At 32.7% G+C, this 72,089-nt stretch overlaps 5 protein-coding genes across 8 annotated transcripts; 3 read left to right on the forward strand and 2 right to left on the reverse strand.

Annotated features, from left to right (window-relative positions):
• The first annotated feature begins 22,065 nt into the window (after positions 1-22,065).
• On the forward strand, positions 22,066-30,213 carry LOC121118896 (teneurin-m). Of its 2 annotated transcripts, XM_040713491.2 has the most exons (7): positions 22,066-22,165; positions 22,240-22,502; positions 23,185-26,098; positions 26,161-26,412; positions 26,504-27,069; positions 27,151-27,516; positions 27,973-30,213. In XM_040713491.2, the coding sequence occupies exons 2-7, from the start codon at positions 22,354-22,356 to the stop codon at positions 29,627-29,629; spliced, it is 5,904 nt and encodes a 1,967-aa protein (XP_040569425.1). In that variant the 5' UTR covers positions 22,066-22,165; positions 22,240-22,353; the 3' UTR covers positions 29,630-30,213. The 2 variants fall into 2 exon arrangements, with proteins under 2 accessions (XP_040569425.1, XP_040569424.1); XM_040713490.2 differs by having other exon boundaries at positions 22,100-22,502.
• Positions 30,214-30,807: 594 nt separating this feature from the next.
• rho-7 (rhomboid family intramembrane serine protease rho-7) lies at positions 30,808-31,995 on the reverse strand. The gene is made up of 2 exons (XM_040713492.2): positions 31,805-31,995; positions 30,808-31,729 (listed from the first exon to the last, which is right to left on the reverse strand). Exons 1-2 carry the CDS (start codon positions 31,977-31,979, stop codon positions 30,942-30,944), a joined length of 963 nt encoding a protein of 320 aa, XP_040569426.1. The 5' UTR covers positions 31,980-31,995; the 3' UTR covers positions 30,808-30,941.
• LOC139905332 (uncharacterized) lies at positions 31,995-35,458 on the reverse strand. Of its 3 annotated transcripts, none has more exons than XM_071888240.1 (3): positions 34,581-35,458; positions 32,818-34,351; positions 31,995-32,738 (listed from the first exon to the last, which is right to left on the reverse strand). In XM_071888240.1, exons 2-3 carry the CDS (start codon positions 33,062-33,064, stop codon positions 32,224-32,226), a joined length of 762 nt encoding a protein of 253 aa, XP_071744341.1. In that variant the 5' UTR covers positions 33,065-34,351; positions 34,581-35,458; the 3' UTR covers positions 31,995-32,223. The 3 variants fall into 3 exon arrangements, with proteins under 3 accessions (XP_071744341.1, XP_071744342.1, XP_071744340.1); XM_071888241.1 differs by having other exon boundaries at positions 32,818-33,224; positions 34,581-35,442; XM_071888239.1 differs by having other exon boundaries at positions 32,818-35,441.
• A 2,906-nt stretch (positions 35,459-38,364) lies between these two features.
• On the forward strand, positions 38,365-43,737 carry AP-2alpha (adaptor protein complex 2, subunit alpha). The gene is made up of 11 exons (XM_040711385.2): positions 38,365-39,742; positions 39,797-40,075; positions 40,135-40,328; positions 40,396-40,627; positions 40,688-40,947; positions 41,003-41,492; positions 41,556-42,175; positions 42,243-42,372; positions 42,443-42,726; positions 42,805-43,009; positions 43,081-43,737. The coding sequence occupies exons 2-11, from the start codon at positions 39,797-39,799 to the stop codon at positions 43,156-43,158; spliced, it is 2,772 nt and encodes a 923-aa protein (XP_040567319.1). The 5' UTR covers positions 38,365-39,742; the 3' UTR covers positions 43,159-43,737.
• A 249-nt stretch (positions 43,738-43,986) lies between these two features.
• Positions 43,987-51,905, forward strand: fid (fire dancer). Its single transcript, XM_040711384.2, has 4 exons — positions 43,987-44,671; positions 44,742-45,037; positions 45,108-45,307; positions 45,379-51,905. The coding sequence occupies exons 1-4, from the start codon at positions 44,389-44,391 to the stop codon at positions 50,597-50,599; spliced, it is 6,000 nt and encodes a 1,999-aa protein (XP_040567318.1). The 5' UTR covers positions 43,987-44,388; the 3' UTR covers positions 50,600-51,905.
• Positions 51,906-72,089: the final 20,184 nt, after the last annotated feature.

The raw sequence follows: 72,089 nt of genomic DNA on the forward strand, positions 1-72,089 counted from the left end.
AAATGAGAAAAAAAGAGTGATAAAATTGTGATAATTTAGCTCACAAAATATCAAGATTGAGTAATTTGTATTTACTGAAAAATGAACTTTAATGAACTTTTACCTTCAATAATTGTTGGTAGTTTTAAACATACATAAAGGCGTCCACATTAGTAGAAATTTGATGTGTACAACATCTGCAGGAGTCTTGTACACATCTTATCATCACCAACTATGATATTACGCCCAACCTTTTGAATTAATGGAAGATCAATTTAGCACAAATATATTTCTCATTTGTGGCAAGATTCAATGGGGATTATTCAACTGTCAATTTTGCACCAAATTTATCCTTCCTATAATTGGCTGTTGTTGGCTCCTTGACATACCCAATCACGTAGTCATAGCCCTGATTTCATCATATACATATTTTACCTACATAAAGGAGGGTTTTGGCAGATATATTTTCCCTCGCAAAATATCATTAAATAATCATCAACAGCTGTTGTTTTTATTTAACTAGAACACAGACTTTCTATATTTATTTCATACCAATTTAGAAAAATGAGCCATTTTCACACAAAAATGACAAAATGAGTAGTTTTTCATAAACAGGTGAAGTGAGCCATTTTTGAGCGACTGAGCGATCGCTCATAAATCCGTAGTCTAAGTAATAAGAATAATTTATTGAAAGAAATTGACAATAATTCGTCGAAGAATACAAATGTAATCCCCACTAGATTTTGAGGAACATCATTCTAGTTTACTTTTGTTTTGATGGTTTACATATATGTTTAATCATATGAGGTATGTAAATTTAAATATATTAAAATGCTTCCCTCCTCCATTAAAGAAAGAATAGATCCTTGGTCATAGATTCTGCGCTACTCTACATATCTTTTATTGGTTCTCTTCATGTCACGATGATATTTTTTATAATAGATACATAATACACTTAAACAATTTAATAGTTCGGTATAAATTGATGTCGTGATTTATAATAAAATACTTAGTATATGTATAAAGGGATCCAAATAGCTACCCGGAGGACTTAATTTGATATTAACAAAATTAAAACAATGTGTATAGTCCTAATACTTAGATAGGTATAGCAATCCTTATCATTCACCCCCCTTTCCAAATCATTTTTATTAGCTGGCTCTTCATCACGAAGAATGTGTGTAGTATTCATTAGGGATATCTGACGAGCAAAACTTGTTAAATGGTGCTCCAGTTTTATGAAGTAAACACACAAACTACAGGGCCTTGCAGATAAATTGGGGCTGACTTTAACTGCATCCACATCAATAATGAGGGCATGTATATATCATTTTAATGTACCAATTGAGAGGTCAACCTTTTAAATGAGTCCATTTTGAAAGTGATGCGACAATAAGTAACAATGGAGCAGGGAAGAAGGTCAACAATTGTCGAACTCGCTGACACAGGGAACGACCCTCTAGCTATAATGAACGCGACTGGCTACCCTAAGTCTACTGTATACCAGGGGTACAAGGGCTGGGAGGAGGAAGGAAAGGGGCAGAGGAAGGCCCACAGTACTAGAAGTAATCGAAAGATGACCACGTGACAGGGCTGAAGAAGTCAGTGGAGTGTTCTCCTAGGACATCAATGTCAACCTAGGTCAACAAGAGGAATCTGAGCGTTTCTACCATTTCCAAGTCCATCAATGTGGGTTAAGGGATTACTTGCTACATGCTTTCCATCCATCATATCCTTACCAAGGCCATGAGGTTGAAAAGAATGGAGAACGGGACAAAATTACTCAACAACTTGAAGTCTCAAGGAGGATGGATAATCTTTTTTAGTGACTGGCCCCCAACTCCCCTGATACGAACCCCTTGGACTTTTACTTCAAGAGGAAGTTAGAGATACATGTTTGAGCTACAAGCCACAACAGCATCAAGGTCCTGAAGGCTTAGATTACAAAGCACGGAGTAGCTATTGATCTCGCAGAAGTTGTCAAGGCGTGCAAGGCCTTCAGACCAAGAATCGAGAGAATAGTTGAAAATTCAATCCCAATTTATCTGCAAGACCATGTATTTACTCGTAATTAGTCAAAATATATGTTTTTTCCCTGTTTTTGAGAATATAAAAGCATATAAATCCTCATATTGTATTTTTTTTATCAGGATTCATAAAGTTTCGCGTCAACAAGAGAAAAAAAGCTGCTTAAGAAAGCTACTTCATCCAAGTCGATTAAGAATGATAATCTAATTATTTCTAATAAGAGAAAGGAAAAACAATTTTTAAATGACAAATTTTCAATAATCCTATATAAAATATGATTTTTTGACTGACAAATTTGTTAGCGTACAAAAAGTGTTATTTAGTGTCAGTGGCGTCCACAGGGGGTAGACTGGAGAGGCTGTAGTCCCCCTAAATCAATGGATGTTTACCTCTATCACCTCAAAATTATCATTTAGACAAAAATTATAAGTATAGTATCCAAAATAGTCATGAGTATTCCAACAAGTAACGGATTTTTTATTTTAATGTTCCTTAAAATTGGTCAGACGGAGTTGAAATGATTAAGTATAAGTAAACATTATAGTATTACATTTATTCCATCTGACCTAGGAATCTTTTGGTGAAATCCATATACCTAGAGTATATATCTTTCTCTAGGAATGACCGGGGCGCGAACTTACGCACATTGAGTTCAAGAGAAGAATTTCTGTCAAGTCCATTGAGCTACGTCGATTCCAAATTAGGATTTAAGCGAGTAACGAGTATAAGTCGTAAAACCTCGAGTGGTTTTTGTATAAACTCGAAAATACTCAAGCAGCAAAACTTAGCTCGTGACCCATCACTAGTACTTCTAATAAGGCCTAAGATCTTTTTTACATTTAATCTTAAAAGACTCATGAAAGAAATTTTCACTCATAAACGTGGCAAGATGTCTTCAAAAGATTTATATCACACTCTATAAATGCGTATATATATATAGTATATATGTAATTCATGAGAATTCGGTGTTAATATGTATGATATGAACATAATGTAATCAAAGCTATAAGCCTTGAGTGCCCTTAAATGTCTAAGACTCCAGCCTCCAAATGAATGACCATATACGTAAATTTATAGTATGTAAATATACCCAGAGAGAGGGAAAAAGATTTGTGAATATTAAATATTCATATGAACATAATATGTACAATACATAGATTAGAAGAGATGTACAATTCAATTAAAGAGTTCTTGGATTTACATCACCGCATTTCTCCATATTCTTAATAATCTTGGTGGTCCTTCAAAATAAAAATAGTTAAAATTAATAGGATCTAACACATTTGACGAGGAAAAAATAGGGATGACGCGGTGTAAAAGGTTTGAATTGGACTTAAAAGAACAATACTTGTTCAATGTCGTAATCATCAATCAATATCGACCATCTAGGATTCAATGTTTATAAGAATAATTTGCTACTAGGAAAACTGCCTTTGGGAAAATTGACGGTGGAAGATTAACATGGAGGAAAATTGCACGCATTTTGTTCAAACTTCATGATTAAAAATAACACATTATAAATTCACTTAATATTATTTATGACACATTTCTAAACATATTTTTTTGTTCTATTTCCCAAGAGAGTACCTTCAAGTGTGAGGGATATTATTGCCACAATTCCCTTGCAATAGTTTAAAATCAATCTTCTAGGAAATTAATCGAGAGGAGGGGGAATAAATAGCTTAGGGCCTCATAAAATATGTTTAAATACCTTCCGTCATCGGATTGGCCCATGGGTATTGTAAGATACCTAAAGATTACTGACAATACATCCAAGGAACACCTCTAATTCCAAAGAAATGGTTCCAAGCCCTAAAGTACCCCGTGCAATCCGAGGATTTATAAATATTTTTTCTGATATTAGAGGGGTTCCTTGGATGTATGTGATTCTTTGAGGTCGTTTTTAACTATCCTACAATAACCTCCGGCACTTTGGAGGACCCAAGGGCTTTGAACTAGTTTTTAATGTTAGAGGGGTTCTTTGAATGTAGGGGATGAATTGACGGTGGTGTTTAACAATCCCAAACTAATCCTAGGACACTGGAATAGGAAGGGGGGAGTATCCAACCATATTTTAAGAGGCCCTAAGCTATTTATTCCGCCCCTCCTACTCCTATATTGCAATAATATTACTCACAATTGAAGGTACTCCCTTGGGAGATGGAACAAACATAATAATATTAAGCGAACTTATATTGCATTATTATTCATCATGAAGTTTGAACAAAATTTGGGCAATTTTGTCCAAGTCAATTTTCTTCCATAGCAATTTGCTACACTGTCAATTTTTCCCCGGGCAGTTTTCTGAACAAGGAATAATATATATTTCAATTATGCCTAAATTAGGGAAAACGAAAAACTATTATTGTGCATGAAAGATACTTACTTAGCAAGGGTGACTTAGGGTATTTTCCTTGGAAAGTTTTTCTTTATAAATCCTGTGATATGTCCAGTTTTTTGTGAGTAAAGTCGTTTTCCTTCGATTTAATATAAAAGTTAAATAAAAATTATGAAAAGGCTACAAAAATATTTATTAAATAAAAACCAGATCCGAAAAAACAAGAATCAATATATATTCATAAATTATATTATTTGTATAATATGAAACTCTGAAAACCGTGACAGATCAAACCACTTTTTTGGAAATCAAAATATGGTCATCCTTACTTAACAAATTTTTTATGAGTGTTGTTTACTTATATTAGTTTGTAAACAAAGCAGCTGAGAGTGACGCCGTCTTCCGGCAAAATAATAAAACATAGATAAGATTCTCACATAGATGACCTCTCATCGGTGATCGAGAGGTCATGAGTTCGAACCAGCAACGAATCAGATCAATAAATTCTGCCATTAATAAGAATGAACCATCAGTCTCCTGGATTGTCGAATATCTCAGGTCCGCACTTGTTGCATGGGAAAAAAAGTCAGCAACATTCATTTTTGAAAAGTGGCTGGGGTTTATGACACTTTGAGAAAGCTTTGGAACAATTTTTAATTCCTGAACTTTTTGTTACTTTACCAGTTTTTGAAGATGTTTTACTGAAACCATATGGGTTGATAAATGTCTTTCTTCCCCAAAAAATGATGGCAAAATAATTTCAATATTGTTTACTAAAGATGTTCAAAGATTTTTTAGAAGATGAGGAACATCAAAAAGTATACATTTTATTTCGGATTTGCTGGATGAGGTATGAAATTGACAATTTCATTTTTTCTTCCAAAATTAACTCCCTACTCCAACGGAACATTGCCTGGTTTGATGGACCCATATCTATGGTAATTGATCTTACACGTAGACCAATTTCAGAAGCTCCAATGACGACATCCTTTGTAATTTTTCACAGTACAGACTCCATTAACTGAATCTGGAGTAAAAAGCATTCAACAACTTGCTTCCATCTATTTGCAATCCAGCGAGTATGATCACAAGAATATGTCTCGCATATTCGCCTGTGTGCTCTGGAAGAGTAACCTGCCCCATTCGACAGTCCAGCCGTAGATCATAGTCTTTAGAGTTTTTTATGACCATTTCATCCATCAATAGTACACAATTTTTGATTTTAAACGTCAAAAACTCAAAAACATCATTCAAAATACCGCTTTCAAAGGAAATGCCTTCATTTTTCCTGCTTAGTGTCCTCAGCGAGCGTAAACGAAATCCTTGACCAAGAAGATATTCATATCCTGACGAACCACAAACAAATCTGAAAATGTAATCAATAATTACAATTTCATAAGAAAGGACATAGCTTCAAAAATGATAAAAGCAATAAACTATTGTATCATTTACAGATATTATACTTTTTTCAACATCTTTTTACGGCTTTTTTTAGTTAACATTATTGAAACCTAGTTCATGGCAATGTTTGCTTGAAGATGCTGTATTTTTGCCGCTACTAAATTGATACAATTAGAGTAAATTGCAAAAAAGTGTGTACAATTGACGTGGAATGATCCATATATAATCCCAAAAGTAAGATTTTAAATTTCATAAATTATAAAGACATAGACGTAACACATGTTAATAAATAATATGCTATAATATTTTTGATATATTAAATTAAATTAGGTAAATAAAACTACATGAGTATGTGCAGTGACTATTTATAAAACCCCAAGAGGTATTTCATAACACCGATTCCCGAAAGAACTTGCAAGAGTGAAGGCTTTGATTTTGGTTTTTCGAAGAAAGTGAAATATCGCTTAAGAAATATTGAGTAACCACTTTTATGATAATGATAAAATTTATTTTAATTTTACTTTTTAAATTTATGTAGTATTATGAATAACCAAGATTCGTCCTAATGACGTCACCAGAAATAGAAAGAAAGATATATTTACTTAATAAATCTGCCGTGCTTGTCCAGCCACTTTCTTGTTGCCAAAACTTGTTCTAGTAATATTGGTTGCCAGCCCTAACATGTCATCTCATAGCGGCGAGATTAAACAATATGGATGAAATAAACACAAATTCCACTACGAATCTAGTCAAAAAATAGGTAGGAATTACTCCAATGTTGATCTTCAATTCTACTCCGAGTCCAACAATATATGTAACTCCAAAACAAGTCCTCATTATTACTTTTCGTCTATGTTCTTTCTTCATGAATATAAGACAAATAACAGTTGTAGAAAATAAAAAAAAATATATTCATTTTGCAGCTAAAAGTAGACGCTTCTTCTTTAGGGTCGTCCGCGGGTGGAGGACTGGAGGTGCTGTAGTCCCAGAAATTTTTACTCTTAACTAAAAAAATGTAATATTTGAAATTTAATTTAAGGTTTTGTGAATAGCTCTGGATTTTTAAAACTTTTCTGCAAAAATGAAATATTTGTAATTTAATTAAAGAAATTTTTTTCCAAAAAAAATTAATTTTTTCTTGAAAACTGTAGATTTTTTGATTTTTTCCAAACTATTTAATTTTGAGAATGGCTATAGAGTTTTGAAATTTTTCTAAAAAAAAATTAATTTTTTCCAAAAAAATTAATTTATTGTGAGCAGCTGTAGATTTTTGAAATTTTTTCCCAAAAATTTAATTTTTTTGAGATTAGCTATAGAGTTTTGAAATTTTTCTTGAGGAGTTGTGTATTTTTGATATTCTTTTTTGTGAAAAATTTAATTTTTTGAGAATAGCTATGTAGTTTTGAAATGTTTCTCCAAAAAAATTTAATTTGTTTTGGGCAGGTAGGAATTTTTGGTCCAAGAAATTAAATTATTTGACAAAAGCTATGTAGTTTTGAAATTTTTCTCCTAAAATATTTGAAATTCAATTTTTTCCCAATAGATTTTAATTATTGGACTATTGTACAAAAAAATTCCAAAATCAAGCCCCAAAAAAAAAAAAAAATATATATATATATATATTGTCATATTATTTGCATCCATGGATATCAGTATAAATTATGATTTAGTCATCATACGTGTGTTGTGTCTGGATTGTTTTATCTCTTTGTTTTGAAATCCCATGTTGCAATAGTTGGAGATTAATAGCAATGTATTAATTATAATCTTACTCCACAGTATTCACGCTTCAACAATAATTATAATGAGTTAGAAATCTTTTTTTGAGACTCATTGAATTTGATGGAGAGGAGAGAACAGCAGCATACATAAATATACACAACGTCTTATTTAAAGTTCAAAGGAATGTCAAGATTGTGTTCAATCAAACAAAAATAAAAAAAAAACAACAAAGAAATATTCATAGTTCATACTATTACACTTTGACCTTCTATGTGTGACTTCGTGTAAATGTGTATGTACATATTACTTATGAATGCTGTACTTCTTATTCAACTGACCTTATTGTCCATTGGATTTGAATAAAAATAGATATCCTAATACTTCTGTGAGTTATAGCGCTCCTCAAAATAGGACTAAAAATCGGTCTCATCCCATTTCTCGTCCCGCATATCTGTTAAAAAATTTCTCAAATTTGCACTTTTTACAAGATTTCATGGTCACCAATACTTTAGTTAACCAATGTAATAAGCAAGGTCTTGCAGTTCAAGCGGTTCCGGTTCTTGAACTCCTAGTACCAAAACCGACTAAGTCAAACTGAGACAACATTATATTGCTTATCGGTCTCGGTTCTTGGGCTTTTGGTATTTGTATATAATCTTTTAATATTCCATCTACATAATTTTAACATGTCGTTACCTTTATTGTATCACGCAACCCTTCTTCTGAAAAGAAACAGAAAAAATGCCCGAAATCATCTTGTAGTTAATTTGAAACGTCAACCATACCACCTCCAATTTTTCTCTTAAGTACTACGTGACTATTATTGTCAGTGTTTCCCAAACTTTACTATCCCAAGGCCCCCCTACATTAATACATTTTTAGCTGGGGCCCCTTTTTACGAAACATGTATAGACTGAAAGCAATCCTCAATTCTCCATCAACCTGCGCCCCCCTCCCCGTAGCCTCCGCTCACGGCCTCTTTGAAGACATTGTCTTAAGCAACCTTAGTTTTCGGAGCCCCTGCTGGAACTTGGGGTACTACGCACTCTGTGTATTAGGTAGCTGTGGCCCTGTTTGTATTTAATGTACTTTCCTCGTGCGAATTTTCTAGTAACGCCCCTTGTTTTAAGTTGTTATAATTATCCTGATCATGAAGCTCAAAACCCATTCTCATCAGACCTTTTTATACAAGAAGCCCCTGAGATGGAAGTTTTAATATACGTATAGTTTAATATGCTCTAATTGTATCAATTTAGTAGCGGCAAATAAATCTTAATCGGCAAAAATACAGCATCTTCAAGCAAACCTTGCCATGAACTAGGTTTCAATAATGTCAACTAAAAAAAGCCGTAAAAAATACTGCATAAATTTGAAAAGTAAAAATTTGTGGCATATCGATATTTCTAAATCGGTATTTTAATATATAGGTACATTCCACGTCAAATGTACATAACCTCACGGCATGACCATGCCCGATTTTGATTATTTTTGGTGAACAGGCTTTTCTATACAAAATAAGAGAGTGTGTGAAATATTAGGGTTCTGTGACTCACCTGGGCCGTTCTAGGTCCGCTCAAAGTTGGGCCTAATGCGTTGGACCAGTGTTGTTTAGAAGGCCATAACTCCGCTCATAGTGGCTCGATTTGAACACAAATTACGTCAAAAGATGCACAATAACGAAAACTTTAATTTATATTCAATCCTAATCTTATTTTAATCAAAATAAAAGTTTGGGGCTCTGGTGAATAAATGAATGAAGTTTTTGTGTACCATAAATGTGTTTTTTCGCAAAACCAAACCTTTCTTTTAAAATAGTATTTTCTTTTTCATAATCTTCTTCTGTGCAAAAATATATCTTTATATTTTTCATATTGCCCCGTGCATATTTGAATAAATCATTCGGCTTTGTAATTTGATTTTTATAAGGACGTTTGGAGGCTCTCTTTTGTAGCTTCTCTTTTAATAGTACCGCTTAAGCCATCTGACGTTCCCTTGCCGTGACTTGTGGCAAATAAATGCCAATACGCAGACAATTGAAAGTCCTTTTGGTGAAACATGATGTTCAAGAAGGCTTTACAGTTTTTATATTGACCCGCACACCCGTCGGAAAAGTAATACATTTTTTTAATAAGACACAATTTTTCCTTTAAATGATGTACAAGTCGTTTCTGTTATAAATGTACAGCTACAACAACGTGATGGTTGTTATCGGAAATAATAGTGTAAGAGTGGTCACATAGCTTACTTATTATTATTATAATAGTAAGCCCAAGGGGGTATTGTTGGCTGTGCTTTATTCCAATGATATGCTTGAGCCGCATCCTGGACAATAAAACTGTAATTTTATGAAAAGTCACCAAATACCACAACTTCTTCCTCCGTAATTTCTTATCAATATCATAGTGTTATTTTATTGATATTTTATAAAATATATAAATTTTTAATCATAGTATAGTTAAAGAAGAATCCTATTTTATTTTATTAATCAACAGAAAAAATGTATGTTATATATAATACGAGTTTAGATATAGAACAATAATACCAATATGCTATAAAAGCGGCTCTATATACTCTAAATAATGATCTTATTGGAAGTGATCCCATTAAGATCCCACACAGAATTTTGGATATCTTTGAAAACATATACTGATACATGTTCTACGAAAATTAAAACAAAATCGGGGTTGCTGCTTGGCAGGGGCGCCATTTTGAAGGCTGCACCAGAGACCCAAACTTTTATTTTAAACTAAAATAAGATTGTGATGGAATATAAGTTAAAGTTTGTGTTCTTGTGCATCTTTTGACGTAATTTGTGTTAAAATCGAGCCACTATGAGTGAAATTATGGCCTTCTAAACACTGGTCCAACGCATTAGGTCCAACTTTGAACGGGCCTAGGTCCAGATGAGTCACAGCACCCTAATATTTCACACACTCTCCTATTTTATATAGAAAACCCAGCTCACCAAAAATCATCAAAATCGGGGATGGTCATGCCGTGAGGGTATGTACACTTGACGTGGAATGACCCATATAATAAAATATCGATATGCCACACATTTTTACTTTTCAAATTTATGCAGTATTAAGAAGCAAGACTCATCCTAATGACATCACCAGAAATAGAAGAGAGATAAATTTATTAAATAAATTTGCTGTTCTTGCCCAGGCCTTTTTTATCCCCTAACCTTGTTCTAGAAACATTGATGTCACCTAATTTGTCTCACAAAATTCCTATTTTTTTTGATAATTATTGAAATAATGGATATTTTTTTAGATCCTTGATCGGAATCATTCGTGCCTTTCAATCAAATATTTATTTTTGAGGCCCACACAACTTTTTTTTTTTCTGGACATAATCATAGACTGATAATTTAGTTGTAAAGTATAATAATTGATAAAATAATTTAAAGCAACTTCATGGATGTTTTCCATGTGCCGTTTGATTGAGGTCGTACTGATGACAAGAGAAACTTTTATTCTTTTGCTGCATAGACTGTAAATCCCATTATTTTTTTTTATTTTCTTGATCTAGTAAAAAAATTCTAAAGAATACTATTTTTACACTTTCCCTTTTTCGAACTGGATAAATGATATAAGATATGCAAGTTTGATAATTCTTCTAGGAAGTTTTAAATGTTATAATGGGCTCAAAAAAGAAAATCAGAGAATCCAAAGTTTTGGCAAGTTCCGGCTAACACTCGGCTTTTTATTACCACAAGGGCAAATTTTTTATGTCTTTTTTTATTTACTTTATAATACTCGAGAACCAATTTACGAGTTTAGCGCGTAGCACATCACTATTTTCAACTATTCAGATATCAGATGGGGGGGATCGAGTTTTTGATGGAGTTTAACTCCTCTTTACAAAAATATAAAACTAAAGTATGGAAAAAAAGACAACAATTGTTGTTATTAAATCCACGGGAAAATTATACTATGTATACGAAATTAACGTATTACATAATTTTCAAATGTAAATGACATAAACAGGATTTGAACTGTGTACTTTTATTCTGCAAATATAGATAGGACTAATGAACATTATCTGTTCTCTATAAAAATAATAAATATATGTACTTAATATCTGCTACATACTTTATTTTTGCAGTTTTCAAAGTTTAAACTACATATGTCATGTTGATGCAACGAGTTTATTTAGATAATTGAAGAGTGTTCATTACTGGAACAACTCAAATGACTATCATTATTTATCCAATGTAAAGTTAAATCAATTCATATTGTATTGCTTCCAAAATTTTCGATCCAATTCCATGAAAAGAAAAGGTCAGTCCTTGATACCATCCCTTTAAAGAACTGACATTTTACTCTCTGTCATAACTTTTTGTAGGAGGCAATTTCATGAGGCGGGGCTAACTAAAACCATTAAAACCATTCTCTTGTGTACACCACTGTTTAATTTACTACCAATAATAAGGTCAATCTTTTTTTTTATTTATATTGTCTTAAAAAATTCTTCTTTGTAAGTTTATTAATATTTTTACAAAATTATATTCTGTGCAGGCCCCATTCAGAAGTGGTACCTGGGGAACTTGCTCATCCCCTAAAACAGGCCTTAAGGGTAACTCATAATACATTTTATACATCCTAATTAATGGCACAATGTATAAATCTTGATTTAAAGATGCACATTTCTATACTTATTGTCTCTCGGTTTTACCTGAAGACTCCGTTGAATGGATTCAGTTTATTTTTGCTTTTATGAGTCCCCTTGGAAATCCACTGAGAATGAGTTACTGTACTCCAAGAGCCAGACCATGTTTCAGGTCTTTTGTAAAAACTAATTTGCACAATTTTTTAGTCTTATTGCCTGTAATATAGGTCAGACGTTGAGGATGAGTGTAAAACAAGGAAATGATCTTTGCACTTCAAAGTTGTATGTTGAAATATATTTTATTATTAAAATCAATTTATAATTAGAGTTCGTTTTTATAAAATAAATATTTGAATAGTAATAATGTTCTAATTACATCTTCTCATACCTTTCCCAAAAATTTGAGAGACCTAGTCCAAAAAAATGAGATTACTCAGTCTCAATAAGTATTATTTATTTGTTTTTTGAATAAGTACTTACGGATTAATAGATAAAGAGTTCCATCATAAAATAACAATTGCCCAGTCAATAATCTCACAGACCATAGACAAATGATGTTTTCGTCCAAAGCGCTATAGCGTCAATAATATTTTTATACAACATCAATTTTTATAATCAAACATGGTGTCATAAAGTTGTTTAACAACTGTATGTACAGACGTCCCATAGTCCAAAAGAACATTGCATAGAAAGTCCACTTAATGGCGCAAACCGAGGTTATGTTTAGTTAGTAGCATCTCCGGGAAGAAACACAACAACTTTCAGCCAGTTCGATCTATTTCTTTCTGTTTGACATTCGTTTGAATCAAGGAAGTGGAGTGATTTTCAAAAAATGGACGTCGAACGTTCTGGACTCCCTGTTGAAGTTGCTACTCCAGAGATCATTGATAAAATCCATGATATGGATGACAAAAGAGTGAATGGGCGTGAGATCGGTATTGCTGTGGGCATCTCGAGTGGAAACGCTTTTTACATTAATTTTGGGCTGGTGCATTGTTATTATGGAAAAGGACTTATTTGTGGACCATTCGTGTGTGTTTTTCTTACAGCTAGGTTTTTAAACGGTACAATAACAATGAATAATATACACCTGTAGTAGTTTGATCTTTTAAGGACTTTTCAAACGACCCCGTAATTTTTTCCTTATTTCCCTATTGTCGTTTTTTAAAAATGAATATTCATTTCTATTTTTAACTACATATACTTTTTTTATAAAAAAATATTAAATTATTTTCTATCTGTATTTTATATGTTCTTTAAAAAAAATAATTCTTAGTAAATACAATGGCTCTAGCAAAATTGCACGTCATGTACTAATAACTTTAAGTTGGATAATACTCCGATAAATAGATAAAAATCGATTAATTAGTTTGAAAAAATCCAACATTGTATTAGCTTTTATGGCGAATTTGAAATACCTTTTTAATGTACTTCTGAGTGCAATTTGAATATAACCTCCTGCTTTTCTTAAATTTTATACACATTCCCCTCTTCTTTGAATTACCACGTTTTGCTAATATTAGTTTGACTATATTGGATTTGATCGATTGACCAAATTAAATTTATACAGATGTGCGCGTCTAAAACTGAACACTCCTTTAAATTTTAGGCGCTTTTCCTTGTCTACAGGCTTGAAGGCTTGACGAAGGGTTCTCTTGTAGACCTTAAGGCCAAGATCTTTCTTAACTAGCCAGTCCATGGTCCTTCTGCTGACGTTGAACTCCCTGGAGAGGCCGCTGACGGTGACCTTGCCTCTCTTGTCCTCAACAGACTTTTTCACGGCAGCAACCATTTCGTCCGACCTTCGAGGCCTTGACTTAGATCTTGTGGTCGCCTCAGGAGTCCCTTTGGCTACCACGCTATAAACGGTGGTGCGGCTGCAGTTCAGAACCTTGACAATTTCAGTGGGAGGTTTTCCCGCGAAGAAAGCTCCAAAATTTCGACTCGACGTCTCTCCATATTATCGGCTGTTGTTTCTCTGTTGCTATTTAGATTTTGCTGGAGTTTTGTTTATAACTAGTCAAGACCCTGCCCTCGAAGTATAAATCGGTTTCAACTCAATAAAATTACGAATATGTGCATGGCGTAAAATTTAAAAGAGTGTTCAGTTTTTGACACGCACACCTGTATTACTCATGTGTATAATTGTCTTATATAAGCGTACTGTTATGCAACTATAAGATAAAATTTAATGTATTAGTTACATTTCTAATATTCTGAAAATTACGTTATGCTTGTATTTAAAGATATTTAAATTATATTGATATGTTACTCACCCTAGTAAACCATACTTACTGTCCACATTTGCCATGAACATTGACAGTTTCTCAGAATTATATCTCCTAGGCCTATAAAAAAACAGTTGATGAGGGAGGCTAATATGTAACAGGGGCATCCCAAGGATTATACAATTCCAATTTTTTTGGAAAAAAAAATTAAAAATCTACAGCGGTTTTCACTAAAATATTAGGCTTTTTGGAGAAAAATTTACAAAAATCCTTAGCTATACATAGAAAAATTAATTTTTTTGGAAAAATAAAATTTTTTAGTAAAAAACAAAAATTATTTAATTTGGGAGGACGCCCATGCAAACATTAACATTAAAAGTAGATTATGAACTGTTTCATTAATTCTTTTTTATCTGGATTGTAGGGAAGTAATTTTAGTCACTTTTTTTTAATAGAGCGTAAGAGTAAATCGATCTTCATTAAATGAAAATATTTTCATTACTACAAATATATATAACTTATAATAGTAACTAAATATTAATACGTATGGATTTAAAAATACAAATAATTGTAATTGATTCTTAATAAATAGTTGACAAATACGTCATTCTTACTCAATTCCAAGAAACAAGACGCTGCGTAATTCATAGCCAACAATTCCAATTATTTCTTTATTTCACTATAATATCATTTAATTTAAAATTTAGGGCTCTTCGTTTGAGAGTGAGCCAATAATTCCAATTATTTCTTTATTTCACTATAATATCATTTAATTTAAAATTTAGAAAAATAAGAAGAAAATAAAAAATAATTTCAAAGTCACCGCGTATACAATTACACTTCGGTAAATTTCTTTTGATTGGTGTCAAGGGATTTCCTTTCTGAGAACTACTCCAACCTTCATTGCTCCTAACTGTTTTGAGCAGCTATAAAAATATTTCTAAGAATCCTCCTCTTTTGTTCTTCCTGTGGAAAAAACCAGAAAAACAATAGGGGAAATGTTGATTTCATATTTGTATCACGCTTAATCTTTACCTATCTAGAGACGTGATGACAATAGTAGGCAAAGAAATGGAAGGAAGCTCCATGTACCTATTTAGTAGGAAAAATTAAACCACAAAACACTTTAGTGTTTGATGAGAGAATTTTTGCTAATTAACTATGATGGATATGATATGAATATATGAATCATTCCATAGATTAATTGTTTGTGCATCAAATTACTATCATTATCAGGGGCGTCCACAAGATTCTTTTTTTTTTTTTTTTGGGGGGCCTTGATTTATGCTTTTTTGAAAAAATATCCAAAACTTAACTTTTAAGTATAAAATCCATACGTATTCTCAAAAAATTAATTTCTCTGGAAAAAAATTTCAAAAATCCACAACTATTCACAAAAAATTAATAAAAATCAATTATTAAATTTTTTAAATTTTTTCAAAAAGTAATAGCTATTCCCAAAAAATTATATTTTTGGGGAAAAAAATCAAAAGTTCACAGCCATTTACAAAAAATTACATTCTTTGGAAAAAAAAATCAAAAATTCAATTCAATTTCAAAAATTCAATTTTTTGAAAAAAAAATCAAATATTAAATTTCTAGTAAAAAGCAAAAATACTTTAATTTCGGAGGGGGGAGGGCTACATCCCCTCCATCCACTCCCTGCCAACGCCCATGGTTATTATATAATTCACTCTTATCGATGGAATCGTTGTCTTTAGACAAATAAAATATTCATTGTGATTATTCAGATTTTGATGAATGTATAACCAATTAATGCAACTACAGAGGAAATATAATCTTTCATTCTACGAATGATTTCATCTGAAATCATGCTTCAATCAAAGTAAAAAAGAAGTAGATTTAATTATTCTGAATAAGGAAGATCGATCCATATCGAGACTTTTAAATATGTAGGATTCTAATGGCTGAGTTTTTTTTATACCATAAGTGGTTTTCCTCTTAAGTAGATATTGTTTAAACTAGGAGCGGTCAGTAACTGTTGGTCGGCAGACCACTTGTGAGCCCAATAAAAGTTTAGAAAATTATTTTTATAATATAGACAACTTTTCAATGTATGCATAGTTCCGAACAAAACACCCTCGATAAGATTTAAGGTAGTGTCCCTTCCACTTTAATATGGTAATCTTTTTTTTTTTTTTTGAGACTGTCACTGACATGAAAAACATTTTCAGCATTCGCAAACGATTCTGGTTTTAGAAATCTGCCATTTGAACACTCGTTATTCAACTACATTTTATCTTTTTGGAGCTTGAGATCCAACTGGTAGAAGATCCAAATTTGGAATATCGATTGGCATTGCTCGAAAGATTACCAACCACTGTTTTAAGCAATAATAACAGAGTTATCCTTATTAGTCCTAAAGGGATTGGGGTCCTTTGGTTGAGCCTACAAAGCAACTATGTAATTTTTTACATTATGTAAACATTGAAAAGGTGTTTGGAAATTTACGATAGTAAAAATAAATTCGTATATAAAGCTTTTCGGCTTCATCAAAGCACTTGAATAAAAGCGCAATATTAACTATATGAATACTAAGGTGGTATATGATAAACTCTTGTAAATCCGAATCTATATATATACTACATATTATATCTTATATGTAGTATATATACCGAACTTGGGTGTGGTATCCAATTACAGAGTGGTTCTTTAAACGCTTTGCACAGAGGATCTGTCGGGCATTATTATTATGGACGAAGTGAAAAAGCAGAGCATTTATACATACTTATAAATTATGCACTGATTTCCACGAGGGAGTGTTGAAGACTAGGATTTAATTTATTATAGTGCGAAATGTTTCGATTGTCACGTCAATCAGTGTACATTTATATATGTATGCAGGCTTCATAAAATACTTGTACAAAGGCAGCTCCGAATTCAGTCATTAAGTAACTATTATTATAAAGGAAACAAATTTCAAAAAATCATTATATATCCTAAGGTACAATTTTGTATATACAGGGGCGTCCACAGGATTGTAAATATATATATTTGTTTTTTTTTAGGGGAGGGGGCTTGGTTTTTTGAATTTTTGGGGAAAAAATACAAAAATTACAATTTTTTGAAAAAACTTCACCGTAATTCACCAAAGAATTAAATTTTTTTCGAAAAAAATTTAAAAAAAGCATTTCAAAACTTTAATTTTAAATTAAATTTTTAAGAAAAATATTTCAAAAATTCGCAACTATTCTCAAAAAATTTAATTATTTGGAAATAATGTTCAAAAATTCACAACTATTCTGAAAAAATTTAATTATTTGAAAATAAAATTCAAAAATTCACAGCTGTTCACAAAAATTTAACTTATGGAAAAAAAATTTCAATTATAAAATATTTCTAATATTTTATTTTTTCAAGAATTTTTTTTTAAATCTGTAGCTATTCTCTAAAAATCATTTTTTTTTAATTCAAAAGTCCACAGTTGCTCACAAAAATTTTCAAAAATTATATTCCAAATAAAAAAATTTCAAATATTAAATTTTTTAGAGAAAAATTTAAAAAAATCAATAACTATTCACAGGAAATTAAATTTTTATGAAAAAAAAATTGATAAATTAAATGAAATTTCAAATATTAAAAATGCAAATGTTTCTTAATTGGGGGGGGGAGGGGTACAGGCCTCCAGCTCAGACTCTGCAGCCCCCCCTGATATCACAAGGAGAATCTTCTTATGGTTATTGTAGATTCATATGTAGCAAAAACTTTGGTGCCAAAATCTAAGAACCACTAAGATTGTAGGTAATAAAAGCGAGCTATAACACTTATCTTTCTTTTAAAGGCGTTGTCAATCTGCAAATGAAAAAGTGTCATTAAATACTCTTAATTTAGTACCTACAAACATAGGTAGATCCCAGAGGAGGAAGAGATGGAAAATGAATTGATCCGCGTGTATTAACACCCAATTAATACATATTGCATTCAAATAAATTCCAAATAATAAAATATGTGTGATTTTAAACGAACATAAATTAACTCCTTCAGGTAAGCGACAATCAAGGATGGGTTTTAATATTTATTTTATTGGAAGGGAAATGAGAGAAAAAAATAAAATATTTTGACCCGTTTCCCAAAATGAATTAATTTTTATTTTTCATCACTTAGTATTAAGACGTTTCATAGAAATGTCAAGACTAAAATAAAATCACAATAATACATATTATAGATTCAATGACGTGTTTATATAAAATACACGTCATCTGCAACTCCCAAATTAAAGAATTTTTTTTTTACTAAAAAATTTAATATTTGAATTTTTTTTTACAAAAATTAAATCAAATATTTATAAAAAAAAATATAATGTATGAAATTTAAATCAAATATTTTTTCAAAAAAATATAATATATGTAATTTAATTAAATTTTGAAATTTAAAAATAAATATATTTTTGGTGAACAGCTATGGATTTTTGAAATCTTTTTCCATAAAATTTAATTGCGTGTGAATGGCTATTGATTTTTGAGCTTTTTTGGAAGAAGATTTAATATTTGAAATTAAATTTCTGAAATTTTTTGAGATTTTGGATTTATTTTTTTTTCAAATAATTTAGTTTTTTAAATTCTTTCTAATAAATTTAATTTTATGTGAATGTCTGTGGATTTTTGATTTTTTTTTCAAAAAGATTTTATATTTGGAAATTGAATTTTTCAAAAAAAAAAATCCAAAAACCAAGGCCGACCCCCCCCATATAATCCCGCAGTCGCCCCTGGTTATAAGAAAACACGCTGCATGTATCCAATATTGTAAGGACTTATCGAAATTATTTTTCTAGATATGTACGTAGTACGTAAATCCCCAATTATCCATCTTTGCCTGAAGATAAAGATATTTTTAAGGTCTCAAAAATGTTCATTTTGTTAGTAAAATTAGTCAATGTTGTTGCATAATTTGAGAGTTTGGGCTTCATACAAATAAAATCCCACCAATAATAATTAAAATATACAGTAGGTAACCTGTTCTTTAAGCATTAGAAATTGGCAAATTAGGATTTAGTAGAATGCACTTTAGAGTGATGGCTTACTATGTATACTACGTAAGCTCCTTTGTTGACGACATGGACTTAAATCATAACATGGGTTGGGCTGTAGGTAATTATAATTAAGCTTATAATATGTTGGTGCCCATCAATATATTAAAGTAATATACACAATTTTGTCAAATAATGTGCTTCAAGAAAAATTACTCGTGTAAGTAACTCAGCCTATCATGTAGTGCCGTAACAACAGGTGGCACTAGGAGACAGAGACCCCTAAAAAAACGGTGTTATAACTATAAATATAATTTAAATTTTATTCTATTAAAAATATTGCAGAATTATGACATTTGTATTTTTTGAAAGTGGAATGACAAACCGTCCTTCCTTTTCCCGACATGTCCTCTTTTTACATCCTGTACTGATATTTTTTATAAATCTATGAAATGTCCGGTTTATACTGATAGGATAGGATAACTCAGACTGATAAGACTGCAGTCTTTTTAGTTTTTTTAGACGGATCCAACTCTATGCAAAAACAAAAATCAATAATATTTTATTCATAAATTCATTTACTTTAAAAAATTAAACCTTCCCCCTTAAACCAAGTATCCTCTTTTTTTTAAATAAGAACCTGATTGCCTTATGTCTTCCAGATCTATACTTACAAAGGGGTATATTAATAAATTAAATGCTAAGAAAACTGTATTTTCTATAAAATAATTTTAAATTTAGGACATTTATAAAACATTATTTTATTATTTCAAAAGTAAAGACCCTTATAACTTATTCATAATGCATAGTAATGAGGCTTATCAAATAGCTAATATTATAGAAAAATGTTCAATGTATAATTTAAAAAAACAACAAATATATTTAAAAAATATGCACATTCGAGTTTTTGCGTTCTATTTTGTATTTTTAAGTGATCCCATTTTGAAATATTAAAATTATCTACTCATCGTGAATTGATCACTTTATTGTTTTGATCCTGATACCTCATTCCCGGGAAAGGAGTCCACTCTAGTCCCTTATGAAGTCTGGTAGTTTTCCTCGGATAAATTATCCTCATGTCGTCCCTCGTAGAATTCGAATTCGAACATCTTTTGAGATGGATGATCAAGTTAGAAGTATCTTCCTTCAATTGCTACAAAATTGAACAAAAATCATATTTTTAATTTGTGGACTGATTTTTGTTTAAAAAATGACTCTGAACGATAATTGTTCCGAATGATTATAATCCCAGATATATCAGAATTTAGATGATTGAGAGAAAAACTGGGATCAGTTTTGGATTCTGTGCTCATGGATAAATTCGATTATGGTCTTCTATTCATTTGTAGAAAATTAACCCCCCTAATTATTCAGCCATGGCAGCCATGCCTCATGATGATGAGTAGGATATTGAATAATCATCACACTCTGTGTGTTCCCATTTTGTGCAAATTGTGAATAAACAAATTCTAATGTACTGAGAAGATAAAACACAAACTCCTTTTCTTGTTGTGACATACAATATCTATATGTATACTTATAATTTCGGGGCCGTCGGCAGAGGGTGGACTAGAGGGACTGTAGCCCCCACCCCCCAAATTAAATAATTTTTGCTTTTAAAAGAAAATTTAATATTTCATTTAATTATTTAAATTTTTTTTCCAAAAAATTTAATTCCTTCTGAATAACTATGGATTTTTGAAACTTTTCTCCAAAAAATTTTATATTTGAAACATAAGTTTATAAATTTTTGTGAACAGCTACGTACTTTCAAGTTTTTTTTAATTGCATTGAAAAAAAAAGTTAGAAGAAATTTGGACTCTAATTTTGGAAAAGTTTTTCCAATTAATTAAATTTTTCATATTTTTTTTTCTAATTAATTAAATTTTTCAAATTTGTTTTTACAAAAAAAATTATTTTCCTCTGAATAACTATAGAATTTTGAAAATTTAATATTTGAATTTTTTATTCCAAAAATTTTATATTTTGAATATAATATTTTTGATTTTCTGTAAACAGCTGTAGATTTTTTATTTTTTTTCCAAAAAGTTTAATTTTGAAATCTTTTTAAAAAAATTTTTTTTTTTGAATAGTTTTAGATTTTTAAAAAAAAAACTCTAAAAAATTTGATGTTTGAAATTTATTTTTTGAAAAATTTTGTAAAAATTTTTTTTTTTTAATTTTTTTCCAAAAAATTTAATTTCTTGAAATTACTATGGATTTTTTAGAAAAAAATTACAAAAAGAATACAAAAACCAACCCCACACCCCAAATAATATATAGTCCTACAGACGGCCCTGAATTTAATTATTCCATTTGAGCATTCCTCAAGGGATGTTTCAAAAATGGAATCAATACATACATAAAGTCTACGTAATATACATGCTATATATACCTTTTTTGAAAAATCTGAGTCATTATTTTGAATAGGGAATTTTCGGCGTCTCCAATATCCATACATACACGTTACACATATAGGTATTTACAATTAAAAACAAGATTCCTATCAGTTTTATTGTTCCATTTCATTGCAAATCATGTGTAACTTGAGGATTTGTAGGATACTGCATAGAATCATAATTCAATATCTCATTTATTGATTAATATATCACTTCAATGCTTATGATTGAAAGATGCTCAAACTGATAGACAATGGTCCATCATGGACTGCTCAAAAAAATTAAAAAAAACGCGGGACGTTTTTTATAGGGTGTTTAGAGATTAAATTATTTTCTATGTATGTTTTCGATCTTAAAGGCTGGCGTATTGAACGCGCTCATTCAATATATACTACTCTAGGATATATTCATCAGTTCACCATACTCATACATCTATGTTAAATCGTGAAGCAAGCAACAGTTTCATATTGTGAGTTATTGAAGATTGATCGAGATTTGTGCATTTTCGTTGTTTTTTGATTTAAGATAATAATATATTTTTAGTCTGTAGAGTGCTGTGCTTTTATGTGTGTGAAACTTGATGACTTTTTAAATGAGAGTCCTCAAGGAAGATTTGGTGTAATAATAAGTGCCGTTACTTAATCATATGAAGACACGATGTGGTGTACAGGTCGTATGTTATTGATGATTTTCCTACTCAACAAGCTCATAGTTTGTGTGGGTTCCTCTGGTCCACTTGAAGGAAAGGATAATATCCTTGGAGAGTCGACGACGACCTCAACAACAACAATACTCTCAATTAACAGGTAAAAAAATACTATATATATATATGTACACAGATTTATAACTAAGAGAAATTTTTCTAAAATACAAAATATACCTGAAGAAACATTATGTTTTCTTGAAAGAAAGGAAAAATAAATATCCACGATTTAAAAAACATGCTTTATCTTTAATCCAATCTCAAATAATCATGGTTGTAATTCAATGATGCATCTATGAATGTAGGCGTCCGTAGGGGTGTGCTTCAACCCCCCCAGCCCCCCTCCCACCCCAATTAAGGAATTTTTGCTATTTAGTAGAAAATTTAAAATTTATTTTTTCTAATTTTTTGTGAACAACTGTGGATTTTTGAAATTTTTTTCTAAAACTTTAGTATTTGAGATGTAATTTTTTTATAAATTAATTTTTTGTCAACAGCAGTGGAATTTTGGAATTTTTTTCCAAAAAAAATCAAATTTTTGTCAATAGCTATGGAATTTTGATTTTTTCCCCCAAAATATTTAATTTTTTGTCAACAGCTATGGAAGTTTGAAATTTTTTTCTTAATTTTTTTTCTAATTTTCGGATTTAAAAATAAAATAAAATGGGAGGGGTTCCCAGTATAATCCTGCAGACGCCCCTATATTACTTACACAAATAATTACATATATATTTACTAAATGTTATGTTTTTCCAATCTTTTCATTCAAACTACTACAAACAAAGCACAATATCCTCTCAAGACACAACTATCCTTCCTGAAATTGTAGAAATTATTGGATTAGACTCCAATCAAACACTAGAGGATCTCCTTTATTCCACAGTCACCAACAATTCATCTGATATATTAACAGAGCTTACTACTACTCAGACAATAACAAGCACAACATATCATTCTACTGTCGAGACAACCTTCACCACACCAGAAATTGAGAGCACTAATCAGTTTGTATTTTTGGAGGGCTCTGGTGTTCAAGAGGATATTAGTTATGAGGATACTTATGACTCGATGGGAGTTGTCAATGATTCTGTGCTGAGTCTTGATCCAGTTACAAATGAAACGCTTTCTTTGAACAAAACAGAAGAAGACAAATCCAGTTCAATAGGAAGCTTCATTGACTTTTTTATCAACAAAGTTAAACAATTCGTACATAATGATACTCAAAGTTATCATGATGAAACTATGGACTACTCTCTGGACTACCCTGATGAATCCCACGAGTCACTCTTTAATATTACAGCTCATGTTACTCCTTCCTCCTCCTCATCATCGATAACAAATGAGGGCTCTTCTCACATTGTCCCGAATGAGATTACGTCTTCAATACTCTTTACAGAGGAAAGTACAACTGCTACGGGTTTTAAGAAGGAGAGTACCACATCTACAGTTTTTCGAGAAGAAAGTACTTTGCCCTCATTTATGCCAACTGCAGCCTATTTCCAATCTACGCCGCTTGGTGTTGATTCATTAGAGATTACTCCAAGCCCTTCAACGAAATCACCAGAGTTTAGATTCGTTTTTCCAGCAGAAGATGAGGAAACGACACTTTCATTTAGGTCAGAGGAATCTGTTTTAGTGAATGAAGCCGGAGTTCCTACATTATGCATTTCATACGTGGATACACTTAGAAATACTTTTGTTCGGCAAATTAATGAATTGCTTACAAATACATCAGCTTCTTGTATTGAGTATTCAAAAAAACCTAGTAAAGAAGAAGAACCTTGTACGTGTCAAACTCCAACAACGAGTACTACGACAACAACTACATCGAGTACTACGACAACAACTATTGAAGCAACTACAACAACGAGTACTACAACAACATCCACTACCAAACTTGAAGAGGTTATTCACTCAATTGCAGAGAATTCCTCCTTAAACATTTTACTTGAATGCCATGAGTCCTATGGCGCGCAACTTGTTAATCTCAACTACGAAATCCAAGTGATTTCCTCATCTAGCCTTTTAATTCTCAACCAATTTGGTCGTTTGCCAACGCTCAAATCACACGAGGACATTAGACTCTCTACTTCCAACATAACCACTATACGAGATTTGTCAAATGGAACATTTTTCAAAATGATTTGCTTATGTGAAACAGATGAGTTTGGATGTGAAGCAGACTTATTTGCATTCGAGATGGAGATTAAGAAAGTATCTTACCTCAGTGACGCACCTCTTATAGTTGAAGAACCATTTCCACAACTTTTAATTACTACACCTGTGATGCTTTGTGATGATCGTTGTTATATTCATGGAACTTGTTCCAATGGAACATGTGTTTGTAATCATGGGTGGAACGGGAAACATTGTACCTTACCGGGATGCCAAAATAACTGTGGGCATGGTGAATGTATTCAATCCTATGAAATGTGGAAATGCTTGTGCCAAGAGGGCTGGGAAGGGAGTTTCTGTGAACATCCCTTGGAATTGAATTGCTCTGATAAAATAGATAATGACGAAGATGGTTTGATTGATTGTCAAGATCCTGAATGTTGCGTCTCAGATCCAATATGTAGCCTTAGTCAACTTTGTCTCACAGTTGATGATCCAGAAAATATTTTGAGCAAAAATGAGTCCATCTCGACATTTTTTGATGGAATTTTACCGCTTTTAGATAGAAATACTGGTATACAGCGCTATGCGAGGATAAAAAACTTTAACCCTTCTCGAATATCAGTCATAAGAGGACGTATAGTAACTAAAAAAACCGGGTCAGGTTTACCTGGAGTACGAATATCAAGAGAAAATAGCTTAGGAGAAGGGTTTACTCTTTCAAGAAAAGATGGGCACTTTGATTTTGTAACCAACGGAGGAAATCTTGCTGTTTTAAAATTTGGTAAAAGCCCTTTTCCATTTGTATCAAGGCGTGTCTATATACCCTCACACCAAATTCTTGACATTGGTTCCATTATTTTGGACGCAGATGATGATTGGAGCTTAACCATGTCTCCTCAACAAACTATCAAATATTGCCCAGATCACATTTATGGAAATTTGTCCGTTGTTGGAATCAAAACTCCAACGAAATCATCAAATTCGCTTCTTCTCGGAATAGAAGGCTCTGTTAATCTTAAGCTTGTGTACAAGTCCGAATCAAATGCGACCCACATTAAGATTAATCTAATTAAGGGGAAACCTCCATCCTCTTTAGTTAAGATTCATTTGGAAATACGTATCGGAGGACGATTTTACACGAGATTTTTAGAACCCGAAGATGATTTAAATGTGGATTTTATATGGGATCGAAGGGATGTTTATGGAAGACGTGTTTTTGGAAAAAGTCTAGCATTTATACGCGCAGGTTATGAATATTCCAATTGTATTCATTCTCCTGTATGGAGTTCTAAGACTCTTAACAATATTCAAGCGATGAATATTCCTAAGGGTATGTCTGGAATCAATCAAGGATGGAACTTGAATATTCATCATAGATTGGATCCTATATCAAAAATACTATTTAAAGGAGACGGAAGTGTTTTAGATCTTGAACGTTCACGGTTTCATACTCGATTGCAGGAGTTTGTTACAAGTGATAAGGGTAATAAACCAATTGGAGTACTGATCAATAGCCGAGATGGATCCATCATCATTGGATTCTCATCTGAGATCAATCTTTATGATCCATTTACCAAAAAGGTGTGTACCATACTAATTCATTTAGAAAAAACACAAATATGACTCTATTTTTTTCCTTCTAGTTTCAAACTTTACTTCGGCTAAACGCATCCAGTGAAGAAAGTCGATATTATATGGCTCTCAATCCCATGAATGATGACATATATGTGTCTCTTCCGTCGGAGAAAATTGTTCTTAGAATCAAGGACACGGAAGAAGTATTGGATGAATTTCAAAACTATGAGCTAATTGCTGGAAATAGAAAGAAATGCCGTTCAGTTCATCATTGTGGCAATGGAGGTCATGCTAATGAATCTTCCCTTATATATCCAAAGGTTTGTAAAGGAACTTAGTACGGGCGCGCGTGCGTCAAAAGACGGACACCGGCCAGCAATCTCCTTTTATTAATTGTGTCAACATTTTTAGGGAATTGACATCGCCTCGGACGGAACGATATATTTAGCGGATGGACGATCTCTACGAAGAATAAACAATGGGATTATCAATTCTATAAGTGGCTCTGAGGATAGTAAAATATATGAATGGAGACCTCCATTCTCTGAATGTGATGTAAATTGGCAGACTCGAGATTTGGATCTCCGATGGCCAACAGATTTGGCACTTAATCCATTAGACGAAAATACTTTGATTTATGTGGATGATGGGGATGTATTTGAATATATTATCGACTCAAGTGTGGCTAGGCCTTTATTTGCTGCACCTACTTGGTGCTCTGATGTCAGCAAACGATCTCTCAAGTATTTAGAGGAGGACGTTACAAGTGTAGAGTACGATCAAAAGGGTAATCTCCATCTTGTAGTAAACCGACTCATTAATTCTCATTCTTCTGAAAAATCCGGCATAATGACCTTGGATTCTGAAAATCGTCTCATTTCAACCCTTCCCGTTGGTGAAAAGTTTGACATTCCAAGCTATGATTTCGACTTTATTAGTGACTTGTCCGTAGCAAATGATGGGTCTTACATCATTTGGTGAGTGATTTAAAATCATTTAATTTCCCCTTAACTTAATATCTAATTATTATTATCTTTTTTTTTTTTTTTTTGATTTAGTGACTTCCAAAATGAACGAGTTCATAGATTATCCTACGGAGAATTGATCCTCAATTTTGAAAACAAATACGATATTTCCTTTCCAAAAAATAATGAGATTTATAGCTTCTCTCCAGAAGGAATACATCTGGAGACTCGAGCTTTATTCACTGATAGTCCTCTTATCAGCTTCCTTTATGACAATTATAATAACATTATTGGAGTTACGAATCTATATAAAAGTACTCTTGAGATTGAAAGAGACTATGAAGATGCCAGACGTCCAGTTCGACGAATTAATATTGATGGAAAACTTAGTCATGATATTAAATTATCATCTAATTCTGAAATAAAGTCCATTCGATTTCCATCAGGAAATATTTTAAGGTATGTACATAGTAATACCCCAAGGGCGTCCGCAGGATTATATATATATATATATTAGAAGGGGGGAAGGCTTAAGGTTTTGTTTTTGGATTTTTTATTTTTTTATTTCAAAAATTCATTGCCATTCACAAAAAATTTCAAATATCCAATTTTTGTTATTTTTTTTTCAAAATTCATAACTATTCACAAAAAGATTTCAAAAATCCACAGCTTTCCACAGAAAAAAAAAATTCAAAAATGTTTTTGGAAAAAAATATATGCCCCTATTTTCGCATAAAATTTTTTCATCCTGAACAAAAAAATATAAAAAACAGTAAAAACCCAAAATTCTTTAATTTGTGGGGCGGGAGGTGGGGGACTACAGTCTCTCCAGCCAACATCTTGCGGACACCCCTGTACCCATACATAACAGGTACATCAAAGTCATATTATTCTATATAAAATTATATTATTTAGTTTTGGTTATCAAAATGGAACATTGATTTGGAAGCTCGAAAACGGAAAACTAAGAACAATTTATGAGTATGATTCCCTTGGCTTCTATCTGAAGTCTATTTATCCTGACGGAACATCAAATCATGATGGAAGGCACTTTGAGAATAATCATAATGTCATTGAAATTGAATATGAGATTCAAAGTTTACCTGGACGATCCTCAAACAAAATGCGAGATGTTGTTTTGCCTCACTCTTTTCAAATGGAGGATCTTAATTTAGAATGGAATCATTATGTTCGAGCTTCTTCACGTAGTTTTGATGCATTTAATGGTATTGGAAAACATTTCATGGTGAATGGAAAAAGGTCTTTTTCTTTAGAAATGCATCCTCGAAGTGGTATTCAATCAGTATATGATGGAGGAAGTATTTCAAAAAGACTCTTGAGAGTAGAAGAGTTTTATGTCCCTCCGAGACGACTATGGATTCCAGAGATAGATACTGGACTATCAGTAGTGGATGAGACATTCACAAGAGATAGGATGTTGTCAAGTGTAAAAAGGGATGATACATTTGTGCATTTTATCTATGATGAATCAGGGCGGATAATATCTCTTAACTCATCTGGAAAAATAGAAGAATTTTTCTATGATTCAATTAATGATGCTTTTCCGTCAACTGTAATCACAGCAAATGGAGCCGAATATTCTATCTTTCGGGATGGATCCGGTGGTCTTTCTTCGGTTGTGACACCCTCAAACTATACCTTTAATTTCCACTTAATTCCAATGATAGGATATTATCTTATGACCTATAAGCCACCATGGAAATCAGTACCATTCCGAAAAAAATTTCTAAGACATGATGAACAATCAACTGAAGCCCACGGAAGAGTGTCCCCTTTCTCTAATATAGAACTTGAAGAGTCTTATAGATATGACGAATCTACAGGACGGATAGTTGAGGATGATATATTTTTCTATGACTATGGAGTTACATCTGCTGTTATACAAAAGACCGATTCGACATTTTATGGTATTTATGAATCTGATTCTCTTGGTAGAGAAACTGCTCGGCTTATGATCAATGATGGTCGTCCTATATACAAAGAAAGCTGCATATATAACAAAGATACTATTTCATTTCGTTCCTATTCACTGGGAAATGATGATTCCCCTGCAAAAGTTATTAAATACAGTTTTGATACTCTGGGATTACTCATTGGATACGAAGATGAGGCATTTCAATGGAAATATTATCGAGATGCTGTAGGTAATGTTGTAAATATGGATTTCGGAGCTGGTAGAACAAGATTCCAAATTGAATATGGTGAAAGAATTTCAAAAGTTGGCGAAGATTTTGATGTAATATATGATAATAACACTGGTTATATGATGTCCAGACATGAATTCAGATTCGAGTATGATGATTTCGGAAGAATTGAATCAACATTTAAAGGGGATCAACTAAGCTCAAGTTTTTATGATGATTGGGATCATATGAGAGTAACACAAATATATGATAATGGAGTTTTGATCACTTATCAATATGAGCGAAAGGACAAACCCTTACTTCCAACGAGAGTTGTTAGAGAATCTCCTGAATCTCCGACGTCAAAAACAACTCTTAGATTATTCTATGATCACTTGGACAGACTATTTTTTTGTGCTAGTTGTTGAACAAGAACTTCAATACTATGTTGTAACAGACTTGGTTGGAACTCCTGAGCTAGTGTTCGACTCAGAAACAGGAAGAGTTGTTAAAACATTTCTTCGATCACCTTATGGAGTTCTTATAGCTGAAAAAGGAGACCCTGATTTATGGTTACCAATTGGATATAAAGGAGGAATTGAAGAACCTTCTTCTGGAACGGTAATTCTTGGTGGTAGAGCATATGACTCGCATCTAGGTCAATTCCGTACTCCTCAAATCGATAAATTTTTGAATCCTAATTTTCAATTAAAAAATGTTCGTGACATTCATTCATATAAAATGGATTATCCTGTAACAAATCAAGGAGTTGATACACTAACACTCAATAACTTCGAATCATGGATAACATTCTTAGGTTTACTAACTCCAAAAGAGCTCACAGCGAACTTAGGGAAACTTCCTTCATCTTTCCAGTCCGTATTAGTTCAACAAAATTTCGAATTTCGTGATGGAAATGTACGATTTGTTCCTTTACATCACAGTGTATCTCATGATACGCAACTACTAGGCCCAGATATCATAATATCTTTAAATAATGAAAAAAAATTAACCACTAGGGTCCTTCGTGGTGCAGGGACTGTAGAAACTATTTTATCGTCCCTCATAAATGGAACAATCATTTTAGAGAATGATGAGAACATTAATTCCTCCAAAATTCATATTAATTTCTACAGGCGTGATTATGAATTGCCAGAAAATTTAGAACTCTTGAAAGCTGGGTCAATTATTCCTGAGATTAACTACCTCGTTCCTTTAAGGAGATTGACTCTAAGAATAGATGTAGTTAAATTTTTATTCACATTTTGGATCGGCTTCGATGATGTGGAAGATGTTTTAGCAAACCTTTGATTCTCAATTTTCATTCATCGACGACGAATCAATGTGGGAATAAGTGATTATTTTTTAACCTAGTCATACAATTTATAGTTTTCTCAATTTATAGATTTATATTATTCTGTTACTGTATTGCCATATATGTATGTGCCTTGTTAATATTGTATTTTGATATAAGTTTTAATTAACTTGAAAGGAATAGTATTAGTATTATTAAAACTATAGTTTTTGTTTGCATAAATCTGCATCCTTCACCTATGAATACGTAGTTTTCATAAAATGGTGGATTCACCAATGACGATAATTATGATTTATGTTTTTTGTATGCATATATTTATACAAATATATATATATATATTTATATATTATATTAAAATTCTGAATGGTACATTGATTATCTTATAAAAAATATTCAAAAAAGAAGGATCGAAGAATCTCTCGGAATCATTTGCTTCTCACATTTTCGTGCCACCAAGTAATAAACTTTTCTCTTTTTTGCCATATTAGTTTCCCTCCATATGTTGCCCACCAAATACCAAAAAGAGTGCCCCCTAAATGTGCAGCATGGTCAAAAACTTTCCAACCCATTAACAATCCTGCAGTGTCCAATGTAATCAATCCTTTAATGGCAGTACTGGCAGTAAAAGTAAACCCTGGTATAAAAACTATCTGCATTAGTGAATTTGGATTAAGAGTCCCAAAGAGACCCAAAACAGCACATATGCAGCCTGAAGCTCCAAGGGATGGAGCAGATGTATTTAATAAAACCTTGGTAACTAATGATACAAACCCAGATACAACCCCAGCGGTAAGATATACCCCCACAAATTGTTCTTTTCCTAAGGCACGAACTATTCCATCACAAAATGAATGAAGTACAAACATATTTACAGCAAAATGAAGAAATGAGTTATGACTGAAGCTTGATAGAAATAGTGGAAAACACTTATTCGAAGAACGCGGATCTGACAAAAAATATCGACGCATTATGCTTCCTTCAAAGCGACGAATCTGCCACATAAGGGTAACGGCAAGATTAAGGCAAAATATAGGCACAAATACTTTTTCACCAGGACTGAGCTGATTCCATAAGTGGTTGATTTCTCGTCTCAGCTCTCCATATTTTTGACTTTTTCGATTAAATATATCTATAGTAGTTTTAGAATGGAAAACTCCGCGAATATTTTCATACTGCCATATAGAAACAGCCGCTAGTGTTGTAGCACCAAAGCCTGCAAATAAAAGTGGAAAAATACACTATCATGGAAATTTTTACCATATATATATATATATATAAATGAACATACCAAGTGTAAAAAGGAAAGGTTTTATCAATGTTCCTGCTGAATTCCCTGTTCCAGATTCCCCTCCATTAATATTTAGACTCTTCACACGAAACGACCTTTTCGTATTATGTATAAGGGAAAAATCCTTCCTTACGTGCCTTAAAAGGCTCAAAGTTCTGGTGGAGCAACACCACATCTATTAGTATTACACCTAATGAAAATTGATAGAAAAAGATAGTGACAGAAAGAAACAATTGAAATTCTTGTTACAATAAATAATTACAATTTTAATTTATATATATTTTAGATAAATACAAATGATATTTATTTAAAAAAATTGAACAAATCTGGTTCGTCATTGTCTTTATCCATTACATACAGATTATCACAAATATTTTCCTTTTCTTTTTATGTTGAACGTGATTCGATATAAAGGATTACTAGGAACACAATTGATTGTATAGGAGTTTCGAAATGTTTGTTGAGGATTCAATTAAAAGTTTTTCTATCAATGCAGAGTTATCTGGACTTTCTGACAACAACTCAATAATAGACATGAGCTCCTTGTAATTATCAATCACCTGAGAAACGTTTTCTTGAAAAGAAGGCAGTGAGGGTGATGATGATGATTTCTCAAGCCCTGAACAACTAATATCCACGTTATTCGTTAGATCGTCTTTAGATACTATGGTGTGCGAATGGCTTAGACAACCTTTTATGACAAAAATTGACTTGAGACTGGATGTATGCTTTGATTTAGGTTTATATTGCTGAAGTGAAAAACGAGCAAAACAAGATTCGCTCTCTCTTTTGGAGCAGACATAAACAAAATAATTACTCTTGGGACGGGAATTTCGGATGATAAAATCTTTTGATGGATCAATATCGTCTGTGATATAGTCTTTGGCCTGTTGGATGTCGCTGAATTTACGAAATATGAAGTTATGGTCATGACCTGCAACAATAATAATTAATATCAACAATTGTACCCATTGGTATTAAACAAAAACTATAATATAGACATTAAAAAAGACCTTGATCACATAGTAGGCTGCATTTTCCTGAAGCGAGATGCCGTTGAAGATTATATCGAAATCCAAATACTTTAAAACAAAGATGACAACTCAAAACGTTGTCCTTCTTCCCACATTTGATGAGTCCCGCATCCTCTTCATAATCTGGAAGAGTCTCCCCATCACTCTCCTCCTCTTCCATCTTTGACTTAAGGGCTATGAGCTTTGTCGACAGACTCGGTTCCCGTCTCCATGACTTTTTCTTCATCTGTGATTATTTCGGAGCTGTAGCTGGTAGATGGCATCAGTACTCATTTGATTGTGTTACTTATTTCATTATGCAGCGCCCTCTTTCACATTTCAATATCACGAAACCTTGGTCACTATTTAATTCAATAGCAACAATTATCAAACCTGGGATCGACGATCTAATAAAATCAAGGACAAAATAATATAAAAGTAATCAACATAGTTGAAAATAATATGAACCTGTAAAAAAAAGAAAACGAAAATTAAAGTGTTAACCCTGATAATTGGAATATTATTGATTATTTTGATCTATGGTAATAATTAATAAATATTATTTAAGCCCAAGGTGACTATATATAAGGTGTGTAGATAAGAAATTTGCAACGCAGTCTGGTTGACGTTAATTGACAACTTTTTTGATTACGTCACAAACGAGCCAAGTTCAGTGTTAACTGTTACTCACTACTGAACTGATAAATGTTAATTAATAATTATTGATAAATATACTAGAAGGCGAAGAAAAATAAAAAAAGTTGTTAACTGCGTGCAAATACATTTAATTCATAGTGATTTGGATGGATCTTTCTTACGAATAATTTGGATATATTCATCCGTATCCACCCCTCCTTTCCTAAGAATTCATATTTTTCCCATTTTGATATCCAATACGCTTTCTGATCCTCTCTTCAAATTCATGTTATCAGTTAAAGGGATCTCGCCTCTTAGTCTTTGTACCTCACTCGGTGGATATCATATTATTTAACAGAAAAAATCCTGCATTGTGCTAATGCCCTTCACATCAATGTCTATGACCTCGTGAATCATTGCCTCTATACTCAAGAATACATAAATTCTCCCAGAGCATCGTATACTTCTACATATAACAACTATGGAGTTCGGTAAAACGACAGAATAATCGACTGAAAGATACAGTGAGGAACAGTGAGAGTTCTCATCCTCCATCCACTGCTCCTTAATTCAAGTTTTTGAGTACTTTTCTTCTTAAGTTAACTCTGCTTCGGGTCAGTCTAAGAAAACTATTTCATTGTTAAGTGTCCTTTATGCATATAACGCAGAAATATATCGTCTATATCAAAAGTTTAAATTAATAGAATTGACTGATAAGAAAATAAAATACTATTATATGATTTATTAATCAATTAGGTTTTTTAATTTGAAATTCATCCTCAATTGACTCCGCAATGATGTCATCAAAATCGCCAGTAAACAAAAGCAAATAGATCTCTTATCGACACACTTATATACAGGGTGTCCACGATAAATTGGAACTATCTTAAAATTCAACCTGCTTGATAAAAATGGAATTTGGAGTGTATTTGTTAATATGAAAAAGTTAGACATGGTATTAAACAATAAATTTATTCATCATGTCCTCCCTCAGCAGCCACCATCTTCTCCATCCTGCCCCTAAAGGATTTGCATGCCCTGATGCAAATCCTTTAGGGGCAGGATGGAGAAGATGGTGACTGCTAAGGGAGGACATGTTGAATAAATCCCTCTCCAACTTCCCCTACCAGTAGTAATCACACGGATTGAGGTCGGGTGAGTTGGAGGGCCAAATGTTGCGATCCCAGAAAGTGATGTCGTGGGAGTTGAAGAGGTTAGTGGTCCTCATGGCGATGTGTGCGGGCGCTGAGTCTTGTTGGAATATGAACTCTCTCCCAGCGGCCGTATCCTTCATCCAGGGGATGATAAACTCCTCCATGACTTCACAGTACCTTATCGCGTTAACCCTTTCCTTGGGATTGAAGAAGAAAGGAGGCATCACCTCACCGGTGCTGCAGATGACACCCAGGGTCATCACGGAGGCCGGGAACTTTGTGGGGAAGACCGCAGGGACTTCTTCTCTCTCCTTGACAAGCCACCTGTCATTCTGGAAGTTGTAGCTTCTGTCGACAGTCCAGTTCTTCTCGTCGGACAAGAAGATGATTCTTCCTCCATGGCTCTTCAGGTCATTGAGGAGACGCTTACCGTTGGTAAATCTGGTGGCCTTCATGGATACCGTGAGGAGTTGTTTGGCCATTCGGTATGACCTGTACCCGAGGTCCTCATTCACAGCCTTGGAGACCAGCTGCTTGCTCACTCCATGGTTCTTGACCAACCTGGACAAGGAAGTCCCCGTCAAAGCCTTGATGGACTTCCGGAGGCCTTCAAGGAAGCGGGGAGTGCGGATTCGGTCACTTCTCATGTTGTGGACCTTGCGGCAGATCTTCCCCTAAACCTCCCAGGCATTGAAGACCCGGTACACTGTGGTCTTGGGGTAGTTAAGAAGCTTGTAGATAGCAGAGGGCTTGTGTCCCGCGCGAGCCAATTCGAGGATGGCGTCTCTCCTTGCTTGTTCCATGATGACTATTGTTTGTTGTCAAAACAATTGTGGTGGAAGTTATAGTATATTGTTCACGCAACCTTTTATATTAGTATGATTTAACCCCAAATATCCACATTATGGATCTGGATGAAGTTTAAAGTAGATCCAATTTATGGTGGACACCCTGTATAGTAACCTTCAATTAAGACAATGTGAATATATATAAAGGTGAGGCAACAAGGATCTGATGTAGTGACGTCACTGTTGCGGCAGTTCAGATAATTTCATTGAAGTGAAGTGCACTAATTTGGATATGTTAAGCAAAAACGTCATCATCTCGAGATTCAAAGCGTTTTGTACCCTGTCCTACTGTCCCAATCCACGAGATAATCAGTATTTTGTATTTACTTGGAAAAATATGATGCTCCAGCATCTTTGGATCTTATTCTGCAGGAGAAAAGATCCGATTAATATTAAAAATGCTAAGATTTGTGATAGATATTTTAGATTCAATGATTTTGAATGGAATCTCTCTTCTTTACTTAAAGGCCAGGAAGAAATTAAAAAGTGATGCAGTCCCCTTACTCCATATTTCCTTTGCATCTCACAGTTCAGATGAACCCAAATCCTCCAGATATATTCCTAATCTCCATTCGTTCAACAAAATCATTATTTCAAAGTATCAAGGATAATGGAATGAAATTCGTTTTAATCACTCATCTAAATCAAGACTGTCTGGAGCATGTATTCTCACAGATTCGTGCAATGCAGGAAACAATACTCATCCATTCCCAGTGGAAGCTTTCAGAAGACTAAAAGTAATTTTAATTGGAAAAAATCATGAACTTGTCTTAAGAAATTCAGCTGTTGAAGAGGAGTGAAATGATGAGGGGGATGGCGAAATTGCTAATAAATCAATAACGAGTCACTTCTTTTCGTCAAATATACAAGAAAATGAGCATGATGAGTGATGACTAGCAATTGAACCATAGGAAACTTTAGAAAATTTTGGACTTCTTGAAGCTCTTGAAGCTGAAAAAGTAATCTCAGCAGATACTGAAGAATCATCCCAAGTTTCCAATGATTGTTCAGATCAGAGTCTGGCTTATATTACAGGATTTTTAGGAAAAAAATTTAAGGAACTTTATCCAAATCTAGGGGAAAAGACATGTGACTTCGGATTTTATGAAGAAACGTCTAGCTCTTGGATTGAATTGGTCTCTAAAGGAGGCTTTACAATCCCCGTGAGTTTTTAAAATTTTGTCATTGTCTGGAAAAGCATTTCAATGCTTTTCATTCTAACCATGAAGACTTAATTGAAAAAAATCCAAACGTATTTGAAAGGTTGCATAATAATCTAATTTAATTGTATCCTAACTGGCCTAAAGGAGTCATCCTATCCTTTGTGAAAACAAGAACAAGAATGAGAGAAATTACCTTAATAAAAAGCTCAATCTGAAGAACACAAGTGCTAATCTGAGAAAACTTACGACAAATTGCTCAATTTTCAAATTAATATTTATTATTCATGTATGGATGTAAAAAAATATGTATGCTATAATTTTAAACTTATTGCTATTCTTTTATTCACCACTCTTTTATTATGTAATAAAATGGTAAATTAGATAATATACATTAAGCATATTAATATAAGCTTACATACAGTTAGTTCATTATTATTAATATGCAAATTAATGTTAGCCTTTTTAAATAATTAGTTATGCAATTGATTTTATTATTCTATAAAGTATCAAGCCAGAATATCGTCAAGTTTTATAATAATCGAAATTAGTATTGGAAAGGATTTACTATTATAGATATTAATATCAATATAAGTTAAATATGTTTGCTTTCCATATTTCTTGGCATGGTCCTAAGTTTACCATTTTGTACTATAAATGAATTTTAATAATATTTATTTACATAATTTGTGTCGCCTTACAAAGTGAATTAAGTCTGCATTTTAAATTATTACATAACAATTTAATAGGACAGAGTGCTATGTGGCTCAACAGTTACGTGATTAAATATTCCTTCTTCTCTGGATAATGAAACAAAAAGACAACCGTAGAATTTCCTTGCTGCCTCCCCTTTATATATAGTCATCTTGATTTAAGCCCAGCGGCTTATCACCTGTTTTTTCTCTCTCTATGCGCCTGTAAACTTGACGTGAATGTAATCCGGAAGAAGGTTTGGGAGGAGAGAAGCTTAGCTGTTATAACTGATGAGTGATAACGCTTTATCACACTCATTTTATAGGCTTGAATTACTCCGATGTTGATCTTCAGTTACACTCTATGTGCAAGAAGGACTTACACTTATTAGTTATAAATCGCAACCAAAACCTCATTGTTACTCTCCGTCTTCCATGACTCATATGACTGAATGTAGAGTTGACAAGTTTGTATCTAAAAACTACTAGTAGAAATTAAAAAAGGAAAAACTGTTGTTGCGTGAGCTCTTTCTTCTTTAATGTTCATTATTCAATAGACAGGTAGTCGTTGCGTTACTTTATCCCTCTGAAGGAAGGGTGGGATATATGTAAAGAAAAAAACTAAGTTTACCGATTAGACATGGAAAAACAGTTGTTGCGTGTTCTTTTTCTTCTTTTGACTTAATTATTTAATAGGTCGTGGAGGTGTTAAATTCTCCGTCTGAAGTAAGCAATATAGCATGTCTTTGGTGTAAATTATTTAAACAATGGATAATTAAATGAATGTAAGTATGTGAATTTAAATATAATTATAATATTTCCTTGCATTAATGCTATTTTAAATAGCATAGAAGGCTCATCTATTTATAGAAGTAATCCCCCCCTCCAAAAAAAGGGTTCTTAATTCAGGTCTACCATATGTTTCACTCCCAACTTCTTCTATAGCTCCTATTTTCCTAACAAAAATCTGAACTCTACACGTGAGCACAAGGACTAGTGATTACTTTAATAAAGTTTATATCACATATTCTCCTTTCTAGAATTAAATAACAGCTTTTGGAAATAAAACATTGTTAAAATCGCTTCTATAAAGAGTATTGCACTCGTTCTAAGTCATATTTTATACAAATCTAACTACTAGAGCTATACTTCTTCCCTGTTGGACTCAGAGTAGAATTGAGGATTGTCAGCAGCGGAGTAATTCCTCTATATGAATTTGGAAAGTTATGAGTTGGAATTTTGTTTATTTTCTTGATCTCATAGCTAATTTAATAAAAAGTTATAACAGCTAAGCTGCTCTCTTCTCAAACAATCTTCAGATTGTCATAGTTACCATATCAATTTTCGGGGATTTTTTTTTAATTACCACAAATCCTTAATTGTAGAGCTGATTTAAACGAACGACTCTGGCTAGTTAATTATTTTGTTGCTACATTCCTATTAATTGATAAAATATTGACATTTTTTCTTTAATTCTCTATCATTCATTTTTTAACTTTTCTATTCAGCTCATTATATTAATTAATTTAATAAATTGTCTAGGACATATTTATAATGTTTTTCTTTTTTTGAATAAAAAAAAATAGTGAGTATTATTTATGTACTTTATCTATCTATTGCAGGATGAGTTGTCATGAGAGCTTAGAGAATTGGGGTGTTCAAATTAATTATTACTATAGGATAATCTATGTTAGGGGGAGATGCACTATTCTAATTTTTGGCATATACATGAACGGATCATTGGGGACAATATATTAATAAAATTATATTAATTAATAAAGGATATCCTTCCATGGAACAATAATGAAATTAAATTTAGCGGTTTTATTACACGACGTGTTATTGTATCTCCATCTAGAGAGATTGTAGTGAAATGTTTCGCCACAAGCCTTTAAGTTGAATCGCCATTCCTTTCCTTCAGAATCTATGGATATATTGTAAGGAGAAGAAAAGAAGACAGGAATCTATGTTGAGAAGAGAATTTAGAATTGTACCGTCCATAGATGAATTGTACATACATAATATTGAATAAAATATATAAATATAAGATCTGCTCCCAAATGGAAATTCCTTTTTTTGCTCTCCTCCCTTTTTAGCTCCTTTAGGCTTATTTAGCAGCTCAAGTCATCATCATCCCTTCGTTATTAACCCTTGCCGCAGAATGAAAGAAAAGGAGAGTAGCAGCTAGTACTAAGGTCGGTACGTAAGAAGAGAGAGAGAGAGAGAGCTATAGAAGAAGAGGAAAAAAGAAAAGAAGAGAAGAGGGAGGAGTTTCCTTCTTTCATTCCCTCTTTCCTGATAGCCGAGAGGCGATAGCTGTGTATATTATGATTGCAATGGGACTTATTTTATGGTTTGTGTGTTTCTCTGTCTATGTATCTATGTAATTCCACCTCTGTATTTCTATCACTCGGGACTTGAATTGATCTGCCAAGGTAATTGGGATTGTCTTCTATCCAGGATTCCAATGCATAATTATTTGATTTCAGATGATGCCGGCAGTGCGAGGTGATGGGATGCGAGGCTTGGCGGTCTTCATCTCCGACATTCGTAACTGTAAATCCAAAGAAGCGGAAATCAAGCGAATCAACAAGGAATTAGCGAACATTCGCTCCAAATTCAAGGGAGATAAAACTCTGGATGGATATCAGAAAAAGAAATATGTGTGCAAGTTGCTCTTTATTTTTCTTCTTGGTCATGACATTGACTTTGGTCACATGGAGGCAGTGAACTTGTTGTCCTCTAATAAATACACGGAGAAACAGATTGTAAGAGGACTCTGGAGCCTTTTGAGCCACGTATTCTAATCCTCTTTCTTCTCTTACAGGGCTACTTATTCATATCCGTGCTTATTAGCCAAAACAGCGACCTTATCAATCTCATCAATCAGTACATCAAGCATGATCTGAATAGTCATAACTCAGTTCACAAGTCTCTTGCCCTTCAATGTATTGCTAATATCGGTTCCAAAGAAATGGCTGAGGCCTTTAGTAATGACATCCCAAGGCTCCTTGTCTCAGGGTAAAAACTAAAATACTTGTCATTCTACATTCTATAACTCCTTCATAAATCATGCATTCACTTCCAGAGAAACATTAGATGTCGTCAAACAATCTGCTGCTCTCTGCCTTCTTAGGCTTTTCAGAACAGATCCCAATATTATCCCTGACGGGGAGTGGACTTCCAGGATTATTCATCTTCTCAATGATCAACATATGGGTGTTGTAACTGCTGCTACGTCGCTCATTGATTCTCTTGTTAAAAAGAATGCAGATGAATATAAAGGATGTGTTTCGCTTGCAGTTTCTCGTCTATCGAGGGTAAATTTGAGGAGACTCATACTTTTAATTTATTAATTCTACTTCTTACGTCATGTATAGATTGTAACATCCAATTATCAAGACTTTCAAGATTATACTTATTATTTTGTTCCCGCTCCGTGGCTCTCAGTTAAACTACTACGGCTCTTACAAAACTATCCTTCACCTGATGATCCAGGAGTGAGGAGCCGGCTCAACGAATGTCTGGACAATATATTAAATAAAGCACAGGAACCTCCTAAATCAAAAAAGGTTCAACACTCAAATGCTAAAAATGCTGTGCTATTTGAGGCCATAAGTTTAATTATTCATAATGACAGGTAAAGAGATCTTCATGTGTCTAATTCACAGTTGATGAAGATATTTTATTTTTAGTGAGCCCAACCTACTTGTTCGAGCTTGTAATCAATTGGGTCAATTTCTTATTCACCGAGAGACAAACCTACGCTACTTAGCGCTGGAGTCTATGTGTCTATTAGCTACTTCTGAGTTTTCTCATGAGGCTGTTAAAAAACATCAAGACACTGTTATTAAAGCTCTTAAAACTGAACGCGACGTATCAGTGAGACAAAGGGCTGTTGATCTTCTTTACGCAATGTGTGATCGTACCAATGCCGAGGATATTGTACTTGAAATGCTCACCTACCTTGAGTCAGCTGACTACTCCATTCGTGAGGAGATGGTACTTAAGGTAGCAATTTTAGCGGAAAAGTATGCTACTGATTACAAATGGTATGTAGATGTTATTCTCAATTTGATAAGGCTTGCCGGGGATTACGTATCCGAAGAAGTCTGGTATCGCGTCATACAGATCGTCATCAATCGTGACGATGTTCAAGGATATGCAGCTAAAACTGTTTTTGAGGTATTTCAAATTTTCATCAAACTAACTTTATTTCCCATAAATTTATATTCATTCTTTCGTTAGGCCCTTCAAGCACCTGCGTGCCATGAAAATATGGTTAAAGTGGGGGGATACATTTTAGGAGAATTCGGTAATCTAATTGCTGGAGATGAACGTTCTTCACCCATGGTGCAATTCCGACTTTTGCATTCAAAATATCATTTGTGTTCCTCATCAACTAGAGCTCTTCTTCTGACAACATACATTAAATTCATCAACTTATTCCCTGAAATTCGAAAAGAGATCCAGGATGTTTTCTGTGTAGATTCTAATTTAAAGTCTGCAGACGCAGAGCTTCAGCAAAGGGCTTCCGAATATCTTGCTTTATCTAAAATAACCTCTCTGGATGTGCTTGCAACAGTTCTTGAGGAAATGCCTCCATTTCCAGAAAAGGAATCTTGTGGATTACTTAACTTACTTAAAAAGAAACGCCCTGGCCGTGTTCCTCACAATCCAGAAATTAAAGCTTCGGGTGATGATACTGTAGCAAATAACAAAATTTCTATCGAACCTCCATCTAATGGAGGTGGTTCTGCGGATTTACTCGTACTAGGGGATACCTCTGTTCCATCTGCTAACACTGTCGCTGTAAACGGAAATGATCTTGATCTTGGAGGAGATTCTCCTACGGATAATATCAAAAAGTGAGTACATTTCTGTTTATATTCTCGGTTTACTACATTCAATTAATTAATTTCCCATCATTGAAAGGTTTTACTGTAAAAATAATGGCGTTTTGTATGAGAGTGATATTATTCAGATTGGTGTAAAAACGGAATGTCGCAGTAATTTAGCTAGAATTGCTTTATTTTATGGAAATAAGACATCATTCCCATTTTTGGTTAGTAAATGCATCTGATTATTGCTATGTTTGTTATTAACTTGATTTGTTTTATGAAAAAATATTACAGAACTTCCAACCTATAGTAACAAATAGTCCAGATCTGCAAAGTCATATTACTCTCCAAGTTAAGTCTGTCGATTCCACAGTTGAAGCAGGGGCTCAATTCCAGCAAATGGTTAATGTCGAATGCTTATCAGATTTCATTGGACAACCTGATATTGCTCTTTCTTTTACTTGTAATGGTACTCCTCATAAAGTAGCCTTAAAACTTCCTATTGCCATCAATAAATTCATGGAACCCACAGAGATGAATGATGAAGCCTTTTTCTCCCGTTGGAAAAATCTCAGCATGTAAGTACTTTCCTCTTATAATGGAATATGTTATTTTTATATTTATAAAAATTGTTCTTCTATATTTTCTCTATATAGACCTTCGCAAGAATCACAAAACGTATTTAAAGCAAATGTTGCAATGGACAATACTCAAGTAAAGACGAAACTTATCGGATATGGGTTTTCGTTATTAGAAAATATCGATCCAAATCCGGAAAACTTCGTATGTGCTGGTATCATACATACGCGCTTTGTTCAAATAGGTTGCCTTTTGAGATTAGAGCCTAATAACTTAGCAAATGTAAGAACATTTTATATCATGGGTTATTAATATTCTCATGATAACCATTTTTCTCTTATTTCCTTTTCTAGATGTATCGCCTGACTGTTCGAACGAGCAAAGACACAGTCTCTCAACATATTTGCGCTATCCTCACTGAACAATTTTAATATGAAATTAGTATATATTTAATACAATTATATGCATTATAAAATTGATCATGATGATACTTTTTTTATTATTTATCATCCAATTATTGAGTTTGTTAATAATTATACTGTAATAAGCTATAAAAGGAGGAAGAAGTACTAATTATTAGTGGCAAGAAAAAGAAATATGAAAGTTGATGAGTATTATTATTGTATAATATGTAATTTTCTTTTTTTCTGTTAATTAAAAAAAAAAAAAAAACACACACACAAATACATAATTGTCTTAAACATGGATCCTGAAAACGGATATTCAATCACATATTATTATTAAGTCCAGTTGGCATCTTCCTTCTTCTTTTCTGGCTCTTTCTTTCAATGAGAGAGAGAGAGTGAAATTATTGAATTAATTATTTGCTTAAAGTTGAGAATTTATCCTGTTATTTGAACATTCCTGAACATCTTAGCGACATTATTTTTTTTTTATTCTTTATTTTTTTGTGTTATTTAAAAAGAAGTGGAAACATATTCATCTAATTACTATTATTAATTGTTATTGTTGAAAGAAGAAAAAAATACAAAATAAAGTTATGAATTATACATAATGTGTGATCTTTTATTATATTAGATACTCTCTTAACGAGGCCCTTGATCTGATGTCATGGGTGAACTTACGAGATGTTTTAATGATTTTTATTTAAATCACGCATATATGTACATATACGTATATTTGTATGTATGTAAATACTTTTTCTTCTTTGGAAAATGGGCTTTCATATCATAGTAAGATATATGTAGAGAAAGCCCTTCCTGAGAGAGAAGTTTATAAAGAGTGGCAGGATAGGGCTTAATCAATGATTGAGTTAGAAGGAGCTGCATGTACGTACATAAACTGGATTCTTCCATTCCATCAGCTGAAGAACAATACTTCGTTTAGTATCAAAACTTTGATGGGTATTAGAATGTTGATGAAGAACTTCAAATGGAGGAAAATGAGAAAATGTTTGCTTAAGTACAAGAAGTGCAACTAAGTCTTCTTAAGCCTTGTTTAGGAAAGAAGGAAATATCCTTTGATTGGATTCTTTTTTAGTTCCTTCAAATCTCTTCATTTCTTCTTTATTTTGAACTATCGAAAATTATATTCTTATTATTCTGCAAAAAGTTATATCTAAAAAAGACGATGAAAAATCGGAACGTTGTTTCATTTTCATACCTATTCTGTGATGTGTTTAATCAAGTACTTGTATTATAATGGCCTTTGCGTCGCCGGCCGTTGCGTCGGCGACGACCTCAGAAGAGGCCAATGCAAAAAAAGGTAATGATCGGGCCCAAGACTCGGTTTATCGGTCCAAAGAAGAGGAAGAAAGTAATAGACTTGAACGTGAAGCCAGATCTATAGCTATTGAAAAAGCATATGTACATGATGTATACGAACATATGTCCAAATATGTATCAGACTCCAGATTTAGAACTTGGCCGAGAGTTCGTCAATTTCTTGATGAACTGGAGTTTGGATCTCTTGTTTGTGACGTTGGTGTGTATCTTTTAATTTCGATCTGTAGTTCCAAAGTGTCTCTAAATTTAATTTAAAACATTTTTTATAGGTTGTGGAAGAGGTAAATATTTAGGGATGAATCCTAATGTTTTTACTGTTGGTTCTGATCGATGCCGTTCTCTAGCCCAGATCTGTCGAGAAAAGGACCATGAAATCTTACATTGTGATAATCTTTATTTGCCATTTCGGGACGAGAGTTTGGATGCAGTTTTATCTATAGCAGTTATTCATCATGTAGCTACGGCTGAAAGACGGGTACGTGCCATAAAGGAACTTTCCAGAGTATTGCGAGTTGGTGGAAGACTAATGATATCAGTTTGGGCAATGGAACAACGGCATCGTAAGGTAATTTTTTGCAATTTCATTCTGGCATGAGAAAAAATAATATACATATGTATGTATCATTACTCGTTAGTTCGAATCTCAGGACGTTCTAATCCCTTGGCACAAACCTCCTCCTCTTACTATGCATTGCGGAATGGAACGAGTTGTAACCACTAGTGGAGGAGCCAGTGCATTATCAACGTGTACAACTTCCGAAGACGATGTAAACCATTACCATGCGTATTCTCAAGGATCAGATAGTGGAGAATGGTATCAACATAGAGGATCGAGGTATCCATTTAAAAAATATATATATAATGAAATATAAGACTTTCTTAAATTTTATATGTTTATTCATTTAGACGAAAAAATCGAAATAAAGGGCGCTCAATTGATACATCGAATATTGCACATGAATCCGCTGGATTTTTGGCCGGTCAAAGTTCTTCAGATCTATCATCTCCAAATGAATCTTGCTATAGTTTTGTCCGAAGAGCAATACAAAAGTTTTCTACAACGAAGCGACACGCCATGCATGAAGACTCTTCATTATCTTATCCACAACGGTTTCCATGGTTTAATTTTGATCAAATGTACAAACATACCTCGGAAGGAGGCGGTCCATTATCGTTATTAGAGGATAGCCATGGGCTCTTTAATGATGACAGTTCCGGCGAAAGTATCGGAGATTTACCAATCGAGCTTCGTCACTTAGAATCTCATGAGGATAAACCCTCCTCCATATCCGTCCTAGATACAAATGTTAGTAATAAGAGAAATCCTTTACTCGCCACTACGGGTCTATCAAAAATGTCGAAAAGTCTAGATTTTCTACATAATAAAGCCGTCAAGCGTAAGGCTTTTTCAGAAAGAGCCAATACTTTTGATTCGCCTCCTCGTCCAATTACGAGAATTCTAAAAGGGTCAAGTACTATTCCGACTACTGTTCCTAATAATATGAACAACAATTTTGCCCAAGAATCTCAAAAAGACGTTAATCGTGTTGTAATGGTGGTCGAGGACAATAATTCAGTTTTTGAAGAAGTAAAAGAAACTGATGGGTTATTAAAAGATTTGAAAAAGAGTCTTAGTGCATCATTAAGATCCTTTGATTTTTCCTTTAAATCAGGTTCTTTATCTAGTCTTTCTTCTGGAAAGTCAATCGTTAGTAATTATTCAATTAAATCTGATTCTGGCATTGGCCTTAATCCATCAAAACGTAAATTTCATCATATTAAATCACGTACTTGGGATTCAGAGCCTCATTTGGATGAGCCTCGTGCTTACCATTGTGATTATCCATCTTCAACTACAACAAATACGACTTCATCTGCATCCTCTTTATTGTCCTCTACCGGAGGAGGTGGAGTAATCACTGCCGCTTCTACATCTTTACCATCCTCCGCTTCATTACTTCCCATGGTATCCGTCTCACCAGCATTAGATAAAAATAAAGGAGTTGTTGAATCGGGTAAATTAATGAAAGCCATAAAGGAAGTTAACGAAAGCGATCTTAGTGAAAATACTACTCCTGTAAATAGCCCGGGACCCCTTCAAATTCTTGCTCATCAAGCTGCTGTAACGTCTATGAAAACATCAGGGAAAAAGCATGTGCTGGTTAAACAAAAACCAAGCTTTTATTTTCCAGATACTCCTTCATCTGAGTTAGTTTCTACAAATGCCTCTAAAAGTGAATCAAGTTTCGAGGATAAATCGAAATCCTTGGAATACGATAGTGATAAAACTCCTTGTATTGCTTCTATAGAAGAGATTGAAGAAGATGAAGAAGTAGAAAAAGAAACAACACAATCACATTCCAAACAAGTTTCCTTCGAGGATATAAAAGAGGAAGTTAAATCCATGCCCTTACTTAAAAGTACTCCTTTCCTTCTAGCATTGCCCCCTAAAGGTATTCTAAAACAAAGATCGCTCAATGATGAACTTTTTTCAAAAGATAGAGTAGAAGCCAACATACAAGTTCGTAAAAAACTTTTGTCGAAGCAGAGATCTCTACCCGAGAGTAAAACCCGGTCTCTTAAGGATAGTGTTTTTGCTTTAGCTAAATGTAACAACAAAAGATTTGAGAATCTAAAAAACACATTACTAAGATCCCAGGATGATTCGGAATGTTTAAAAAGTGCAAATGTATTGGGAGGTAAGAGTGGGAATGATGTTGGAAGTTACCCCTCTAAATGTCCTTCGTCAAGCTCAGTATCTGAGGATGGACAAGATAAAATACATGAATCAAAATCAACCCCAGTTTCCCCAAGGAACACAACAACGATTCGAAGAGGGTTTGTTCGTATTTTCTCAAATTGGAGCTCAACATCAACCGAGGATAAACGGAGTTCCTCGGTTAATTACTCGGTTGATGACCCCTCTTTCACATTGAAAAAGGGAGTGACAATTCAGCCTTTAGATGTAAGAGGTCGAGATATACTAGATTCTGCTACTAGAAGAAGTTTATTTCAACGTAGAACTCATCACCGTGGTGCAGCCTCTCCCTTAAGTCCGCAGCAGTTGGAAGCATTAACCAAGGAAAACGTCGAAAATCTTTCTCCAACGCTCAGACGCTGCTGTTTAGATTGTTCGGGAGGAGATTTGGTCGTTGTGGAGCGAGAGAGGAAATTATCAAGAGGGGATAACGCGTCAGATTCTTCAAGCAAGGATGGAAGTATACAAAGTGACACTTCTCTGGATTCAGAAGATTCTTGTGTCTCAGTCATTTTTATACCTCCTAGTTCTGATAATAGTAACGCTGTTTTTAAGAAACAGAGATCAACTTCCAATTCTTCTGAATCATCTGAATCTGCTCACTCCGGAAGAGTTAGTCCAATGTCACCAGGTGGAACAACTCGACTTAGTTCTCCCGTGAAAGGAAATGGAAAAATCGGTAAGTTTAAGTCGGAAGAAGGAAGTAAAGATGCAATTTATATATTGGAACAAACTAGAACTTTAGAAAAAATTGATGAACGTCACACAGAGAGTGAATCAGAGGAAATGGGTAATGATAAAGAAGACGAAGAATATGCTTCTAATGCTGATATGTGTCTGAAACTCCCGGAAAAAGTCATTGAAGTACAGAAATCGATTGTTCCTTCAAGGAAAGCCAGCGAAACAAAAAATTTAAAAATGGATGATTCTGAAGTTAAAGAAATAATCCACACTCTTCCTAAATTTTTTTCACATTTAGAGAAAAAAAGTTTTGAAATGGAAGACATCCCTAATGAAAACCCAATTAAAAATCAAACCCCAAATATTGCTACTCGTCCACTTGGATTAAGACGAGGAAGTGTTCATACTTCTTCTTTAAAAAATAAAAACTCTAACTTAAACTACCCCATTGTTCGTCATCATCCTTTATTTGCTAAACAACCAAAGACCGGTAGCAATTTCAGTTCATTACTTGCTGGTAAAAACGTTCGTATTATCCGTCAAAGAGGTGAACAAGCGCTTCATTGCTTTGAAATATTTAATCCCGAAACCGACGACTTAGATTCAGATACTGAGTCGTCATCATCATCATCCACCACTACTGATGATGACTCCAATGCTAGTGTTGAAAGTGTTGTCTCTGCCCGTGATACAGCTGAGAAACGTCGAGCCATTTCTCTAGAACAAAACAAACCCCCCACGGTTATAATTACTGATGAGGATGTAGATAAAGTGGTGGATGAAGTCGTCATATCTGACAAAGAAGAGTCTACAACACTAGAAGATGAAGAATTTGATGAAGAGTCTGCTGTTGTTCTGGAAGATGATGAAGAAAAAATGAAAGATTGTTCTTCTACAGATAGTAGTGAAATGTCTTCTGAATTAATGGAGCGTTCAGAGAGAAGGAGACAGAGTTTATTAGATTTATTAGATGAAAATTTAGTCATACTTAATAGCATTGGTATCGCTGCACCTACTGCCGATTATATTTCTAGAAGAGAAAAAGCTTTAGCTAAATTTGAAAGTCAGAATAAATTAGATATATGTTTTGAGTCTTCTGAAGAGCTGCAAGAATCTGGAAACATAAGTACAAATACTGACAATAACTTGGGTTCTAATCCACTTGCCAAAGAAGAACTTCGTTCCGTTTCGTCTATTAATCAAAGGACAACTAGAAAGCCTCTTCTTTTTAAAGCCCAATCCTTTGATAATCCTAGACCAAGTTTAAAATTAACGTCCTCCTGCTGGATAACGAAAAGCGTCGACTGTGAAACGGAGGAAGCTCCAAGAGAGCCCACATTACGTAAAAAACCTCCTATGCTTCGACAAGCATCTGCTCAATCGGATAGTTCCTGCGGAGATACTCGTCTCCCAAACAAATTAGATATACAACATTGTCATCCAGAGTCTTCCTCATCTATTCTTAGCTGTTGCAGTTCAGATGGAAGTTCATCTGATGTAAGCGGGAGAATAAGTAAAACTCCTTCTCCAAATAGGGGTCAAATTGATATCCTAGGTAAAAAGGCTCCGAGACCACAGCCCAAGCGCCCTTGGATGAGATCTACATCTATGATAGTAGAAGAAAAGAAAAGCGAAGCTCCAATTAGATCTCGCCGCGTCTCAGGGAGTGCAGTATTACCTGGAATTGTTGATGATGATATCATGGCTCAAACGGAAAGTCTTCTGAAAGATGATGGAACTATTTCAGCATCAAAGCTCTATGAATTAGATCCTCGCTATGAAAAAACTGCCACTGGACCCCCCATGAGCGACACGGAGAGTATTTGTAGTTTTCCGTACAGAAGACTAGAAAAACAAAAGCTTAAATCTAATAGAGATGATTCCATGGAGTCTTCTTCGACTTCCGCGAAATCCTCTGTACAGCATAGCGATACTAGCTCTCTTTTTTCTCATAGATTCTCCACAATTTCAATTTCTTCAAATGTGAGCTCTGAAGTATCCTTTGGGAATACTTCTATAGTCAGTGGAAGTTCTTGCTACTTGGCCTCAATGTCCTCTGCAGATTTTGATGACCGTCCCGGATTGGTTTCGAGTTTTTCATTGAGTGAAGCAGATGAAAATGAGTATCTTCAAAACATGGAAAAAGAACAGACGAAGAATCGTATGGACACATCAAGAGCAAAGTCTGTGTTTCGAAGAGAAGAGAACCAGCAGGCCAGGTGGACCCATGGAACTAATGAATCCGAATCTACTGGGAGAACGAAAAGTGACGAAGATGATTCCTTAGTCACAACGCGACTACGACTTCCCACTGAAACAAGCATCGAAACCAGTATTGAGAATCCAGCTTATACTCTAGCTCAGGAAGAGAAGCTTTTTCGTAAAATGGGTGATAAGGAGGAAGGCGTTGATGAGGATGATCAAGTTTCAATACCTCCAAAATCTGGTAACAATGGGAAGCATCCCAATGCTGGGATACGACCGCTGAGCGGTGCAAGTTCCCAGGAATCTCTCCATTCTGACTCGAGTCAGCAACAAACACAGCATCGTTACTATCATGTTTTTCGCGAAGGAGAATTGGATCATCTCATTAATACCTATGTTGAGAATCTTCATATTATAAATTCATATTACGATCATTCAAATTGGTGCATCGTCGCTGAAAAGGTCAATGTTTGGACAATTTAATAATTACCTACTACCTACTTCCTTTTTTTACATTTTGTTATTGTACTGGTATGTACTCGCAAATAATAATTAATTAATATGTAACTTACATACAAATTTATCTGTGTCTTGTCTTCTACAATCTACTCTATTTATACATTTCATACATCAATATCACTCATAAGCCTCTCCACCTTTTTCTTAACTACTATATACTTTTGTGAATGTTATCATTACTCAAGACAATAATTATTATTATCAGTCTTTCCTCTACCGATTGATTATAATGTTTCTTTGTACAAAAATCTTCAGTTTAGAGTACTATTAAACGAAAAATGATAAAACTGCATTATATATCCATAATAATATTTATCCACCAAAACCCCCACTCCCTCAAATCAAGCACACTTACTTATCAAAGATTCCTCATCAGCCCTCTCCAAGCCTTTATACTTCTCATACACTCACTCAAAATATTACATACAAGACTCAATATCGTATCTTTATTTATATTATTATTATTACAAATCTATGAGCACAACAATTCCCAAAAAATAATTTCTATTTTTTGTTTTCTTGTTAGTTCTTTCCGTTTATATATATATATATATATATATTTAAAGAAATCTATGTTATATGTCTGTGATTCATTTTTAATTATCATGATGATTCAATTGTACTGCCTTGGGGGTCTTTTAGCGAACGATCCAAGCAGTTACAACGTGAATGAAGTCATACACTCATAACACATCCCAAACACCCTCCTCTCATCCATTTTCTTCAACAAATATACTAAAAGCCAAAAAATCAAATCAAATGGTCCTATATATTTTTGCTTGAAGAAAATGACACAAACTCTTAATTCATGATTTTTTTTCCCTCCTTCTCAAAGGTTTGGTGATGTTGTCGTCGTCAATAGATCAATTATTATAACTATAAATATCATCACTATGCCTTTGAGGCATGTAATAAACATAATTAATTAATACAAATTACCTATTTTTATAATACAACTACAAAGTATATACATACGTTCAAATATGTAACAAAGTTTAACTAATTAATATTATTATTATTCCAATCAAAGTTTGTATCAAATGAAATAACTACATACATACATATTAACAAATTCCATAGTGTTTCTAAACTGTGTTAAATGATTAAAAAAAAAATGTATAATGATCATTTATTTATGTTATTATTCATTAAAATTAGTTCTCAATCATCCATGACCCCCTCCCCCTCAAAAAAACCATTCTTTCTATACCTTTTCCTTCATTTAACTCCTCTGTTTTTCAATGGCAAATAAATATATACAAGAAAATAATGGTTTCTTTCCCATTTATTTATTCATCTATTCATTTGAAGGGCTACAGAGTCCATGTTATGTTAAAAAAAAGAAAAAAAAATGAACCAAGACAATTTGAAGAATGTTTTAGAAGAGAATTGGTTAGCTGTCATGCCGTTTGATTAGATTACCTGCAAGCAGCTAGGATATCAAAGAATGGCCATCATCATTTCTATTCTGGGTCCAAAAGGAATTTAGGAGCGTCCGCAGAATTATATATGCTTGGTTTTTGGACTTTTTTTTAAAAAAGTCCAAAAATTAATCTTGTTTTTGAAAAACTTTTTAAAAATTAAACAAATTTGTTGAAAAAAAATTGACAAATTAAAATTAAAAATTACATTTTTCGATATAATTTTTTTTTCGGAGAAAATTTTGAAATTCCACAGCTATTCACAATCAATTAAATTATTTAGAAAAAAAATTCAAAAATCCATAATTTTTCTGAAAAAATTAAATTTTTGGAAAAAAAAAAAAAAAATCTACAGCTGTTCACAAGAAAATTAAATTTTTCTAGAAAAAAAATTCAAAAACCCACCGCTATTCACAAAAAATTAAAGAATAAAAGAAATACAATTAAAGAGTTTTGGAAAATAAAAACAATGTTTAGTTATCAATTACAAAAAGAGTGGATTTCATGCTTTTTAAACCTTTGTCATAAGTTAAATATATATATTTTTTTAAATAAAGCAAAACACCCCCAAAAAATGAATTAAAACATATTTTTTATGGAAGAAATTAAAAATTGAAATTTCTTTTCTAGAAAAACACAAATTGAAAAATAAACAAATGATGAAATGACCCTTCGATAAAATGTAAAATAATTTTCCTGCAATTAGTATTTTAAGGAAAGCCGAAAAGCATACAGGTAAAAAAAAAATTCAAAAATTATTTTCCCAAAAACGAAGATTCTGAATTAAATTATAATGAAATTAACCTTTAAAATATGAATAAAATCCGTCGCCTAGAGGTGTCAAATTATATTCTGAAGGGGTGCTATAACCTGCGGGTGCCTAGTTGAAAGAAGATTTTGAAATTATTAAACTTGCAAAAAGCTGATTAAATATATTAGTAAATCTATAGAATATTTTAATTTTTTTTTATAATTTGGTATCCCTTTAAATTTTGAGAAATATTTATCGTAGGAGACCAAAATACTTTGTGATCCCCTACCACTACCATCAGTGGCCTTGGTTAGGTTTCAAGCCAAGGGAAGAGGGATAATTAATTATATTTATTCAGAATTCAGAGCACATAATACAATGTCATCTTTTTTTTAATATCTGAACCTTTCCTAAAAAAATTAAAAGACAAAAAACCTCAAAATTAGTTAGTGGTTCGTTAATCATTCTTTGTTTTAAAACTATTATTCAATAATAAAAGGGAATTGTTCACAGTGTCTAGGTATGTTAAAAAATAAAAATACAATTCAATATTTTCATTTTAAACATGTTTTATCTAATAGATGATTGTAAAAAAGACATTTTGATACCAAAAGCATTTTCAATATTATGACGAATTTATTATGTGAATTTCATTCCTTTTTTTCGAAATATTTATTTTAGGTTGAAGGTGCTAATGTCGGGTTAAAATTTATGTACTTTGCATGAACAAATTAGTTCAAAATTCAAGAAAATACTAGATAGGTAAATTTTGTAACGTCCAGTATAGTTATATTGAATCCATTGCACCCCATTTGTGATTTTAAAGGCTATCTTGAAATGATTTTTTTCCCCTAGTGAATTGTGTGATTAAACGAAGAAACGTATTGATTTTTTTTAAACTGGGTGAAAGATTTAGAATTTATCTACATTCAATATAAATTATGGCAAATTTGATTTCTTCCATTTGAGTAATACGAATGAAATTCCCCATTTTTTTGGGGATCCCCAAACACTTCTACACTTTCATGCAAGTCTTTAGCAAGTTATTTTCGGACCGTAAATCAGCATTTTGTAACTTACCTATATTATCATAAGAAATAATCAATTGCAGTTTTTCTATATGTTTATGAGTATGATGAAAATCCAGTGTAGAATTGGCATTTTGAAAAAAATAAACCGAAAATCAACATGGTAACCCTGGCAAATTTGAAGAATGTTTTGAAGGAGAGAAAGAATAATGCTCATGACGTTTCATTAAATCAGCTACATTCAGCTGTGACAAGGGAGGAAGGAGAAAAGGACATTTGCTAGAATTACTTTGATGTCAATTCCAATTCTATTCTCATTCAAACAAAGAATTAATTAATTAAAACTACTCAACAAATCCTCAGGGTTACGCTCCGTCTTTTATGAGCACACACGAATGTTCAATCAGGTTTTGAATGTAATTGAATTAATCATATTTAGGAAAGGATCTTCGCTATCAAGAATTAAATAATAATGACAACTGCTAAGTAAAAGAAAATTAATCAGATAAACTATCATAAGTTTGAAAAAATAGTTAATCATTTCAAAAATTAGATTTTTTGGAAAACATTTAAAAGAATTAAATTTGAAGTATCAAATTTTTTACTCTGCTGTATAATTTGCCCGATTGACTTTTTTTAACAAAAAAAATAAAACAAAAAAAAAAACCCTATTTTCGAATAAATTATTTTCATCCTTACTAAATTTTTTTATAGTAAAAGGCAAAAATTCCTTTATTATTATTTTTTTTTTTTTCGAGGGGGGAGGGGGCAGGGTCCCACATAGAATATTTTATTATTTACTTTTAATTTACAATTCCTTCATGTTCAGAAACGGTCTCTAACTTACAGAAAGACACATACTGCTCAAAAACTGCTTAAATTCTAATTTAAAAAAATTCTGATGTAGGGAGGAAAAAAACATATTTTCCCGTACTTTGGCGTCAAATAGAGATGTAGATCTTGTGTACTTTTTAACTGACCATTTTTAGCTGTTGCCATTATTATTTAACACCTTAGTAGTGAGCTTTTTTCCTACTACATTCAATTTTAATTCATAACCTGATTGAATATTTGTGTGTGCTCATAAAAGACTGAGATTAACTTTGAGGATTTGTTGCGTAGTTATAACTGTTGTAAGTCCTTGTTGGACTCAAATTAGGAAGGAGTTATTTTTGCTAATGTCCTTATTCTTCCTAATCCCTTCTCACAGCTGATTTAGGATTATCTCATATAATTTCATGATAGCTAAATTGCTGTCCTCCAAAACATTCTTCAAATTGTTAGGATTACCATGTAGATCACTAAAGTCAAACGTTACCAGCAACTGCTGCACTTTGTTTGAAATTTGTGGATGAATAAATGCTATAATATATGGATTATTGTGTCTCTCAATCAATGGCTCAAGTTCATTTAAAAGATTGTTCCTGATTGTTCTTTCCTTAATTATAATATTACTATAAGAAATACATTTTTCAAGGGCTGAATGAGGAATGGAAAATATGTACATTGTATATACATAGGAATGCAACTATCTTCAAATGGAGACTTTAAGTTAAAGTGAGTTTAAATATTAAGAATGGATGTCATAAATCATTCTAATACATAGTTGATTATATTATATTCATGAAACATTCCAATATACATACATATTGTAAGGATATAGTTACCTATACTACGCAAGCATATCCACACATGAATAACTACGTATATTTCATACATACGAGTACATCTATGCAAGAAATATCAAACATAAAGTTCTAAATATGATCATACATCACGTAGTTACTTTTATTGTAGCACAGAAACTTTACAAGAGTCGTTTGAAAAGTCCGTGCAAAGTCCGAAAAAGGTCACTACTTGCGCGTATCAAGTTTATTTTTATTTAGTAGTATCTCACACGGTTTTCTATTCTAACATTTCAATGATTATTCCATAAAGAAATTATATTATATTATTAATTAGGCAAAATACCAAAGTAACGTGAAAGCATCACATTTAATTCGGTCACCGAGATGAGCGAATGTGAAACCAGTACACTTGCTGCATCTTAATGTAAATGTGAACGTTCATCACAGACATAATTTATTTTTTCTAGTAGAGTACTAATTATGCAATAATTCTATATAAATCAAACTTAATTCATAATTTTGAATGCAGAAATGAAAATATTAATAGTATTGATCAATGAATCATCGTTCATCACTTCGATCTCTTTCTTAATTACATATGTATTAAAGATTTACGTTAAATATATTGTACGTCACTTGCCAAAAAGATGATTCCTAACTTTAATGGATGAAATGTTCAATCTAAACTTCTTTTTGTAATTGACTTGTAGAACAATGTTAATGATAATAACACATCTGTCAATAAGTCCCGGGGCTGACTACCAGATGGCCCCACTAACAAAAGTACAAACATTCAAAAGGTTACTGTCAAAATTCCATGACGTTTGGTTTATTATTTATTGAGTTACAGTAGTTTCAGTGACGCTACTTTTATGGTTCTTAAAAACGACGGATTCAAAGCAATTTTGTGTGTTGATTTATCATTGCTTTTTGATGGGAAAAAACACCGTTCAAGGCCAAGCTAGGCTTGAAAAATGTTATCCAGACTATGCCCCATCCAAAACAACCATCAAACGATTTCAAACGTTGTTGTACGGACACCTATTATGCTGAACGCCCTGGTCGGCCAAATGAGGCTGTTATTCCGGAAAACATTGAAAAAACCCTGAAAATCATCATGGGCAATCACAAAGTGAAGTTGGAAGCTGACACTCTGAAGTTATCAAAAGGTAGTGTTTACACCATCATACACGAACATTTGGCTATGAAAAAGCTATTTTCCAAATGGGTGGCGTGTTTGCTCAGACCAGACCAAAAGAAACAACGAGAAGCTGATTCAAAGATCTGTTTGGAGATGTTCACGCGAAATAAGCAGGAGTTTTTGCGTCGGTACATCACAATGGCTGAAAAATGGAGTCGCTACTTCATTCCAGAATCAAAAGGGCAGTCTGCTGAGTGGTGTGCAGATGGAGAAAGCCGTTCAAAGACTCAAACATCGGCTGGGAAGGTCATGACCTCTGTATTTTGGGATTTGGGATGGAATTTTATTCATTGACTACTTGGAACATGGAAAAACAATCAAGAGCGGCTATTATATCGGTTTGTTGGATCGTTTGAAGGTCGAAATTACCCAATAAATACTTCATTTGAAAAAGAAAAAGGTACTCTTTCACCAAGACAATGCACCCTGTCACAAATTAATAAAAACAGCCACAAAATTGGTCGAATTGGGTTTCGGATTGCTATCGCACCCACAGTAATCTCCAGATCTGGCCCCTAACTACTACTGGCTTTTCGCAAAGCTCAAAAAAAAAATACTCTGTGCAAAGAGATTTCGCTCAGATGAGGAAGTGATTGTCGAAGCTGAATTATATTTTGAAGGTCTCGATAAATCGTTCAACACCCGTGGTATTGAAAAGCTAGAGAGACGTTGGAATTATTGTATCGTTCTAAAAGGAGATTATATTGATGAATAAAAATGAATTTTGCCAAAAAAATGTTTTTTTCCTGCCCGGGACTTATTGACCGATGTGATATCTGTAGCACTCCCAAGTTGAAAAACTTAGTCCATACAAGTTTTTTATTTCATCTAAAAAAAAATTCTTTGAAGAGGTATTAATTGTAGTACGTGACTTCAAATAGATTTTCAGATGCTGATTAATTGACATTGGAGTAATATTGTCCAAAGTCAAATAGGCTTTGCCATTTGATTTTTAACCCTAAAAATTACACTTGCCTTTAATTGAGTTTAAATAACTGTGCCTTGTTCCACTTCAGATATTAGTAGAACTCATTGAATAGTCCAACAGTTGGAGAGAATGGCGTGACAGACCGGCTTAAAAGTTCGTAGGCTAACAAAGTAAAACACATTGATTTGGCAAAATTCTATTTATTTATTAAATTTAGTTACCTTCGAGGGCGATACAGCGATTATAGCGTTCATACAACTTTCCAATGCCATTTTTATATTACTATTAATAATCGCTGGTCATGGTTTGGCACTTTTAAAGATAATCAGTGAATACTGTTTACATAACTTTCCCGACCGAGTGTTTGCGTCTTTCCACATATTGGATTCAGTTCAGTGCGTGCAGTCTACTCAACTGACTATCGATTGGTCTCTCAAGTGTAGTGATAGAATCATGGATTTACCATAATTATGTATTGTATAAAAAAATTGTATTTATTGCCGTAGCATTTCGATAAAAACTGCTCTGAATAACAAACATGTTGATTTTTCTCGATTGTGATATGATGTGTCACCCATTTTGGACACAGCTTTCGCATATCCAAATATTCCTGCAGGATATGTACAAAATATGCAATTAGTTACCTGTAAATTTTGGGCCCTTTTTCTATCCCTTTTTGAAGGAAAAGTTTAGATATACAATGAAGGTTGCTATGTGAATGCACTATCTAATTCTACATATATGCGAGGATCGTTTGAAAAGTCCGTGCAAAGTCTGAGAGATGGCCCTACTGGGGCATATTGATGCTATATTTAGTTAGTACATTTCTTGGAAGAATACCCACTAACACTTCAGCCAGATTGGTCTATTTCTTTCTGTTTGACATTCGTTTTAATGGAGGAAGTGGAGTGATTTTCAAAAAATGGACCAAATAAAATTTCTTATGTTGAGCAAACATTAGTTTATGAAAGAAAAAACGCCTCACGATACTAAAAATAAGCCTGATAAACATTATGGGGAGCCTGCACCTTCGATTAGAGCAGTTTATAAGTAGTTTCAAAATGTTTGGAGTGGCTAAATGGACACAAGTGTTGCTGAACGTTCTGGACGCCCTGTTGAGGTTACTACTCCAGAAATCATTGATAAAATCCATGATACAGTGATGGGTAAAAGGATATAACTATTGACAGGTGCTTATCATTCATCGTTATTGGGCCGTTTGAACGATTGACCCACAAAAAAGTCTTATTCCATCACGACAATGCATCAGTTAACACCTGAGCATTTGTTGTCGCAAAATTAATGAAAATAGGGTTTCAATTCGTTTCAAATTCCTCAATTTTCTCCCGACTTGGCTCCCTCGGACTACTACTTGTTCCCCAATTTGAAAAAAAAGGCTTGGGGAAAAATATTTTATTCAAACGGGGACGTAATAGCAGAAACGAATGGCTATTTTTCAGAGTTGGACAAATCCTATTATTCGGAAGGGATCAACAAACTAGAGCGGCGTTGGACAAAGTGAATAACCCTAAAAGAAGACTATGTTGCAAAATAAAAAAAGGTTTACCCCAAACAATTAAGTAGTTTTTAATTATGCACGGACTTTTCAAACGACCCCTCGTTCAACAATAAAATTACGTGATCTTCATAAAATAAGGAATAATTTGTCAATTTGATTATTATCTGTCGCAAATTGCATACAAAAATTACTCGTAGGAGTGTCAAATCTAAGATTTCTTCTCATGATAAAACAAAACAAAGTAGATAGTCACACACAAAAACATTTACTTATATCCCAAAGACAATGAGATCTTTCATGAATACGTAAATATTGTAATACATTCTCATAATATAGATTCTAAATGATATGCAGAGTATATAATTTCATATATTATTATGAATATGAGTATAAGTCATTGTCTTATGCTAAGTACGTGTATACCCCCCGCCCCCTAAAGCATTGTCAATGTATGCATTTTACTTTACATATAGTGGGAAGATAGTTTAATTCACCTGCATCATTGTTTTTTCGAAAATAGTATCAAATTCCTAAATTTGAATGACTATTTGAGACTTGATCTGTAAAATATTTCATTCCTATAGTCCCATAGCGTTGCTATCTAAAATAGGAAAAGAAGATTAATCATATTATGAAAATTGGAAAAATTATTATAATAATAGATGAAGTAAAATGTTCTGATGGTTTTTTGTTTTATTTTGACAATAAAATTAAGATAGTTAGGATTATCCCATATAGATAAAATATAGACCTTTTTGTAGGATAATTTAGTTTATTTTGAAAGCAGTTTCATAATTCCGCTATTGAATAAGTCTTCGCCCTTATTAATTAAACACTTGACCAGCTCATTTTCACAAGCTTCTTTTGAAGCCAGTTTTGTACCATCAAGAAAATTTTGCACATGCTTGAAACGTTGATAATCGCTTTGTACGAGGTCTGAACACGTGTAATAGAACCTCCCATCCAAGCTCTCGTAGCTTCTGTGCGTTGTTTAAGATGTGTGTGGCATGGTGTTGTCTTTATAAAATATACCCTTTCCGTTGCCCAATTCTGATCAATCGCCTATTTCAATCTGGTCAGTAGTTCACAATTTAAGTCCAAATGGAGTGTTTGTCCCGATGGGAGCAGCTCATAGTGGAAGATTCCTTTCTATCCCACCCAATACAATGTATAATATTCTTGGCAGTTAATCCGGTCTTTGCGATACTTTGAGCCACTTCACCGTGTTTTGACCACGATTTTTTTCGGCTGTTGTTCTTGTATGTGAGCCACTTTTCATTGTTAGTTACCATACGCTTCAAAAAGGATCGATTTTGTTACGTTTCTGCAAAGTGTCGCAAGCATCAATTCAATCCAAAAGATTATTTTGCGTCAATTTTTTTGTGGGATCCATTCATCGAGCTTCTTCGTAAGACCAGTTTTATGCAAATGGCTCCAAACGATGTTTTGACTAATTTTCAGTTCCTGGGCAATAGGTTCCTGGGCCGATAATTCAACATTAGTCTTGCGTATTTTTCAGGCGAGTTATAATTATTTTACTATACCCTGAAGAAGAGAACGTTCGTTGGCTGGAGCACTTCGCTCTCCAGAAAAATACCGGATAACCCTTTGCTAGTACTTTATTAACCTTAGTGAATTAGTTACAAAATTACATGATTCTCCGGTTACTCAATTTAAAGCTAAATAACACCTCAGATAATTAATGTGTTTGTACACGTAGAACCTAAAATAAGTTTAAACTAATTCTAATAGATCCTTTGTAGATAATTATTGTAAAATAACTTTAATTTATGTATTTTAGATTACGTGGTGTGTTCCTTTATGGGTTGCCCTGAATTCAAAATGCTGAGTTGCTGTATCAAAGTGTTTTCCTCTTGAATGTACTTTTCCCACAATTCCTGAGTGCAGTCTTCCTGATATCCCTTGAAACTTTTTTTATAGATATTAATGAAGTTATGGAGAAAGACTCTTTGGGAAGTATTGTAGGATTGTTGTAAGTCCAACGTCAGCTTATGTAGCTTTATAATAACGGTTCCCTTTTAAATATTTGCAAAAGAACGTTGAAATACATTCAGTTTATGTTAATAAGACTATATGGCGTATTTCTTTATGTACAAAATCATAGAAGAGGAAACAGCTTTTTATAGTTGCAACATGAATAGATATTTTCCAAAGCTGCCATCATTATTCTTTTATTCTTGAGGAGAAAACCCATCACTATAAAGTAATAATTTAGTGTGTGAGAAAAACGTAGAGAAACAATAAAATTTTCCTCTGTAGTTTTAAGTGTAACTCCTTGTTGTACTTGGAGTAGAATTGAAGATCAAAATTGGAGTAATTCCTGCTTGGGTTTGTGTTGATTTCCTTTATAGCATAGCTACTTGCATTTAATTTAACGCAATGTCATGATAGCTATCTTCAGGAGCGTCTGGTGGGCGGAAAGGGCTAGAGTGGGCGTAGCCATAAAACATGGGTAAAAAAGTAATGTCGTGAGGGGACTTTTGACCGAAGGACAATTTGCCGAACTGAAATATCGTCTAAGGACCATGTAGACATTTGGCCAAAAAATGACATTTAATATATTGATATATACGATTTTGATACTTTAATTCAATTTTTAATGGTTAATTATATTATTTAATAATCATTATATAAACACAACACAGTAGTATATGGTTTGAATGTAGTTTGAATCTGTACTTTTGTAGTACTCTATGTAAATTAAATGATAAACAAACACAACAACACCTCGAATGTAATAAAACCTATTCACTCCTTGGATATCAACTAATTATCATTTGACATGATGGATTATTCATATGGGAAAATAGTCATGGATTGACGAAGAAGCATAATAACTTCTTCTATTCGAATTGTTTTTGTATTCGCTTATTATTTAATTTACTTAAAGTACGATAACAGTAAAGATTCAAACTACAAAAATGTTTTTCAAAATAACTTGTCCTTTGATGAAATATTATTCGGCAAATTGCCCGTCGGAAATAATGTTTTAGGCTAATTGCCCGAGAATTATTTTATGTAATGGGGCTTTTGTTCAAAGAAATATCTACCTCAAATGCTAATCAAATACAAAAGGGGGGGGGGGGAGAGTAAATAGAACGTTAACTTTTTTAGATAAAATTCTCATGAACTTTTGCAAAAATACAAATTATGCATATTTAACTACATATACCGGTAGTTGCATAAATACACGAACTAATTTTTAAACGCTTATATCTCGAGGTTCCGTGACCGGAATAAAAAATTCCAGCACAAGTAACTCGGAAAATCTTTTGGCTTTGTTTTTGTTTTTCTTACTTGCATCAAACAAAGTCGTTTACGATGAATGACGAGGCCAAACGTCACATGGTTGCCACTCTCCTCCGCGCCGCTAGGTCTGTCAAGGAGATAATCAAGGACACTGGACTATCCAGGACTACTGTGTTCAAGGTCCTGAAGCTTGTCAAGGAGGGAAAAGATCTGAAAGACCTGCCCATACTTCTGGAATGACTCAGGATTGGCTCTCTACCAACATGCCATTTTGGAACAAAAACATTTGGGCACCTCAATCACCTGATTTGAATCCCCTTGACTACAGTGTGTAGTGGCAAATTGAGAAAAAGGCCTGTGCTATCCCCCACCCGAATTTGGACTCATTGAAGGCCAGCGTCAAAGAGCAATGGGCAGCCATGGAAGACCATTACATCATCAATGTGTGCAAGGCCTTCCGCGGGCGCTTGGAGGGTGTCAAAGCAGCTGATGGCAGTTATATTCATTAATTATATTAAATTTTATACCAAAATAAATTCTCTATTATATAATTTTCAAAAAAAAAATACGTCATATGAATTTTATTACACATTTAATTATTTGCCACAATTAGTCCGCGTATTTATGCAACTACCGGTATACGGTAGACTCATTGCCATTGAATAGAGTCTGCGCATTAATCTGTGTTGATATGATCAAGGTTTCATTTCTTCTATCTATATATGAAATATATTTAGATACATACTTAAAGATTTAAGTTCATTATCTTCTTAGATATGAAAATAAATAAATATTGTATACAAAATATGTACTCATATGCATGCATTTGAGTTACGAATAGTGCATTGAAATGATGTGATCCTATACTTTGTAGTCATACTATGTACATTGTACTTACAATCTACCAACTTACGGATATAATTTAACAACATCAGACTGACTTTGTACATATTATATCTATATAGTACTTACAACATAATTCTTCATCTCTTCGTGAGATTAAGTTGAAACGAGGAGAATGGAGTTCCCTTTGTAAGAAAAAAAATAGAGTTACTCCTCACCAATACATTTGTATCCAACTGGTTCGTATATATGTGCGTTATATACGAATGGATATAAAATCGTTATTTCCTCGAAAATTAAATTAATACATTATATGTGGGCTATGTACTTCTGTTTCAAATTTTGGAGACTTGAGGAACACACTTGAGTAAGATACATTTTAATAAAGTGTTATATTATCCTTCCTAACGGAGAAGATTTATTTATCCATATCAAAATAAAATCCTCCGATGTAAAAATGACGATGTACCAAAAATAGCCAAGACACAAGGGATTAAGCGTATAATATTATTTACATAATACTTATCCAAGGTTGTGCCCGGTTCGGGTTCAGCGGTTCTATACGTCTTGGTGATTTCATTTTAATGGTTTCGGTTCCGGTCACACTTAAACCAAGGGACGTCGCTAGAAAATTGGGGACCAGGAAATGATATTCGATACAAACAGGGATGCAGCTATCTTATATGCAGAGTGATAGAGTGGGGGGGGTGACTTGAGGATTGATTTCAATCATGGACATCTAGAGCTATCTGGACTATATGCAGATGAATAAAAAAATGCACCTGCTCCAAAACACGGCTTGTTTTTTAAAACTGATTTTTAATTGTTTTCAGTGGTGAAGGATAATAATTAATATACTTATACTTCAGGATTCCGATCGTCACTGTTAAGTTTAAGGTGATGGGATGGAAGCCCCCGGATGGCGTCAAGATTATAAAGGCACCCCCAAAACTCTTAAGATCCTATACCATAGTTTTTCTGGGTTTATGTGACTCCTAGTCTGAAACTTGAATCTAAATGGGAGAAGACTGTTCCAAGACACAAAGTGTATCTCAAAGTGAATTTAAAATATAGACAATTACTAAGAAATCAGGACTGTTCAGTCTCATATGGACGAAATCAGATTATATTATCCATTCCGTATAACAAAGACAGAGCAGTGGTCGTCAACTGGAACTAAGTTAGGACTCTCATGGGCATAAGCTCAAAAACAGGTTCTAGCTTTGGGTAAAAGGCTAAGTTACTTTAAAATGAAAACATAGAACTAATTCAAGGATTGTCATATGCTCTTAATTGAATTACTTAACTTTTTAGTAAACGGGAAAAGGATACTGTACCTTGAAGGCGGTTAAACTTTCCGTTCTACCTCTCTTCTCCTCCACCTCTTACTAGACCCACCCGAGCATCTGATAGTGGCCTACGACTCCACCACTCCAATCTAGCGTCAGTAAGCCTTGGAGCTCAAAATATTTGGAGAAGACGAGGTGCTAACCGTTAACGAGCTGATGTGTTATGATATGTTGTTACTTGAAGTATTACTGTCGGGATTTATACTAATTAAATCCTCCAAATTGAAACTTAACTTTGCTCATATCAAAGAAATCCACCATAAAGAGTGAAGAAAGAGCTCGGAAACTACAATCGAAGCAATAGTTGATACTGTGTGTGATCAAGGTCACAAATGGGTAAGCATTCTTTGCAAGATTTCACAAATCCTCTTCAACGTGATGTGAAAAAATCTGGTTTCTCAACTCAATGACAAAATCAGACAGAAAAAGATCATCTAAAAATAACCTCAATTCTAGAAAGGTTGCCAAACTTCAATCTGATACTGTTTAAGCTATAAACATTAATTTTTCCGGTGTATGCATCTATTTTTGAAATAATTAATGTACATTATATTAGTGATATGCAGCGTATTTAGCCTTGAAATCTTATTAATTGTCCTCATATGAATAAATATTTATAGATTTTAACTCATAAAACTCTTTAAGTATCTATTGAAAAAAGTATTAATACATTTTTATTAAGATTAATAACATATTCTTGAACTTCTAAGGCAGCCCTTGGAGTGCACGTTTTCTAGTCTGTTGTCCAGGTACTCAAGACGTCCATGATTTCAATCTACACATACATAGTACACATGTTTCGTATAAAGGGGACTATAGCTACGCTTTTAATAAATTATTACCAAGCAATATTATAAAAGTATATCGAATAAAGTATAATGTATGATTTTAATATTATGAATAAATATATATATGTAATTCCGAATTCATTATAAAAATTATGAAGAGATAATATCACAATAATAGTCTCAGAGTACTTAAAAAATACATAACAGTTAGTGTGATTGCCTTATTTGGCTAACTATCAGATGATTTCAGGCCTTTTTCTGTTTCTTTTTGGAGGAAAGGTTGCGTTATACAATTAAGGTAACGATGTGTTTCATTTACATTATGAAGATGGAATATTAAAAGGTTACACAACCACCAAAAAATACAACAAGCAACAAAAAGCAGAAGAACCGAGACCGATAAGCAATATATTGCAGTCTCGGTTCGACTTCGTTGGTTTCGGTTCTAGTGGTTCAAGAACCGAAACTGCTTGAAACACTAGAACTGCTATTTTATACTAGTGAGAGTATCTGGCATTGTCAGAGATATTAAGCGCCGACGAAGATACAAACCTTGGTTTAATCATATGGACTTGCTTTCTGAATGTAGAAGATCACTCCCCAAGAAATAATCTATGTTATATGCCATTTTTCATGAATACGCAGTTACTCAATACTTAAATGTTCTCTCCTCAAGAATAATAACAGCTTGATATTTTTACTAATATGATGTGATGAGCAAGAGAGTAATTTTGTCTATAGAGCGTTCTCTGGTTGAGCTTTAGCTACACACGCTCGTAACTAAACCTCATCTAAAGTCCCATAAATTATTTTATGTGATATATTTTATTTCTTTTTTTGTACGAGCTTTAGCTACAAACACTCTTTGTTAAATATATGACATATATTATGTCATTAAATACTCAAGTATATAAGTCATAATTCTTTAATCAAAAGCCCCTGATCAAGTTCTATATCATTATTGAAATGATTTATCTTATCTTATTTTTTTATTTATAAACCTATAAAAATGAGAAAAAATGCACATTTATCTTTAAAAGATAGTATCTTTCACATTGTTGGAAAACTTATTCAATTTTAGTATTGTCATAATAATGTCGTGAAGAACAATTCACAATGACTTAGAAGGGTGTTTGTAATAAATAAAGAAACATTTTTACGCCTACTTTTTTAAATAGATAACTTTATGTGGAGAGCTAGCTTATAAAATCGTTTTTTTTAAATTATTACCGTGACAAGTACTATATTTAAAGGTTTTTTTTTGGAGAGGGGGGGCTTGGTTTATGGATTATTTTTTTAATGAAAATCCAAAAATTAAATTTTTTTTAAAATTTTCATTGCTATTTCAAATAAATGAAACTTCTTGGATATTTTTGTTCAAAAATCTATAGTTATTCACTGAAAATTAAATTTTTTTGCAAAAAAATTAGAAAATTATAATTTTTGGAAAAAATTCCTAAATGAAATTTTAAATATTAAATTTTTTGGGAAAAAATTCTTAAATTCACAACTATTCACAAAAAAAAAAATCAAATATTACATTTTTAGTATAAAAATTTCAAAAAACTATAACTATTCATACAAAATTTAATTTTTTGGGATAACAATTCAGATATTAAATTTTTCCTCTGCTGTATAATTTGCCCGAATGACCATTTTTTCAGAAAAATAAATCTTTAAAAAAAATTTTTTACCCTCCAACCCATTCCCTACGTACGCCTCTGATATTAAATTGTAATGGAAATTTTCTCCAAGAACTATTTAGTATGATATCGTTCTAAATAATATGTCAGGGTGGCGGGTACCTTTATGTATAGTACTGATTAACCGAACAACAAACAACACTATTTAATATCATAGCTTATATCGTAGTGTCGTTATCCTATTTTGTTATTGAGGCAGGGGGGGGGGACTAATTGAACTGGCAATAAATGACTCACCCATTGGTAGGGGTCAATGTTAAATAGAAATACAATGTTAGACCATCATGTAATCGGGCTTACTAGAATTTTCAATCTTATGTATTGTACCGACTGCTGGACAAGACTGGCAGATTTTGACGAAACACGAAACCAATTATAGTTTATGACGTCACTATTGCTAGAATTTTCAATTTGATGTATCGTACATACTCCTGGGCAAGAGAAACAGATTTTGACAAGACACGCAACCACTCATACACTATGATGTCAATATTAAAAAGTGTGGTTGAAGTCAAACATCAATCGTTATGGTATAACCATGTATTTATATTAACCTTGCTTGTCTGTCCCTATAGTTCTATAAATATTAAATTATTTGGAAAAAAATATCAAATATTAAAAGAAAAAAAAGTTCTAGAACTCATCGTAGACTTTTGAGATTTTTTTGAAAAAAACAGTTGATCTAGAAAAAATCATTTAAGACCGAAACGAAAAAAAAAATGGTGCTGGTTCGAGTCTCAACACTAGTTTATACGTTCAAACATTTTATTATTATGTCATTGATTAAAACACTTTGATGAGGAAGAGTAAAATATGATTGGACACTTTTGAAGAAATGTTTATGTTGTACGTCCACGTCATATTCAGACTTAATTACAAACTACAATCGTCGTGATATTTAAGTCTTAAAAATAGGTTTATTTATTGACTAATTTTGTAATTTAATTATACTAATTAGGGATTCAATTTACAGATCGTGTTGGTAATAATGATGTAGAAATTTGATCATAGCTCTCCAGCAGTAACAACAATTCTACTTACTTACTTATTATATACGTTTGTATATAATTGCCTATTTCTGCCTCATAATCGTGTTTCCTTCTCATCATATTTTATTATCACACGCTTAGAACAATATACATTGTTCTAATTAAACACCATTTATATGAATTAAAATATTTTACATTTTTATGGCGTTCCTTGAATAATGGACCACTTATTTTTTGAAGAAATAACTAAATTACAGGGAGTCTCTGTACTCATGTCAGGTCTATCAAACTCAAAGGAACTCTTTTCCATCCCTTTTTAAGCTTCGCATTTTAGTTTGTTAAACAATTCTAGGTACAATATACTTTCATTCAAATATAGGAGGTTTTGTGAGAATAAGTTTTCACTTTCCCCATTCCCAGTAGATATATAATGCATTTGCAAGAGGAGAGGGCAAATTATATAATAGTTTGTTCATCCTCACGCAACCTTACAATTTTATTACATAACTATTCCACTTAGTCCAAACTAGTGGAGCCAATGGCTTCTAGTCCCCAAGATTAATAGAAATAGGGGTCAATGTTAGTAGAAATACAAGGTTAGACCATCATGTAATAATCGGGCTTGCTAGAATTTTCAATTTGATGTATCGTACCAACTGCTGGGCAAGACAGGCGGATTTTGACAAAACACGCAACCAATTATAGTTTATGACGTCACTATTGCTAGAATTTTCAATTTGATGTATCGTACTTACTCCTGGGCAATAAAGACAAATTTTGACAAGACATGCAACCACTCATACACTATGACGTCAATATAGAAAAGCGTGGTTTAAGTCAAACATCAATCGTTATGGTATTTCTATTAACCTTGCTAGTCCGTCCCTATAAATATTAAATTATTAGGAAAAAAATTTCAAATATTTAAAAAGAAAGAAAAGAAAAAAAGAAGTCAACTAAAAGCAAAAAAGAAAATTTTGAAAAAAATCAAATATTTCATTTTCTAGTATAAAGGAAAAATTCCTTAATTTTGGGAACTACAGCACCTCCATCCCCCCCATTGCGGACGCCCCTACAATAGTTGTTGTATATGCCCAATGCCCATTACTCATAATCTGCTTATTTTTAGTTCTGAATGTCAAGACTCTCAATGGAATTTCCTGTACTTTTGCAATCTTTCAAGAATAACTAATAGTGCAATGTTAATTTGCACTTTACTCATAAGGAAAAGTTCCTTGACAGTAGAACTCAAAATACGTGTCTGTCTACTTTTTCCAATTAGTTTAGTATCTGATCTGTATAGCCTACGTACATATAAATAAAATCTGATTATACTTTTTTTTATCTGTTATTTGATTCCGAGTCACATCAATGTAATAGTGGATATAACTTATTATAATGAACATTTGTTGTAGAATTATACATGGAATTGAAAAGGATTTCGGTATAAAAAAGTAAAATTATATGTAAATTCATAGTCGGTCGTTTGCCACATTTTTTTAGTGTTATACTATATGGATATATATATATGGTACATTGGACTGTTTCAGAATTGTATTACAAATTAAATTTAGATGGAAGACAGCTTTTTGTATCAATTTCATTGATTAAGTATTTGTGTCAATTTCATCAAATGTAGATTAATAAAATTTTTGAGATATTGATATTGAAAGAGCTCATTAGGAATAAGATTTTGCCATTGTGAGATATGAAGACGGATTTTCAGTTTTCTTGAACTATTCATATTTGCTTTATTTCTTGACTTATCATTAATATTCTCATCAAAATTGAGTTTAAGCTTGTTTTCAACTTGAATAATTGTTATTTTATGGAAAAATTAATATACCAAGTACTTCTACAATAAAAATGCCCAGTAAATAACCACATGTAATGACGTGGATTGTTAAGAGAAAAATGCAATTATTGAAATTATTTTAACTTTGCAAAAATCGTCCCTCAAGGTCATTTGCTATATCATAATATAATTCGTAGAATTATACTTCTTTTGGAAGGGCTTGAATTTTGGAATTTTTTGAGGAAATTAATCAAATATTAAATTTTTCTTTTAAATAAATTCTAAATTTAATTTTTTTTTGGAAAAAAAAACAACTTAAAATATTAAATTATTTTGGAAAAAAATTTCAAAAATCAATAGAAACTCACAGAAACTTAAATGTATATTTTGATAAAAAATTCAAAATCCACAGTTATTCACAAACAATTACACATATTAATTTTTTTGAATAAAAAAAGTTTATTAATCTATAGCTATTCATAAAATTTTTCAAAAATCCATAGCTATTCACAAAAAAACTTAATTTTTTGAAAAAAAAAAATCAAATATTAAACAAAAAGACGGATCTGGCTGAAAGTTAGTGTGTGCTCAACCAAGAGATGCTACGAACTAAATATGATCTAAATACACGCCATAAGTGCCATTTCTCGGACTTTGCACGGGTTTTTCAAACAACCCTCGTATTATTGAAACTAATTGATTGGGTCTATTTTCTCATAAAATTACAATGTATTTTGCTTTTCGCTATCGATGTTTCAGCTTCTTTTCCTCTAATCAGAGTTTTTATTGGTTGAATTTGAATTAGCTCTTATTTTGCTGTGAATAATTTCCAGCAATGTTTGAAAAATAGCCTCATAGTTTGGAAGAATTGACTATCTTCCAACTGTTATTTGGCCTTTTTTTGTTTCTTTTTGGTGGAAAGATGGTGTAATACAATGAGTAGAGATAGGACAATTAATCGGAATCGGAAAATAGAGTGTTTCTTCTGTAATCGGAATCGGCATTGGGAAAATAATGTTTAATTTGCAATTCCAATTCTTATTTATTACTGGTAGTTAAATATTTTTTTATTTTCTAAGTTATGAAAAAAGTAGATTCCCCCCCCCCATATTAGGAATTTTTTCTTTTTACTATAAATTTTAAAATTTAAAATTTAATTAAATTTTTTTTTAAATTTCAAAAAATTAATTTATTTTTGAAATTTTTTTCCAAAAAATTTAATATTGGAATTTTATATAAGAAATTTAATTTTGGAATTTTTTCCGAAAAAAATATTTTTTTAGAACAGCTGGGGATTTTTGAAATTTTTTTGACAAAAGTTAATAGTTGAAATTTTTTCAAAAAATTTAATATTTCAAATTTTTTCCCAAAATTTAATAATAATATTTATTCCAACAATTTAATATTTTATAATTTTTTCCAAAAAATGTTATTTTTTGTGAGTAGTTGTGGATTTTGAAAAAAATTAAACATCAAATTGTATATTTGATTTTTTTTTAAATCTGAATATTCCGAATTTAATTTTTGAAATTTTCTACTAGAATTACATCGCCATCGGGATTTATTTTTATTGAATCGTCCAGTCTCTAATAATGAGTGTAAGGACATATAATAGGGTTTTTATATATAATAAACAACTTATAATTTGAGTGAAATCGAACCTGGTCAATCTTTTCTCATATCGACACAACACTAATTTAAACGTTATAATCAATTTGGCAAAATCATTTTATGTACCTATGCTTAAAAGTTTATGACTTTTACGAATAGAAAACTACAAAGAAAAATTGACAGTATCCTTTCATTGTAATTAAAAGAGATTCTAGATTATATATTCTGTCTTTGTATCAATTCCCTTCTATTAAAATACATTTTTTAAACCTCTTCTTATACAAAATATATTTAAGAATGATTCAATTTTTAATACATGTTCACGAGATTATCTCATTAATATATAAATTAACATTTTAATTTGTTGTCAGCTGTCATTTTTTCTGGTTCTTTTACCCTTATTATTATTGATTGGTTGAATTTGAATTATCTTTTGTTAAAGCTGTGAACACTTTCCAACAAATAAAAATTCAATAGTTGTGAAGTTTTTAATAATTATCAAGTTATTTTGGTTTTTTCTATTTCTCTTTGGAACAGTCAAACTTTGCTTTAATAGTATAAGAAGGTAACTCTCCAAGAAATCATCATTCCTACTCTCAGTTTTTTCATGAGCACACGCAAATATAGTTA

The sequence above is a fragment of the Lepeophtheirus salmonis genome, chromosome 5 (genome assembly GCF_016086655.4).
Source record: "Lepeophtheirus salmonis chromosome 5, UVic_Lsal_1.4, whole genome shotgun sequence".
NCBI lineage: Eukaryota > Metazoa > Arthropoda > Copepoda > Siphonostomatoida > Caligidae > Lepeophtheirus > Lepeophtheirus salmonis.

What these genes read in the sequence shown, in the direction of transcription:
- LOC121118896 (XM_040713491.2), top strand. Translation starts at nt 22,354, where the DNA reads ATGTGGTGTACAGGTCGTATGTTATTGATGATTTTCCTACTCAACAAG. An exon ending in ACAATACTCTCAATTAACAG is followed by an intron (nt 22,503 to 23,184) that starts GTAAAAAAATAC and finishes CTACAAACAAAG; the next exon opens with CACAATATCCTCTCAAGACA. An exon ending in ATGATCCATTTACCAAAAAG is followed by an intron (nt 26,099 to 26,160) that starts GTGTGTACCATA and finishes TTTTCCTTCTAG; the next exon opens with TTTCAAACTTTACTTCGGCT.
- rho-7 (XM_040713492.2), bottom strand. Translation starts at nt 31,979, where the DNA reads ATGTGGTGTTGCTCCACCAGAACTTTGAGCCTTTTAAGGCACGTAAGG. An exon ending in ACCTTTCCTTTTTACACTTG is followed by an intron (nt 31,730 to 31,804) that starts GTATGTTCATTT and finishes TTTTATTTGCAG; the next exon opens with GCTTTGGTGCTACAACACTA.
- LOC139905332 (XM_071888240.1), bottom strand. Translation starts at nt 33,064, where the DNA reads ATGAAGAAAAAGTCATGGAGACGGGAACCGAGTCTGTCGACAAAGCTC. An exon ending in CAGCCTACTATGTGATCAAG is followed by an intron (nt 32,739 to 32,817) that starts GTCTTTTTTAAT and finishes TTATTGTTGCAG; the next exon opens with GTCATGACCATAACTTCATA.
- AP-2alpha (XM_040711385.2), top strand. Translation starts at nt 39,797, where the DNA reads ATGATGCCGGCAGTGCGAGGTGATGGGATGCGAGGCTTGGCGGTCTTC. An exon ending in TTAATTATTCATAATGACAG is followed by an intron (nt 40,948 to 41,002) that starts GTAAAGAGATCT and finishes TTTTATTTTTAG; the next exon opens with TGAGCCCAACCTACTTGTTC. An exon ending in AGCCTAATAACTTAGCAAAT is followed by an intron (nt 43,010 to 43,080) that starts GTAAGAACATTT and finishes TTCCTTTTCTAG; the next exon opens with ATGTATCGCCTGACTGTTCG.
- fid (XM_040711384.2), top strand. Translation starts at nt 44,389, where the DNA reads ATGGCCTTTGCGTCGCCGGCCGTTGCGTCGGCGACGACCTCAGAAGAG. An exon ending in ATCTCTTGTTTGTGACGTTG is followed by an intron (nt 44,672 to 44,741) that starts GTGTGTATCTTT and finishes CATTTTTTATAG; the next exon opens with GTTGTGGAAGAGGTAAATAT. An exon ending in TGGAACAACGGCATCGTAAG is followed by an intron (nt 45,038 to 45,107) that starts GTAATTTTTTGC and finishes ATTACTCGTTAG; the next exon opens with TTCGAATCTCAGGACGTTCT.